We start from the raw sequence: 70,550 nt of genomic DNA, 5'->3' as shown, positions 1-70,550 counted from the left end.
AACTTCACACGGCTTTTTAACACTGCAGCAATCCATCCATCCCTCATCCATTCCCTGAGGTGTGGTGCTGTTTTATGAATGAGCTGTTATGCAAGAAAAGGTGACCTGTATGCAGACAGAGAGAGAGAGAGAGAGAGAGAGAAAGAGGGAGGGCGAGAGAGAGAGGGACGTACTGTGTGGCTACAATTCAAGTGACGTCTTTGTGTGGTGAATTACATGATTTGTTTTTGTTGTGGATGTTTGCTGCTAAATAACAACGGCTGTGAATTAGGTCACACGCTATAAATGCGTGCTGTATTTGCACAGTGTAATCACACTAAAGCTGGAGATTGACTGGTGTTTATCAAGATGTTCAAGGTATAATCACCATAAAGACCAGATAATAACCAGCACCGACTCCGTGGTTATCCAACCTGTGCCAGACGATGTGACAGCGTGTCAAGGAAGCAGCGTTCAGGTGAAACTCTTTTACTCACCACCTTTCGGGACAATACTTGTAGTTTTACAAAGTAAATCCACATAATGCTTATCATTCAATCAGATTTGGTTTTATAATGGTGATACTGGTCAATAAATATAATCATAATAGCTTCAACAATTGAATGATTGGTCAGGCGAAATGTTTAAGTCATTTTTAAGCAACAAGGCCGTCGATAGACTTTCTACAGAGACGATTTGAGCTTAATGCTATCAGTTTTTAGCATGCTAATTTTATAGTTTCAACTTCTCAAATGTTACTATTTGCTGATTGTTCAAGTTTTCTGTGAATAACATTTTACACACCAAACATTTAATTATTCTTGGAAAATAATTGGCAGATTAATCAATGATGATTCATAATACTACTGGACCAATACCTAATAAGAAATTCCAATTTTGGAATTCACAGATTTACCCTTCATTTGCATTAGAAATTCAAAGGTTAGCACCTCCTCTGATTGAAAGTTGACGTCTCTCTTCAGTGTTGAAACCTTGAAAAAAATCAATGGACTAATATTTCATATTTAGTGTTCTGTCGAATATCGCAACCTGGTGTCCCAATAATCTGCTAATATTCTCTAGCCTGTATTGATTTAATCTCCATTATTTCAGTTCTTAAACTGCACTACAACTTTTATTAAATGTTTTTGGTGCTTTTTAATGTTTTACTGACTGTTTTTAATGTATGTTCTTTATTGTTTTAAATCTCTTTTTCTTTTGCATTATGTTTTAATGGTTTTATGTGAAGCACTTTGAATTGCCTTGTTGGAGAGAGAGAGAGGGAGAGAGAGAGGGAGAGAGAGAGGGAGAGAGAGGGAGAGAGAGAGAGAGAGAGGGAGAGAGAGAGAGAGAGAGAGAGAGAGGGAGAGAGAGGGAGAGAGGGAGAGAGGGAGAGAGGGAGAGAGAGAGAGAGAGAGAGAGAGAGAGAGAGAGAGAGAGAGACGTACTGTGTGGCTACAATTCAAGTGACGTCGAGACGAGTGACGAGAGGGAGAGAGAGAGATTTTCTGTTTTGCAGCTGTCTAAACGATGGTCGGGAGTTTCTATATTTTCTTAGTAACCGAAGTAGCTGATTGTATAGTTCCTATCCCTGGTAAATATGTAGTCCTATGTGTTGCATTAAAATCCTGTGTACCTCTGTAAAGCACACCACATCTTGTATGACCTATATGAATACATTTTAGAGGACTCAATTGGATAGAATAGATTTGAGAGGATTCACCACAGAGAGTAGGATGTACAAACAGCCTCAGGTTCAAGAGACTAAACTGTTCAACAAGGACAATGCTAGTTAACACCCCAATATAATAAGATTTCTAACTCCTAGCTCCAAAAAATGTCTAAACAGGCTCAGGTCTAATTTACAGTACATGTACAGCAAACTAAGCACCGCCTGCTTTAGTATTCCACTGCAGCCGTCTTGTATAACAGTTGTGGTCGAGAGCGTCCTAATCAAACTCTTGAAAAGTTATATATACAGAATGAGGCTGCAGTCGTTGCAGATAACCGCTGTGGCCGAAGAAAGGATTCATTTTAGCTGCAGACTTTTGTTTTTCCGCATGCGAGTAATCTTTCCTCTTTATTTAAGTTTAATAAGGACGGTTATACAACAGCAGGAAGGTGCAGGTGTGGGGGCTCTGACTGCAGCCCCCCTCCTCTTCTGCAGTATAGGATAGAGGAGAAGAGATAAGATATACAAAGGAAGAGGGAGAGGACAAGGAGGATGGAGAGAAAGGAAAGTTGAGGGAAAGGAGAGGCTATGGAAAGAGAAAGAAGATGAGAGGATGTAAAGGGAGCGAGGAGAGGAAGGAAGGAAATTAGAGGAGGTAAAGGGAAGCAAAAGGAAAACAAGAGTGGAAAAGAGAGGAGAGAAGAAGGAGGGAAAGATAAAAGGGGTAAATGAGAGAAAGAAGAGATGAATATGAGGGACAGCGGGAGGAGAGGAAAAGGAAGTTAGAGAGAGAAGAGATGAGGGAAAGGGAGAAAGTAGAGGAGATGATGAGAGAGGGGGAGAGGAGTGGAAGAAGGACTGAACTTAGGGGAGGCAAGAGAAGAGGAAAGGAGAGAATAGGGAAGAAAAGAGATGAGAGGAAGGAAAGTAAAGAAAGAATAAAAGAGGGAGACAAGAGGAGAGGAACAGAGAAGAATTAAAGTATACAAAAAGAGAAGGAACATACAAACATCATTTCAACAAGCTCTCCACTTCAAAAAAACGCACCTCAACTACCAACGGCGGTGTCAGGTTTTAAAAAAGTGCTGATGACGACGACGCGCCACAGTCAGAACAAGATGCTTGTCGTCAACGGTCAGTCCAGCATCAGCAACATGTGACGAGCATGGTTTCACCTGCTGTCAGCAATCACAGCGAGGGATGATCCGTCAGAGGAGCAGGGCTATGTTTAGGATGCCGGCTCCACGTCATCTGTGGCAGCAATCACTGTAGTTGGAGGTTTACGTATTGTTACAGTACATGTTTAAGCACTGAAAAACGCCATCTGTCAATTCACCATTTAGGATTATTTTCTTTGGCACTGCTCTTATGCACTATTATAATAGTGTATATATTCTCAAAGATGTGCTGCAGTGCTAGTAAACTAGAACTAGTGTTGTATGGGTGACAGTTACTATAATCTTCAAATAATACAAGACAAGAATCAGAGTGAGGAGTGGAAACAGACAATAAAAAAAGGCAATTACAATAAAATGTCATAAATGTGACATTAAATACGTCATTAAGGGGGGGGCGGGGATTTGTAAAAAAGGGAAGCATATTCTTAAAAATCTCTTTTCAACTGCATGTTGATTTCTTGCAATAGTCTACTTTAAATGAATAGTTCGACATTTTGGGAAATGGCCTTTTGGCCGAGAGTTAGGGAAGATTAACACCACTTTCATATCTGTCCGTTCAATAGAAGGCTACAGCTAGCAGCCGGTTAGCTTAGCATAAATACTTGAAGCAAGGGAAAGCCGCGAGCCAGGTCCTGTCCAAAGGTAACCAAATCTAACACACCTCTAAAGCTCACCAGTTAACACATTATATATAGTTGATTTAATCTGTACAAAACATGTACAAGGGTTTTTGTGCCAGCAGAGCCTCAGCCAAGTGACCATGTCGTGCTTCTGCCTGTCAACAAACCTTTAAATGTGACGTAAATGATACTCAGCACAAACTCTATAAAAGTGGAACCCATAGCCTGAATGAATAACTAAGACTGATGTGATTATTAACCTGACAAGGTTTTTTGCATCAGTAGTGACTGACATATGAGCTCATATTTTTTAAATATGAAATGTGTGCATTTGCATAGTGACACAATATCACTTGGATGGACAATACGAGAGACAACAGCCTCTGAGACTAGTTAATGTTTTGTCAGATATTTCAGATAGTGAGGGGAATCATTTCCTGCTATTCCACTCAAAGAAAGGCTGCATACCAGCTTGAATGACTCACTGTTGCCATATAAACCATGCAGGCCACGGTCGTAAAACATTGTGAAACCCTTGTTTCTGGTGAGGAAACATGAAAAGAAAAAACATGGAGGATAGGTGCCTCCTGAAGGCAGACGTTATAAAACTATTGCCCAAGACTCGGTGTATTGAGATTGTATTTGTTCAGGGATACACACATTGATTGGACAAATACCTGTGACTTGGGATACTGCTGAGAGGATGCAATGTAAAGACAACTACGATATATTAATGTCCACCCTGAGGAAAAACCCATCCCCATGCTTGAAAACATACAAGTACCCTTATGAGGTACCTCAGTTATAGCAACTAACAAGTGTGACGTTTAGTGATCCAGGTAAATGTGTTTTAGCACCATCTGGTGTAATTCTGTGGAACAGCAGGAGAAAAAGGCACAATGGCCTTTCAATAGACCTTGTGATTGTGATTGTAAAATCCCATTAGTTGGTGGTTTTCAAAGTAAAATATGCAAATGCTATACATTTAGTGGTACTTAAAGTAGTGATTACATTTCCTGTGAAATTTTGTTTGTATTTTCATGTTGACATTTGTGTTTTTCAAAGGCCCATCTAGAGACTGACTATATGAACCACAGTACGTGGCATTGATTCAGGCCATATACTTGATATATGAAAATAGAAATATGTAAATAAAGAAATAACAGAATGCACTGTATTCTCACCACTGTTAAAGGTCAACGCCCCCCTCAGGTATAGTGACAGTCCTTCATCCTGCCATTAAAGCTGTAATGTGTTTCATCAGTGTGCCGAGTACCCGGTGGTCTTCCACACCCCAGAAAACTACATCAGATTCCGTGGGCTGCGAAAGGAAATGTATCAAATGGTTCTGCCTTTTAAACGCTGTGACAGCAGATGTAAAGAAAATAAGCTGCGTTAATTCCTACGAGAAACAGAAATGTTTAAAGTTCATAGCTCAGCCAACCTCTATGAATAAAGTGTTTAACTAGAGGGGAACACAAACGGCACATGAACCACACGCCCCTACTTACTTACTCAACCCAGTTTATTTACAGAGTATTTGAAGAGACATTTATATTCTGAAATTAATAAAAACTTATTTTTTGTTTACTTTTATTACACATGGGAGCTGATTAATCAGAATTTGATCTCGATATTTTGATCTCGATGTGAAAAAAAATCCAATGAGTGACTGTTTCTTGGTTTAGAGTCCCTCAGGGACACAATACATTTACCAGGTTGTGCTCCGTCTTCCATACTTGAGTAAATACAGCAGTTAGAAACAGTTAGTTCATCATTTTGGGTGAGGACGGGAGACAAACAGATTTAAGCAAACACCAAGCCTGCGATCATTTGAAAAAAGAGCCCTACAACATGACGCAACAGTCCTCGCTCAGATGAGCCCTCGAAGCAATGAGCGTGGAGGGTCTCGGGTACGAGGCGAAGCCACCATCTAAGGTTGTGGATCCCTCGAACCACTAATCCTTTAAAACGGTGTCATGTGTGCAATTTTGAGGGAATCGAGGAGATAGAAAGTCTGTAATAGCTTTTAATCTTTAATACTTTTTATTTGTAATATCATTTTTTTGCCACCACAATGACCCAATCAATTCAATGCACTTGCATAATCATCACAGATCAGTATCATAGAAAGGGCAAAAGCAGGGAGACCAACTCTGGAAAAATCATGGCGAAAGACAACTTTGATACCAACGACAACGCCTTAAAAACAAAAAGCCTGAACTTTCCCTTTAAAGACAACCCAACGCCTCATCTCTCACAAACACCCGGAAGAAAACCATGTTGAATCGTCATGATGAGTTTGGTTATGTTACATGCCTTTTTAATGAAGTAACACGGAAAATAAAATAGAGAACAAGCAACATAGATAGCATGGACAGACAGTTAAAATAAAAAAAAGGAAAATAAAAACAAAAAAACAGCTCAACAGCCAACATCTTCTTTAAAAAAGGGGCATTTTCAACACATTTCAGTAGTCCGGTACAACATGCATGATCATTTTCAGCATAAACAGCTTGTGTCTTTCTACCTTTCTGAATGTGTTGGGAATGGCTCTTTTTTTAAGCATGTGGAACTAATCTGCTCACCCTCCCCAAAGTGTCCAACTTTCACCGAAACCACTTGACATTAACATTACATGACATTAAATCATGAGATCTTGGATTAATAATTATACAATCATCTAATTGGGACCCAAGCTTCTAAATCGCACGCTATTCTGTCTTTATGAACCCAAGACCAAGATGAAAAGGATGAAGAGATAAAATGACATATGCTGGGGCCATACCTCCACACTAGCCATGGACTAAATGCTTTTAAAGGTTAGCCGTGGCTGTTCAGTACTGTGTATCATCTACCGGCAAATTTAGCAGGTATACAGCAATTGCCAGGGCGTCTTTAAATTTATTGTACATTAAAAATGTTGGATCGACCTCCCTCAGTCGCCTCTGGAGGAAAACGTTTCGACTCAGCCCTCTGAGAGCCCCGTGTTTTTTCTTCTTCTTCAGTGTCCAATAGCCGCTTCTTTAAAATAAAACTTGATTGGCGCTGCTGCTACAGAAAGTGTCTTTTGAAGCTTTACGAGTCAGTACTTCCTGCGTGGAGCCCTGGTCCAATTAAATAAACAAGATAGTCTCTGCTGTGCGATGAACATTTTGTAAAGAGTTCCCCATCTGTGCTCAGTTATAAGTGCCCCATGTGCTCTTGAGATGATGCTGAACTGCAGTAGCTGCACCACCAGCTAAATATTCAGTGTTGTGACGTGTTGGTATGCACAGACACAGGAGTGGAAATCCAACTAACCTTCTTGATGAATGTAAGGGCTATTTCCCAAAAACTCTTCGCATTCCCTAAAAAGAATAAAAGACAAACTTCACTCATATTTTCCATCTGCTTACTGCGAGTGGGAGACCGCTGTACACCAAGTGTTGACAGAACCGAGCACGTCATCTCTCACAAAAGACATACAGATGTGTTGACAAATAATGCATGTGTTAAAAGAACAGCTTTAATGCATGTATATTCTGCAAACGTACCAGTATGTGCCTTGTTCAGGACAACATATCGCATGTTACTTTTAAGACTGTAGTTTGGGAGGGTGTCGTTCTCGGCCCATGCATTTAAATAGCAACACAGAAAAAAAAGGCTAACACACACTTAACGCGCCTCAGAGAGGAAAATAAGTCACCCAAAGGTCTGCAGCAGTAAATCTTGTCATTTCTTTCAAATAGATTTGGACTTATCTTTTTTTTTCTTCTTGCTTTTTTTCTTTTTTTGTGTCTGTTAAATTTGAATGTTGACAGAATAGGAGTACATTTTGTGGATCACATTCAGAAGCCTCGTCTCTGTTCTTCTATACTTCAGTGTTGCCCGCGTAGAGCCTGGTCCATGATCGGGCTGAGGGAGAGACAGAAAGACAAAATGGTGGTGGAGGTGAGGAGGAAGATATGGTGCAGGACTGTGGATAAGGGAAGTGCTGCAGAGAGTGCACAGACAATCAAACCGAAAGCAACGGACATGTCCTGGTATTTCTAAATACACAACCAAAACAATCAGTCAGTCAATCACAGAAAAGGAATTATCAACCATTTTAATAATCAAATTGTTGTTTAGAAAGTTTAGCAAGCAGACATGACACAGTTCTGTTGGTTCAATCATCAACGAAGGATTAGATTCGTTATTAACTAATCTACCAATTGCTTTGTTCCTTAAATGGTTCAAACACCAAAAAGGTATTCGGTTTTCTACCATAGAAAAACAATGAAGCAGAAATTATTCACGTTTACCGGAACTAATGCTCTTTGGTCATTCTAACTGGAATATCTTTGGGTTCTGAGCTGTGTGTCAAACAAAATAAATCTGAACTCGTCACAAAAAAAGTACAGGTTAAACTGATGATTGATTGACAGGTGACAGTGCAGCCCAATCAAAACGGCAGCATTTAATCTTCGCCAGTGAACATTAAATTTAGATAAAATTATATCAAAGTATGTTTTGGTTGAGTGTTTCAACAAAATTCTGATTACAACAGAGCCTTTGGAAGACATGTCTATATACACCTACCATACAATTACAACTGCATGTGGATGTTTTTGCATAGCCTGGTATTTAAACTGAATAATTGTGTTATTACTCAATTACATAATCTGAGACGCGCTTCCTGTTAGTAAACCTTGTTTAGCATTGTCTATGTATAAACTACAAATACTTTACTACCCAGCCATCAAGTCAGGCGCCTCTGCTTCTTTAGCATGGTCCTCAAACAGAGATCACGGGACAAACAACTGTCAGCGCTCAATACTCTCAATGGCAGCTGAAATGTCTATAATGCACTGTGTTGCTCTGATGTGTGAGCAGTTATCCCAGTCAGATGATTTACAGCATCAATTTCATCTATGCTTACTTTCTGCCGTATTTATAGCCAGATTATGTTGTCAACTTGGTCCAAACCACCAAGACCCCGAGTGGGTGTGCATCACATTCATGAGAACACCACAAAATACATTTAAATTCATACGGGGTATCTGTGACAGTGGCAATATAGTTCAGTACGCGCTTTAATGAGTGTTGAAAGAGACCATCAACTAATCCTCACCTGTCTCAATGGCGTTGCTTTCGTTTCTCTTCCACTGCTCTGCAACATCGTTTGCGAGGGGATCATCTGGATTGGGAGCACTTAATAACGCCTGGATAGATAGCAACACTGTGCGGATCTGCAGGGCTGGGGACCACTTATCTGGAAGAATGGAAGTTCAGAAAAATATACAAAAAGAGAAATGGCTTTCAACAACTAGGGACACTTCAGGGTGATATGACAGAGGTATTAGTGGCTAAAGATGGCCATACAGTCACAACATGCCAGTGTCAGATGGCAACCATCACGAATGAGAGTTAAAGTCGAGCAGGATTTGCTGAAATCCACGGTTTCCTAATGCTACTTGATAATAAAAAACTACTGTAAGGCCATTGCTCCACTTGTTTGAGTTGATATTTGCTAGCTGATGTGAATTTTTATTTTTTCTATATTTCATCTGAATATCCACAATATAATTCAGGTTTTTACAGAACGGTCCAAATGTTCAATTAAACAGTGCTATTTAAATGCAAATAGGTAATATTTTAAACAGCCATTAGCTTCCTCAGACTCATCAAAAACCTTTAATTGTGACTTTAACCGTTTATGACACTACTTTGTTTTTGGTGCCAATGTTATTGTTTGAGGGGACACAAACAAATGCAACTTTAAAATCCTGCAATGTGCCGAGTGTGGTAAGAAAATACTACGATCATGTTTTCTTACCTTTCAAAATGTCTAAACATATTCTTCCCAGTTTGTCAACATTGGGGTGGTAGATTTTGGTCATGAATCGCACTTTAGGAGCTGCCATTGGATACTCTTCTGGGAGAAATAGTTCAAGTTTAAAGGTGCCTCCTTCAAAAGGAGAGTCTTGAGGCCCTGCAATGATCACATGGAAGTAGCGTGCGTTCCCTTCATCTGGCATCGCCGTGATCCCTGGAACCGGCTCTGCCATCAACCGCTGCGTCTCCTGAGTGTGGTCAGAATGAAAAAAAACATTACACTGTTGTTGACATTTGTGAGTAGGTGTAGCCTTTCAAGGATACAATGGATAGGAATGAACAATTTCACCTTGCTTAGTCACACACACTTCAAAACTCACCCACAAACAAGACCACATTTCACAATCTTCTGTTTAACACAAACTAAAAGACGGCTGGAGAAATTCTGACATACTGTACAATGACTTACTTTAATCAATCTCCTAATTCATCAAAATGCATTAATTTCTCCATCATTCAACAAATTATGTTATAATTATTTTTATGTGCATACATTTCAAGAATCCTGAGTAAATTCTTCAAATTGCTTGGATTTTGTCAAACCATACATATTAGCAAATAATATTAAAGCAGCAAATAATCACGATTAGAAATTGTGCCTGTACATTTCTAGCATTTGATTTAAAGGGCTGATTCATTATCAAAATAGTCGATTCATTTTCTGACAATCATGTAGCTTATTGAATAATTGACTGTTACAGCTCGAGGTTTTTTAAAGATCCATTTGATTTCAAGATTTCAGTACGCAGATGATGTAGGCCCATAATAATATGCATTGTATACAATCGCTCTGAGTTGCACTGCAAATCAATAAAGAATTGTGCGACACTAAGGGACAATCAACATAAATCAAAAAGGAGGAAGTGGACCGTTTTTCATATTACTGCATTTGGTAAAGCAGGTGCACCAACACATCTGCAGCCAATAGAAGAACTGCGTTAATCGTAGAGTAAAGCCTGTCCACGTCTTCGTTACGAATGGAAAGCAAACTGCAGGTTTTCTTGACGGAAGCTTGTGTCGTGTTTTCGCGATGAAAAACCTGCTAAACAGAAGAAACATTTGCTCGATATGGCGGAACAGGCGGATTGCGCCCACAGACGGGGCCTGGCCCGGGGAAGTGGCGGTGAGGTTTGACGGAGGAGACCGCAACAGGCCTTAAATGTATTCCCACTTATAGTCTTCAATCTGTTCCCCAGAAGCAATACGAACACGTTTGCCTGATCACAAGCATTTAAATGTTTCGAGGCCACAGCGGCAGCGCTCGCATGTGAACTAAGCTAGCTTAGCCAACGCAGCGAATCCATTCAAATGGCGACTAGGGACAATATATCATAATGTGTTGATACATACTACAAATTAGCAACACCGTGATGTGGAGACTATAATTGAAGCACTCCAGCGAATGTACTAGAGCACAAATGAAACCACAGTTTGAACGGAAGTGGCAAACAAAACACTGGCAGCCGCGGACCAGCGAGCTAGCTCGATAACTAGCTAGAGACGAGCTAAGTGTGCTAGTCGCGCTAACATCAGGCTTCGCGTTGGATTGCAGTGAATCTACGTCCATATCCTCACCAAACGAACCAAACCATACCAAACACACGGTGTCATTGTGATATATAAACAATAGTTGGTGTAAAGTGTACCTTGACGATCCTACGAGGCAAACCGCTCATCTTGTGTTAGCTATTATATTTTTAGCCGTGGACTCGCCTTCTCTTCAGGTTGGATGGACTGCGCTGGCGGGGCGGGGCCAGATAACGCTCTCTTCCGGTGGCTTCAGATGACGTAAGGAAATACGATGGTGTGCAAGATTATATAAAAAAAGTTATGGTAATTTTACTTTTCGATTTTAGCTGTTACTGGCAACATTATGACCGCAATGTAAAGCTTATTGTACACAAATGCCATTTTTCTTAAAAGAAAGCATGTGTTTTTATCTTTTCCTTACAGCCTTAATTTGTGTTAAAACAAAATAGTAACAATACAATTTTATGTTATTGCAGTCCACAGTGTAATCTTCATTTATTGCATCTTTTTCTGTGTTGCTGCTCTATTCCTTATAGTTTTATATTTCCTGTTATACAATTTAATTATATCTTTGATTCATGCTGTTTCAAATCTTTTGTTATGATACACATAATGAAAACTTATTTTGTATAGGTTGAAAACTGTCAATGAACAGCCCAGTAGCAAAATTCATAATTTAAAAAAAATATGACTTTCTGTTCCTGCCTCTGTAGGTGAAAGTGTGTTGGCAAGCGATGACAATGTGCTCTTTCAAATAGAAACTGAAAGGCTGAAAGGCTATAAGCTATACGATTTCTGTGGGTCCGAACCAGCTTGAGGATCCATCTGTATAGTATATCAAAAAGGCTTTGAAATAACCACCTACATATTTAATGTCACCACTTTTGTGTGTGTGTGTGTGTGTGTGTGTGTGTGTGTGTGTGTGTGTGTGTGTGTGTGGTGGGGGTCGATCTCTTTCAGTTATATTTTTTAGTCTTCATCATTTTGCAGGAACCAAACTTGTAAATCACACCAGCTTGTGTCTGTATCTGCTCATTTGGAGATGCATTTTGTTGTTTTCTTTCATTATATTGTTGTGGTGGTAGTGAGTTGTGGTGTGCAACATCACCACGCTATGCAATAATCGTCTAGTTTGTTTTTTCTTGCAGGGACAGAATGACAGTAGATATAAATACAATGCAAAGTCCATGTATATTCTGTGATACTAGAGTTGAGATACAAAAATCCTAAGGATGCCCCACTAACAATTTGATAATAATATCCCTGTTTTGCATACAAACATGATAATCAAAACTACTTCTACTCCCTAGATACAATCTCTTCACTAGTAACATACATTAAGGTATACTGATGTCAGTCCATTAGGTTTATATTTGCAGTAGTAGTAAAAGCCTCTAAAATCTAGGGCAGTAAATATATACAGTAGCACAGTATACAAGTATGATTTCCAAGCCTTATTATTGTTTCATTGTAACAGCACTGACTTAAAAACTCATGACAACTTACGTAATATTCAACATTTATTATACATAATTGTGACAATAACACAAACATCATATGCTGTTTTGTTACTTTGGCCTTCAACTATCTGTCCTTTGGGGGATCCTTCTTCCTGCGTCTCTGGTGGTACCTGTGAACAGTGACACAGAAGGAACTTATTTTGACCGATATCCATCAGATATATTTTCTTTCAGCTCTTACACTGTGCTTCAGTTATAGACTGCAGTTATATATACACACACACCTATTGTTCCAGCACTACATCCATAATAAGCACTACATCCAGATAAGGCAGATAAATACATGATCATTGTATGCATGTTGTGCGTGTACTTACTGTCCTACTGGATACCACCGGTGTTTGGTAGTGAAAAACATCTTGCTTAGCTCCTCTATAGTGGGCCCCTTTCTGTCCTTCAGCACCTCCTTGCTGAGGTGGGCCTTTAAAATCTGGTCGTGGGTCTCAACCGAGTTAGTCAGGGGGTCTGGCCGTTCTATAGGCTGCAAAGATTTACGGTCATGAGCAAGGTTACCTGTTCCATAATTATACATTTATTTCCAGCAATCCTAGCACAATTTCCATAAATATTTGTACCGATTACTGATAATGTTTTATCTCTGACAGCAGTTTACAACACTTTACATTTGTTTGCAGTTTTTCAAATAAGGAGTTACAAGTGGTGAAATCACTTCTTCATTAAGAAGTCTCTCTAACACATTGATATTCATGAGGCTAGAAAGCGCTCTTACCTGGGTAAGCTCATAGGGAACGTCGACAGTGGGATGGTAGCACACTATGGTGTTCCCATCTGAAGTCACACCGATTTCAACATTACTAAATCAAAGAAAACTAGAGGTTATTGTCCTAATCACAATATCTTAAAAAAAGAAGTTTCAAATCTTAAAAATGCTCCTGTGACTACTTTATTCTTTTTGTTTCCTATAATTCCGTATATTAAAGTTAAGAATGAAAAGTGTTTTCTTTAAATGTAACATGTATTCAGTAGATTGTATCAGAACCATAGCTTGAATAAAATGTATGAGCGTTTTTTATTTATTTATATAAACTATTAACTTCTTCACATACCAGTTAGGAACATCAGGTAAAGGACCACTGGACTTCTGTCGCATTGGCACCAAACATGCTGCAACAGAAATTAAAGGTGACACACGCATATACCAATGTATGCATGCATACTACCTACATTAGCAGGACTTCTCAACTCGAAATCAAACCACCACATTAGAAAGCCTGACTCCCCAGACCACTGTTAGTGTGTTCTACAGGGAGGACCAATACGTTATGACACATTATTTACATTGCTCGTGATCTTAGACTTGATTTACAGTAAATAGGGGTTTGACAGTAAACACGTTAAGCGCTAGCCCAATCCAAGTGTTTACCTACTTAACATATTCTCAAGGTTAGCCTCTGTTAGCTTTTACTCCCACCACCGATGCGCTTAAGGGTAAAAACGGCCGATTTTTACGACCTCTAGCAAATTCCTTGTTCATGAGACAACATAACTTACTTTGTACATATCGTAGTTGGGTGCCGTTAGAAAGTCGAGTTAAGAGGCTATGTAGCTTGCACAAATGACCTGAAGCCATGCTTAGCTCGGAGGAGTTATTTTCTGGTGTGCATCACTAAAATAGTTCCGTCGTAGCACTCAGACTCACGCAGTTTAGTTCCATTTCGCGACTACCAGTCATAGAATAAAAAAACTTGCCTTCATGTGCACTAAAAAGCAATTCACATCTTGTGTATCTTATTTTTTTTAACATGATTTAATCGAAACACATTTAAGAGTTTTGTGCACTCCTGTAGGGCTGGATACTGTTTTACTGACATTACACATATACTAAAGCTGCCATGTGTCCTCTGAAATGGTTTCTGAGTGCAAATGGAACATATTTTACCACCCTCTCCAAAGGTCAACCTTATGAATACCTTCAGATGGGAATGTTTGAAATGGCAATTTTCCATATTCGGTAACATTTTCACAAAACACAAACAGTGGGATTTAATCTCTAAACTGGAGGAAAGGTAAGAGATTACTTTACATGCATTACATAAATAATCAATTGTATTGATTAAAAAACTGTTTCTGATGGTTAGGTAGGGTAAACAATAACAAAAAAGTTAAGTTAAGTTGTTTGTATTGTCATGGTCTTTAAGAAACTGACTCCAAAATGCCACGACAAACAATAAATCTAAAAAGATGGCGTAGTATCTGAAACACTCCAAACTCAATTGCAATTTGACCTAAAGTTTGATCCATTTTCAACAGAAATATCATGTATGCTTTGCATCATCCACTATGACAGTGAAGACCATCTGAGGGTCACAGATTCCAAAGAACAAAAGGTTTACACATTGCATAAACTGTATAAGTCAATTTTTTGTTTTAACTCTTTGGCCAAATGTGAGTACAAAGGCTTTTTTTAATATTTTATTTCACCATCCATTAATAACAGGAAACCCAGGTATGTAATGTTTATGACACAAATGTAATGTAAAAATAGTTTTAGTAGCATATTACATTTGTAAATGTACAAAGAAAGGAGATTGTTTTCAGTTTGCCTAACAATTCAAATATTTGAATCACTGCTTCAAAATAAAATTCTTTGTAATATTCACTAATATGAATACAAGGAAAAAACATGTCTCTTCTTTTCTTAACACAACTTCAAGTGTGCAAGCTGCTGCCGTTTTTGTTGTTGTTACCTGTGCCGAGAGACAAGCCAAACACGTTTTTCAGGTATGATAGGTCCAGTTTGCTCAGGCCAAGCGGTCAAATGCTTCAGATATGCAGCTTTGTTTATTTTAATCCTTTTGCCATGAACTACTGCACTATGATGAACACAGCAACAAGAGTTTATTCATGTTTTCAGGTTGTTGATGCGTCACTCAGAAACTTCCATCTCTGCCGTGGCCGCAGTGCCGGATACCTGTGATCCTGTGTTCGGCACCAAGCGCTCTCGTCTGCCAAACACCTCAGCCACTGGAGGGAAACATCACAATAACCTGAGAGTCAGCAACTTAACAATTGACCCCATACATAAAAGTCAGCTGGTGAAGACAGTTATTTAACATTTAAGATGATTTCAATGTACAGCATTCATTTTGCGATGTTTAAGTGTGTGATGTAAAGAAAAAAGGAAGGAAAGAAACTATACCTGCTGCAACATCACTTATATCCCAAACCCGCAAGCCTTCCATCTGTCCCCCGAAGGCATAGACGAAGGGCAGATCAGGGCAACATGACGCACAGAACAGTACACCCTGTTAACAGGTCGGGAAGTAAGTTATTAGAACTCCTTTTACAACCACAAATTTCATTACTTTGACGTTGCAAAATACTTCTACAATGGATTGGGGAGGAAGAATCTGAGATTTACATGCTGCATCTGAAAGTTCTTACCATTTTCATGTCTCGTGAGTGCACCAGGTTGGGCTTATTGCCCAAAATGTCCCAAATCTTAACGTGTTTGTCAGCTGATGAGGTGACCAGGCATCCTTTGATTTGGCTGCTGAGGTCCAAACCTGCAGATGTGTTGAGATTGTATTTTTATTGTACAGTCAATGTGCCTTTAAAATAATTTAACTCCTCCATGAAGCAAAACCTCGAACTAAAGGATGGGCAAGGTGCCGCTTAGTTGTCCAACAACATAGTTTACAGAAGGAAATGTATTCAAGATTTCACTGACAATTCCTTCACACTCACTATACACCTAAATTAAATGAAATGGTGGAAAACATGTAAGAGGAAGGGCCCCTGCTGGCCGGGTGTTGGGTGTTGCTCACTGGGCGCAACAAAATGTTTTCAAAGACTGACTGAAAACACAGCCAAATATTTCCACTTCCACTTCCTACCTGACACTTCTGCATCGTGAGCCCTCAGTGTGAACACAGGTTTATCTGAGCGTGCATCCAGGCAGTAGATAAATCCGTCCTCTGTGCTGGCCTGAAACACAACCACAGAGTCAAGTTAACCACTGAGCTTGTGAAAGAAATAGAACAAGAAGGATACACAAGGTGTATTGCACAATGACCATAAAGCATACACACTGGGCATATTTGTAATTGCTATTTACAACCGTTAAAGTTCTTAAAAGCACCTATAACAATAAATTTGAGCATCTACCAGGAAGTTCCAGGGTGAAAAGTGGTCCCAGGTCAGCCGCTCCACTTGACCACTAAACCTCCAGGTCCGATTGCTGTTGTCTGGACTGCGGCAGTCATACAGGACAGCTGTCCTGAAAAGAAACATTTTTGTGCTTCAAACTCGCTGTAAATGTAAATCTTTGTGAACAAAATCTGTTTCCTTTCACCTCAATCCATAAACTAATGATAATCCGAGATTACACGTACTTGTCGTATGATCCTGATATCAGAGTCTGTGCTTCAAATGGGTGGAATGATATGGTCTGAACCTGAAAGATCAAAAATAAAAATAAAAAGTCGAAGCTGACGCCTGCAAATTCGGATGAAACACCAACCATTCACTTTAAATTATTGTTCTCATTACTTACTTTGTCAGTGTGCCTGTGCAGAGTTGTGGCTGGTTTGCCTTGAGTAAGATCCCACAAGATAACCGTGTCATCTGCTGATCCACTAGCCAGCACATTTCTAAATAAGAAAAGGAAGATTTGTTTTACGGTAAAATAATGAATTTGAGATGCTCGAGTGTACACATACCAGTACACAGTCATGGTCCATAAAACCATAAGGAAATACATCTGCATAACTCTGCACATCTGCCTGCCATTAACTGCATTTTTTATTACCTTTTTTCCAGTGCAATAAAAATACATATCAGCCTTAAAATACTGACCTGATCAGTTTGTTCCAGGATAAATCCAGCACTGCATCTGTGTGCCCCTCGACAGGCTCTGCTTCTGCCCCCTGGCATCAACGAGAACAGACAGCATTGTGTTAATGATATATAGCAATGCAGGAAATAATTCAGGGGAGCAAGACAAACAAGTCTACTATTAATGGTAAAATAAAATAATAAAAAAAAAAAAAAGGCATGAACATCTTTCCAGTTCCAATTGTTTCCATTATCAAGCCGTCAAACCCATTTTCCAGAAATTTTAAATATTCAACAAGACGGGTTTCAGAAAAAGACAGTTAATCAAATACTTACAGTTTCACCATAAATTAAATAAATGAACGTGACCCAATTCCCATCATACAGATGCTTATTTAAGAACAGGCTTGTACCTTCTTGCTCTTTTTCTTCTTCTTGGATGCCTTTTTACTCCCTAAGGAAAAGACTGGCTCCAAACAGTCAACCACATCCAGATCCCACACATCTATCTTAGGAGTCATGTTTCCCACTGCAGCATAGTTTCCTGTAATAAGGACATAGAACATGGAACCATTTGTTGAAATTCCTTACTGTCAAGTGAATGTCAATACAAAGTTAATACAAACTGAAGCTTGGTTTGGAGAGGAACAGGATTTTGTAAAGGTTCATCAGAGCAAAGCTGAATTTTCTTACCGGCTTGTTCTCCAGGACTGGGGTCAAAGTTCAGCCACTCCACACACAGTGGGTAAGCCGGTAGCAGAATATCATGATGAACATACAGAGAGTCCTCCTCGGAGTTATAAACTGGAAAGCAAAATATCAAGTATTTAATATAGATTGGAGAATTCTCTAAAATAAAAGATTTACAACAAATGTTTGATTATTCATTTTACATTTACATGTGTTATGCATTTATCTTATATTCTAAGCTAGAACAACAGTATCTGAACAAAAGAAGATATTTTCCTGTTTCTTAAGAAAACCTGTTGTCATCTTGTCATGTCACTTATGAAGATATTTACCATGGATCTCCAGATTACAGCAGTCCTTCTCTGCTCGGCCTGTAAGGATGAGATTGTCACTGGGCTTGATTTGGAAGTCTTCTCGCTCATATTGGTCCTTGAGGGAAGAACAGAGACAGCTGAGCAATGAGTATCAAAATTGTCTTCACTTAAATTCACAGCAAGAACGGGATTTTAGTCATTTAGCAAAATGTTCCAAATTACTTTTGTGCAATCCTCCCTTTTTATCATAGCTAAAACATCAGAGATACAGTTTTAAATCTTGCTCATAGGTTAAATGACATTCTTGCACTGAAATACAAAGTTCTAATTAAATTTTCAGCATTTTCCCAGCTATATGTTCGTGGTTGATATTAAGCTTTAGGTATTACTTGAAGTGGGACTACACTGAATCTGCATTCATGTGATCATTGAGTGCACTTACTGTGTCTTTGATGGTGATGTAAGGATCCTCCTCATTAGAGCTGAACACTGTAAGCCCAGCCAGACTGTCGCCGAGACTAGTGGTCACTAAATTGAAGACAAACCAACAGCAGATATACAGTCAAACTCTCAGCTGCATTTAAAAAGAAGTGAAGTGGACAGAATAAGCAGAAATTAGTTTTACTGTACACACACACACTGTACATAAACATCTCCCCACTCACCTGCATCCTCTTCATCATATTTATCCAGGCCGTACTCTGCCAGCTCGTCATATTCCTCCTTTACGTCTCTATCGGCATCCTCTGGAAGTCCAGCAACGTCCGCTGTATTACCATCAGGATTCTCCTCAATGGCTATACCTTCATCAACGTCTTCATCATCCTCAGCTTCCAGTTCACTGATTTAGGAGAGTAGATCAAATTCAAACAAACTCACAAACAAAAAAACATGCCACCAGCTCCAGCTGTTTGGGTACAAACTGTAATATTCTATTTCTATTCAACACTCATTGACAGGTAATGCTTTCACTCACATTTGGACAATAGATCACTGCAGTAATGTGTGTTGTATACCAACATACCCCAGTTCCTGTTTTGCTTCAGAAATGATGCGCTGCAGCTCCTCTTGGCTCAACTCAACCTGAAATGGAATAAAAAAACAAGTTGATAAGCTCATGTGTCTCAAGCTATTATGAGATGCAATACAAGTGAGATCTCCCATTAACATTTTTGGTTGAATTCTTAAATAAACACGATAAGTACAAATACAAAAAACAAACTACTGTTAGAAAAAAAAACAAAAAACAAATTGTTAATGCATTTGGAAAGGCTTCGATCAAATATGCAACCCTTTGCTGCTGCTTTTAATACAGCACACATTACAATTTACAGAAGGACCTAAAAGCCACTTAGTAAAAAGTCTATAAATACAGTAACTTGGTCTGACTTTAGGTCTTCTCCACAGCTGTTAATGCATTTCACATGGTTACTACACGTTTGTAACATTTATTTTGTCACTTTCAATTTAACCACATGCAGCATTGACTAACCAAGGGTCGTTTACATTTTTATATTATAATGTACAATTATCCTGACATTTAGCTAACGTCAGCTACATCCCCTGTACGGTTACTAATTATATACGTTTACGTTACACTATGTATTTATTTGTATGTGTATATATATATATATATATATATATATATATATATATATATATATATACATACGTTAGATTATATGACTTCAGTTTGCTTTGACAGTGTCTAGGGACACATGATCTTTAAAGTCACCTAGAAATATAAACTACAGCCAAAAGGCTTAGACCATTGGTCATTTAAATTAGCATGGTAGCATACAATGTAGCTAGCTCCTGCCATGTTGACAAATTAGCCGCCTGTCGGCTAACAGTAGCTAACTAGCTGAACATGTTAGCTACTTACTTTGTCTGGGGTTTCTTTGGAAACGCCTCTCCCCACCCATCCGACACAAGTGATCTGGGCACTCATTTCGGGAAAGCAGTGGGGTCTATCGATCAAAAACAATACAATATACACACATGTACCGGTTGTCAAAATTGTTTCAGCTCAGGCACGCAAACAGTGAACATACACGTGAGTTAAAATAGGGTCTGTGTCGCTTGTAGATGGCGTCCACAGAGCGTTGGAAAATATGCCTGATCAAAAATGTAGAACACCCTCCCCTTACAGCGCTGCTTTAATGAAATATCTTTTTTAATATTGTAAAATGTTCCAATATCAGTAGCAAGTTGCTGCAAAATACAACACACAGCTTCAGTATGAGACAATTGACAAAGATTAATCAGTTTCTGATCAGGGATTGTTAGTTCAGGGATTGTTATGTGTTTTGTTTATAGTTTCTGTAATGTGTACTAACCAGGTCGAGGCTATATGCAATGCATCTGGGCTTGCAAGGAAGATTGTAACAGCATGGCATCATATGGTTTTATGCAGGAGAGGTAACAGCAAATATGTTACTTATATGTCACTGTATATACACTTTATACTTTGCATTTTCTTTAATTTTCTTAAATGTAATATGTTTACTATGTAACTTTGCTTGCGGCTGTTACAAACAATTTCCCGCCTTGGAATGAATCAAGTATCTATCTATCTTTTTATTTTCCTTTTTCATCTTGCTGCAGTGATGTAAGAATGTCCTCCAGGCAGCGTCAGTACACTGTGATACCGCTGATGTGTTTATATTTAAGGTGCAACAGAGCATACTTCTAAATACATACCAGGTGAAAGGTAGAGAGATGAAATTAAAGAAAACATACAATGGTGGAATGTTTTTTTTAATCCTTGGAGAGTCTTTAAAGTAAGACTCAATACATATTTCATGGCATTGGCGATACAAAACAAAAAGACAAGACACATATGCCACATCAGATACTGCTGGTATATGATACCGTTTGCATACATGTTGGATATAGTACCATAGTTTAAATCACAAGGCGAGGCAATAATGCAACAGAAGTGTTGATCTGCAATTTTTAGCAATGACACAAGAGAAGACTGAATTACTGTATTGCCGATTTCACAGGATATAACGTGCAGCTCAAAATGTTGTGCATTGCAGTGGTCATGGCACAGGAGTGGAACTCGGTCAGTTAAAAGTGCATAACAATAGATAGAGTACATGAAGACAGAAGGAGACAGATTACACTTCCATTGTCAACTAAACCACTTCACAGAGCTGCAAATGTATTCATTTAATATAAACTATCGGCTAAACTGAATAGCATTTGCTGTAATGCTAAAATAGCGTTCAGTTTTAAATAATTCTTATGGTTTGTAAACCTGAATAAATCAAACCTTTACATGGCATCCCTCTGGAATGGTCAAATACATGTACTTTCTGAATTATGGGGTTAGTTCAGTCTCAATAATGAGATAGTTAAGATGTTGATGAACAATATAAAAGTTTTACTCACTATATGTGGCTTTAAGTCAGTTATTCCATGTCTATTCTATTGTATTTTGTATATTGTGTAACATTGTGAGCTGTTCGACAGATCACCTCGGCTCTTTAGTTTGACTAACAGATATGGAATCATAAAAAAAAAAAACAATCATCAACATTGCATTCAAAAGTGGTGCATTTCTTCTAGATAATACTGATATTTCATGACAGCATTGAACTAAAACGGTGTGACGCAGTGCTGGTATAGCCAAGTTAAAATTCCATATGGTCATTCAACTAGAAGACACTGTTGACAAAAAATATCCATCAAATACTTTGACAAAAAAGCAAATTTCCATCTGTCAACAAAGACCATGTGATACTGCTGAAAGCCCTGGAAGAGTTGAGCTAAGGTTGTTTTGTTTGGTTGTATTTTTTGCTGATATTAAGCTTCAAAATGCGAGGCACTGATTTGACATCGGTTTCTGTTTGCTGCAACTAGGTTGCAAAAATCAACTCATAAAACATTCAGCTTAATGTCATTTAGCTTAATGTGTGTCATCCTATCTGAGTTTTGCACGTGTAGATATCGCATCATGTTGTTTAAAATTGTTAAACGCTATATCTAATAAGATTAAAATTTACTAAAATATTAAATACTGGTTTCAGATTTGAACAAATTGAACTCCAACTTTAGTTGATAAGGTCGTGCAAAACACTGCCATGTTATTTGATTGTCCTAGACTTGGTTTGTGCAGTGGTACTGCCCGCTGCAATACGTCAACCTGTCTGTTATATTGAGAGGAAAGTAAAAAAAAGAAGAAGACACTCTGAGGGGTGATTGAGGCTAGATGCACGGTTCTTTTTCCAGAGTGTCCAGAGTGTGAGGACAGTAGATAGGGGTGAAGGCTATACAAGTGGTTTCTCCTTTCTTTGTCCAACAGTCTTTTAAAGTCCATACCTTGTTCCAGGTCTTAATTTTGTTACTGTTTCACAAGGTGTTGGTCAGTATCTTATGTATAGTCTGATGTTTTTTTCCATACATTTTACTTTCAGAAATCAAGTTATATCTCCTCGTTTGTCAGTTTCACTGCTGCAAACTTGGCAATCTCGTCGACTGGTTTCCGACGCTTGGTCACCAGCTTGAGGTTGGTCTCATGGAGGACAACCTGGGTCAAGTACTTCTCTCGTTTGATCTGTTCTTTGACAGCGTATGGGACGTCCGGGATCACGTAGGACAGGACGAACTTCGTGAGGTAAACAATGTGCTGTGAGGAGTAGAAGAAGAAAACCCCATTAATACGCTTTGATAATGAAAGATGTATTTAGTGTCAGAAAGATTTCCCGTTATGGTCACACTCACCTCTACAACGATTATAAAAGCCATTTTGGCAGCGATCACATGCCAGTAGTAGATTGTGTACTCATACTGCCTCGGGTGCCCAGGAGCATACCGAAAATCTCGATACCTAAAAGGAGGAACATTCATACTCAAACATGACTTGCCACAAAGCTGCTCCTGACACCAGTATTCTATTGAGCTTGCCATCCTATTTGATTTGTTTTCAATTGTCTGTATGTGATGAAGTATTTTGTCCGGAAGTTTCCATCACACGATTATCTCTCGTCATTTTTACAATTTATATAAATATCACTTTAAATGGTGTCCTTTGGTGTATAATTATTTTTAAATAATTGTGTCTTAATTCAAAGAATTCCCATTTGTTTTAATTGTGTAGGTACATATTCTGAAAAAATTATCTCATGGATGATAGGTATTATGAAAACTGGTGTTCTCTTTATATTACAACGAAGGACATTTTAATTCAGCACACACAGATGGCCAATATTTGTACCTGCAGGTGGTAATGTTGTAAGGTGTCTTCATGGGCTTGCTAAAGTTGGAGAAGTCGTTGATGTTGAATGTAGACAGCGAGCTGTCGATGTAGCCCTGCATGGTGTTATTATAGTGATCTCCATATGGGTACACAGAGAAAGACCAGTAGTAGACCAACCGTGGAATCATGTCGGATGTAAAAGCGATGATCATGGCCTGTTGAGACACCAGGACACCAGGTAAATGCCTAAAAGCATAACATTGATCATCAACGCCATCGTCACAGCTGTCATCAATGAAACTTAAACCAATAACTCAGTGTAAACAGTATTTCACATTTGTTGCGACAGCCAATATAGCGATGCCTTGAAGAATGGGCTGCCAGGCCCCTATGTCCTGTGCCTTCTCTGGCACGATGCGGCGAAACTGAGTGGTGATTTTCCAAGCATCAACCCGAATCTCAAACAGGTTGTTGACCAGAGCCAGGATCGGCGCCAGAGGGAAGGAGGCGACGAACAAGGTCACAAAGCCAAACTGGATGACTGAAAGAGACAAGACGAGCCACAACTCAGTTTCACCAGGTATTTGTACATCGAGTGTTTATGTTCCCTCATTATCTCTTGGTTAGTTACTGGTTTGAAACCAGTTTACTGAATTGGGTTGCACCATTAAAGCTTAAGACACGGGACGCGCCATATGAGTGGTATTCATCTTCTCGTCCAACTCAAAATATTCTTTCAACGTTATCATTAACCAGATTTGGATTATTTCAAATGAATGTCACTAAAATATGAAGGAACAGCTAACCACTACTGTGTGAAAGACTTATTAGGTTGTGTGGTGCAACCTGTTTTGTAATATAGAGAGACATATGTCTCAATGTAGTCCACCCAGCATTATAATTAAGTCTGAACTTAAGAACAGCTTGTGCAACCGGCTCCAGCTGCGAATGTGGCAGACGGGGACTTACCCATCTCCAAATATTCATAGAACAGTCCTAGTTTTGAGAGGGACTGCAGCCGGTAGTCCTCCTCCCAGCGAGGAATCACCTTCTCTGAACGCCCACGAGTGCGGTAGCGGGAAATCACATTTTTCAGCCACCTATGGAGGTGTGGAAGAGATCATACAGTCAGAGTAGCTCAGTATGACAGTAGGAAGTTGTGGTATGATTAGCAATTGGCCTTGTGGTAAGCAGCAAGTTCACTTCTGTTCACTGGAGATATGCTGCATCTATAAGCTGACACTGTGTTGCTTAATTGTATTACTATTTTTGTTCAATATTTAACATAGAATTGTTTCTAGATTCTGACTTCTTACGGTAGAAAGACCTCTTGGAAGTTGTTCCAGATGGCTTTTCCGCCCATGATGATGGAGAGCTGAGTCGTCAACTCAATCAGACAACCACCTGGATCACACTGCAGGACAGTGAGACACAAAGCACGAGTCAGGAACAACAAGCGAATAAGTGAGACCGGTAACAAACAGGGGATAGACTGTACCTCCTCGTTCCGGTATTTTCCCAAGAGGTAAACAGGATTTCCAGGATAACCAACCGCTTTCCCTTTGACGAAGGCGATGTAGAAACAGGAGGAGTAATAGTTGACGAACTGAAAGAGGAACATCTTCAGGGTCAAGCTGTTCTCGTAGTCCGTCTTGGTCCGTGGCAGCTCTGTCGTCGCGTCAGGCAAAAAATAAAAAATATTTTTGGATGAAACCACATGTACTGTAAGTCAATACTGGGGAAAAGCACAATTCAAATTTACCAAAGTCTGTGATCCAGATGGCAACCCGCTCATAGAGAATGTTGAGGATCATAATCACAACGAAGCTGATGAGGGAGGCTGTGACAGAAGTGGCCATCTGAGGCGTCACATACTCCTTTAAGGGCTCCAGCTCCTTCAGGTCCTGAGCTCGGAGTTTAGCCGAGAAAGCAAAAAAGGCAGCCAGGCGGTAAACAATGATGGCCACAATGGACGCCAGGATCAACATAATCTAAAGGACAAAAAACAGTTGGAAGATTAGTTTTATATTCTGTCTGTTCTGAAATAAAAAAAAAGAAAAGGGAAATGCTCTTTTTTAAATGGGATAGTAATTTCTGAATTATGTCTTAACTATTCTATTTTAGAGAAGTTTACAGGGAAGAACTATGCATTTTGTACTAATTGTAATTAAGCTTATGTTTGATTAGTATTCTTCCATGTTCCATGCCAACTACATGCAAAAAGAAAATATATATATAAAAATATATACATTTTCAAATAATAAATGACTAATGTACGTATATTTACATGGGTTTATATGAACCTTTTCTTTCAAAGACATTTTGTTTTCTCAATCATTAATACCAAATAACATATTCTTAGGAGCCCGATAGGGAATTGCAGATAGGGAAAATACAGTGTTACCCAGAAAAAAAATGAAATAAAAATGGCATTTATTTACATTACCCAGAATAAGACTGTCCCAATTCCCATCGACAACCGAAGACATCGTCCACAGGCTGTATAGGGCACCTTTTCTTTGACCTAAATCACACACAAACATTGTGAAATACTGGACTTTAAAAACAACATGGCAAGACTTACAACTCATTATGTCAACAAAGCATCTTAAAATAGTTTATACTTTTTAAACAAAACTTGTTTGAATCCATATTTTAAACCCATCTTTATTTTTTTTCTGCAAAAATAATCAAATAAAATGTGCATGTGGTTTTTACCCCTGTGATAGGGTTCTTCCTCTCATAGATGCATTTTGCTTCATATTCTGGGCGAGCCGGCTCCTCCTGCTCCAGAAACTCCTCAGTGTCCCACATGTACTCCAGCTCCGCCTGGTAGCGCTTCCAGAACTCCAGGAACAAAGTGACTAGTCAGGAAATGAACAAAAACAGGAAGGCCCATAATGAGAAAGAAGGAAACATCTAAATACACAGTACTGCCAGTGTCTTCCTGTGTCTGTTTTTCTTTTTAATAATGCCAAAGATGAGAACAAAATGAAAATGGTCAGTTATAAACACAGCTTCTGTCAGTGACATTAGCTAGATGGGAAGAGTGTATGCACACCCTTCCTAGTGACCAATGGCGTCCGACAAGGTGCAATACTGTCACCTGCTCTTTTTAATCTTTATATGGATGACCTTTCAAAACAGTTAAGAGAGTGTAAGACAGGATGTATGGTGAGGGAAAATCTTATCAACCATCTGATCTATGCTGACGACTTAGTTGTTCGGTCTCCTTATAGCGCTGGTTTACAGCAATTGCTCAGAGTCTGCTCAAGGTATGGTGTGCACTATGATATACAATTCAACTCAAAAACCAAGGAGGATCAGAAGCTACATTTTCCTTTTTTTTTTTTTTTTAAATGGGAGACCAGGAGCTAAATGTGGTGGACAAAGTCAGATACTTGGGCCACATCATCAGGAATGACCTAAGCGATGATGACAATGTGCAGCGGTAGTGTTGCAATCTTTATACACAAGCCAATATGTTGGCACGTAAATTTCACATGCGTACAGAGGATGTTAAAACTGCTCTCTTTAGAGCCTACTGTACTCCTCTCTATACATCCCACCTGTGGTGCAGTTATAGTAAGGCAAAAATAAAAAAGATTCAGGTGGCATTTAATGATGCTTTCAGAATCTTACTCAAGCTTCCCAGATGGACAAGTGCAAGTCATATGTTTGTGACTCGTAGTGTTCCCACTTTCCATGCTATGCTGAGGAATTTTATTTACAAATTTACATGTAGATTAAATGACTCAGAAAATGTAATCATAAAAGCCTTAACTGAGCCAACACAGAGTGATAAAGGTATTCTTCCTGTTTCTGGAAACATTGGAACGAGTGTCTGTATGTTTTTAATCACGAGGGATTTTTTAACTGCAATGATTCTACCCGTGTCCTCGTATTGTATTGTATTTTATTGTATTGTATTTTATATATTGTTGTTGTATTTGTGTGTTTTTTTGCTTATGGACCAATGAGTCTGAATTAAAAGGAATATTAGCATGCCTGCATATGCTCACAGACACACATGAAATAAGCCAACAAATGGCATGTTTTTGACATATTGTACACAACTTACCCCAGATTGACATGAAAACTGCAAACACCAAGGTTCCAAAGTTATCAAATATGCAAAGTTTCTAAAAGAAAATGGAAAGAACACAGACATCAAAACAGTCACAGTTCTGCCGTGCTACATGGAAATCAATTATAACAGATATAACAGTTGTTGTGTGGAAGTAGCAGAGTGCATTACATATGCAAAGTGAGTTCTTCTTTTTTTGCATATTGAGCAACATTAGTGGGAGGACAAAAACTAAGTAGAAAGTCAAACGCACTTTCGAAGCTTCGCAGGTGCTGTTCAACCTCCAGTATTTGCATTCTATGTCACACTGCGGACACATCACAATGTTCCCTCCAATGTCAGGGTCGCACACCTCTTTGCTGCAGTCGGTAAAACATAGAACAGAGGGGATCAGACTGGGAAATCTCCAAAATATCATAGACCTAATTACAAGTTCATCATTCAAAAATCGACAAGGATCTGTACCTCCAGGTGCTGGTGTCTTGAGTCCTGTATCCATAAACAAAACAACATAGTCCTACAACTGCAGCCAGAGCCAGCATTATTGTATAGAAGCCCAACCAGGCAAAGTAAATGCCAATCTTCTCCCCATAATACTTCCTGTGAAAAAGAAAACAAGAGTTTTAATCTACTGTTCACAAACACTGTCCTAAAAGTGTCATTCTAGTGCGTTGAGTTGATTTTGTGTTTACCGAATGAGGTTCAGTGGTTGCATCTTGTAGAAGCTTTTGGGATGAGCCCACTCCTCATATAGCAGAAATCTCTCGTTGGGGCAGCCCTCCTCTTTGGACTTGACATTGAACCTGCACTGAAATAATAATAATGGTACAAACAAAGAGAATTTTCAGTAAATTCGTAGTTCCTTCATTGCATGACACCATACTAAATATGGCTGTTACAGACTGAAAAAGGCATCAACCATACCTAGTATGACTGTAACTTACGTCATGGAGGGGATAGGCAGCTTTGTACACTCCTCCGTCCAGCAGTTTGGTGATGCCAAACTTTTTAATGTGCCCTCGTACTTCATAGGGGGCACGACTCAGGATGTAATATGCCTGGAAGAAGAAGAGGTGTCGGTCTAACAATCTGTTTACACACTCCTCAAACATATAACAGTCTTATGATGCTTTTAACATGGATTTGATTACAGAATGTTTACAACCATGAAACATTGTCCTTCAGAATAAAACCGAAACGTGAAAAGAAGTTGCCGGCAGCCTGAACGGACTGCCACGACATGAGCCGACTTGCCATCCTGCTCCTCATGGACGCGGTGAAGAAGGTGTCTTTGTCCCTCACGCAGAAGTACTCCAGACGGTCCTTCTCGAAGGGGGCGGTGAAGAACTCCGTTTCCTTGGTGATCAGCTCCTCGTTGGGGTAGAAGTGCTTGGTGATGCAGTTAAGAAAGCTCCACGGGGAGGGCCGCGAGGACAGGTCATTGGGCTGGATGGGGAGCTTGATGTGCAGCACCTCGGCGTAGGTGCACAGCACGTCCCACGGCATGTGGACTTTCACAAACAGAAGTTTCTCATCAATTACCTGCAACGGGCAAATAAGCAGTGCTTTAAGTATGAGATACAGTCAGAAACCTTCTGGAGTGTTTACTCTACTTACAGATTTGATGGCCTCCAGCTCCAGTCCCATCTTCATCAGGCTGGCCTCAAAGTACTCTCGTCGCCTCTACAGGGAACAACACAAAAAGGCTTTCAAAGAGCTTCCTGATTCAACACTCCCTCCTCCTCTCTGGCCATTATGATTCAGTTTGTATGCCGGGTGAAACTACATGCATGACTTATGTGCCAAGCCGGTTTTGTAAATACTGTGAGCATTTGTCAAAGGTAAATGGCTTATTCATAATATCTTAGGGGAAAGAACGTCTCTACACATTATCATTTTGATAACCTTGATGTGATCCAATTTGTCATTATTGTTGTTTAAAGATGGAGTTTTGTTATGTTTATTTAAAGCTCATTTATTTGGACATATCACACTTCAATAACAAGTTTCCACTGCACATAGTGGCAATAAACAGCGCTACTGCGTCAGAGCAGGTTCTTGCTGGTGGCACGTCCTCAAACTTTAAGGTCTGTCTTCGAGAGACTGTTGACAAAGCAATTGTTCAGGTGGATGCTATCATGGCACACAGGGAAATACATTCACTTCCTAATGTGCACAAACTTTTACACAAACATCAAATATTTAAAGAATGATGTTATTAGTCTAACACTATCTGAACTAAACCACACCCTCCCAGCAGTTAAAGTCAGCGCAGAAAGGTTTATCAACTAGTGTTGGACCCAGGTTCGGCTCTGGAAAAACAAAGTCAAGGGAGTGCCTGGCGGAGACTGTTGCTCTCCCCATCACTTTTTGGCTTTAGTTTGCTTTGGGATGATTACAAATGAGGGATTGCTTCAGACCCAGTGCATTAGTGTTGAAGAAGCTCATGAGCTCTGACTTGCAACGTTTCTACCAGCCGGCCTTTTCTCAAGGAACTGGCCGAAACTTGCTCACACCCATTACATCCATTCACTGCTGCTGAAAAACAACATAAGAGCAACATTAAATACCTAACATTTTGTCAGGTTTGTTTTGATGATCCTAGCCTCCACAGGGCACAGTCTCCATTTCAAAACCACTTGAGGGATACGGTTGCAACACTGCAGGTAACATCTCTAAAGTCTGTGGATCTACAAGCATCACATGACACATCCATCCCTGTAAATCTATTGTGAAAGACACTGGTAGCAACAAACAACAGACATGTAACCATGTCTCAGTGTCCTTCATTGGTGCGCTCCCATTACTGCACAGCTGTGAGGTGGAGTAACGCTCTGCATTTCCACCACTTCCCTCAGGGAATCTAGCCACTGAGCCACAATGTGTGTTGAATGAATGAGAAGTGCAGTGGGAAGGCACTTTTAAAACAATGTATGCCAAGCTGTTCCCTTTCCTGGACAATTAAAGTGTTATTGAAGTTCCTGTGCTGTACTTCATTTACTGCCATCCTGCTGCAAATGAAAACTCCCTTTACAAACAGGCAATAGAGTTTGGATGTGTAATTAAACACACATAGGCATAGGAGGAGAATATGACTTTTATGGTTTAAGGAGAAAACTATTACTTACATTGTTGAAAATAGTAGGTTATTCATTAAGACAAATGATTTGCTACCGCATCTTAATATAAAAACTCTATGTCTAAATATTTGGGATGCGGACAGGTTAAGGTTTCTCTACGCCATCTAATAACTGGAAAACAAGGCTCAAAAACACCTCACCCTATACAGAGGTTCTCTTTCTGTGAGTAGATTACCTCATAAGATGATGCACTGGGCGGAAATACCCGGCTCAAAAGAATAATTAAAAAAAAGGATAGGCATACCTTGCGCCGCTGGAACGTGTGTCTCTTCTCAAAATCCTTCTTATCCTCATCTTCGTAGGCCAGGATGAAGTCGATCCTCCTCACGCCGTCATTGAAGAACAAGGAGTCGGGCTTGTCATTAAACTCAGTCTGAGGGCAAAAACAAGGCTCATCAGGTAAGTCTGCATCCTGATACTCGTACTCCTCTTCCTCCATAGCGTCGTACATGTTGCACCCAGAGAGGAGAGGAAGGTCTGTGTGCGTGAGATATTGTTGAATACTATGTGGACCATATGGGAGGACTGGGAAGTGTAAACAAACACTATGACACACACACACACACGCCCTTCTCTCTCTCTCTCTCTCGTCTCTCTCGTCTCTCTCTCTCTCTCTCTCTCTCTCTCTCTCTCTCTCTCTCTCTCTCTCTCTCTCTCTCTCTCTCTCTCTCTCTCTCTCTCTCTCTCTCTCTCTCCTCTCTCCTCTCTCCTCTCTCCTCTCTCCTCTCTCTCCTCTCTCTCCTCTCTCTCCTCTCTCCTCTCTCCTCTCTCTCTCTCCTCTCTCTCTCTCTCTCCAATCAGACTTGTGCCATCGCGAGCAATAAACAAAGCTCTTGCAATATTTAGCTACATGCATGGCTTCATATATTAATTCATTTGATCACACGTGTGTTTTGTGTGGCGATTAGGTGTCTTGTGGTCCAGTGACTTCAAAATCTGGCATGTGTTTGCTAAATAATTGTGCATTATTCACATGAATCATTTCAAATAAAAGGTGCTGTTAATGTAGCGGACATCCACATTACTGTGCTGACTCACCAGTAGTGCTTTGGTGATTGTTGCTCCTTCTTGAATACTGTGATATGTGGGTAAAAACTCCTGGGGGTAAACTGTGAAAATAAGACCAAACACATCAACGTGAATGCAGACGTAAAAATATACAAATTTACTTGAGCCCGACCGCTACATTAGCGGGCTGATATTATCATATTGTTATCATTATAGTTGTGTAAAAAGAATATGCAGTAACCAATACAAATTTCACTGGTTGCAATTGTATGCATATTTGTATTGTAGGGGTGTCACGATATACAAATACAACTGTGATATTTAAATATATAATTTTAATAATACACATAATTTAAATATACGTTATTAACCCTGTGCATCTTCAATCACACTTTTGTACAGTTATGGTTCCCGACTCTCTCTCCACCTCCCCATACTCATATATATTGTAATTACTTTGCCAATAAAGAGGCAAAGTGATTGATTTATAGCATTTTTTTTATTTTTTGATCATTAAGATCATTGAGGTTGCATTTAACTTTAAAAAAAAAAAAAAAGTGATTTGTATTGTACACACCACTGTGTCTTGTTTCAGTGGAATTTCTAAATTCCTCTCTTCGAGCGATACGGGCAGCTGAAGTGGAAAACCAGAACGATGACAGCTGAAACCCATTACCTTAACTACTGAGTCACCTGTGGGGGGCGGACTTAACATGGCCACACATCCGCTTCAGCTCGTTATGACAGAGCAACCAGGTCCAACTCCAGCACACATATCTGCCTGCTGGTTGGAGAGAAGCCGTTCTGAGGCACAGCTCGGCTAATCAGGTCGCTATGCGACGCAGCAAGTAGAACACAGTTATGTTATGCTGTGTGTGTACATAATTTAAAAAGAATAGCAGCTGATATTCTGTTATCAGGCATTGGCTCAGTATCACCCAGCTGCTGGCAAGGCTGTCTGTCTTGTTTGATCTTTATTTGCTGGTAAAGGTGCTGCTGACCTTACGAGTGCTTCACATCCACACAAACTCCCACCAGGACAACATTCATGTTCGACCTCAGTGGTGCTCACTGAAGCATTTCCAAACCCGTCTGAGGGTTTATAACCAGTGACCCTCCCAATACAAGCCTCACCAATCCTCATGCTGTTATTGTTTCCTTTTTTAAATTTTATTTTATGCTTGCACACAATTGCCCTCTCACCACAATGCTGTATTCCTCCTTGGAAAAAGAGAATACACAGGGCACCACCTCCTGCAGTGTGGTCAACACATGTACAGTATGCACTCCAGAGCTTTCACAACAATTCATTGAGAAATCTGCTCTCAGTGTTCACACCACTGAAACAAAATCGCCAACATTGAATGCGTGTCTTTTTCTTTTATACAACAGATGACATTACATCCAACAGGGAAAGCCCTTCAATCTTTCCATATGAAGCCGAGCCCAATGACAAAACTAACTGAAGACAGATGTTGTTTTCAAAACACTGGCCATAGTAACACACAGGGGAACTTCACTGTGGAATAACTGTTCATCACAAGACTTTCCTTTGACAAAGTCCTCTCACAGGCTAACAGTCTGAACACTGACAAAGCTTGTTGTACGAGAAAGTCCGTCAGTATTTTAGTTACGAACCCCTAACCCTTGATGACGGTGCTTCTTAAGATTATTTTGACACAGACTGTAGCATGACTGTTCTGTCACAATATGTGTTTTAGTTGTTTGCTGGAGGTCACACATACCAGATTTTTTTTTTTCTACAGTCACTACTTTGGTGTGTAAAATAGATCAAATGTGCATGGGCTCCTGAGTCAACAGAAACGCTGTTACGAAACCTCTGCACCCGGCAGTCAGTCAGTCAGTATGATTCTTTTGAAAAGCGTTTTGAATGCCCACGAGCTGTCTGCGAGAAAACAATCTGCTTTCTCACCACAACCCACCCAGCGTTCACTTCCTTCCTAGAGCACATCCTCCATGACAATATACTAAATAATAAAAGGCAGAACAAACAATTGTTTTAACTTCCCAACTTTGATTTTTTGCAGCATGAAGGTGCATCATACATTGTTATTTTACCTCAAGGGTAACATGTAAACACTTGACTCAAGTTTAATCCAAGCCAAAAAACAAGTGCTCATTGCACACATGACAGGAAAAAACAAGAACATAATCTGCACTAAGATCTTGCTTCCGTATTAGCAGTTAGTGCATATAACTGTGTGTTTTGTGAAATAAGATAACTGATGATACATTTTCATTGAAACTTGCTTCTATCAGTGGAGAAGTAGCTCTCTCCCTCATGTGCACTACAGTGACCATCAATGCAACATGGTAACTGTACCAATGCGCTCACTACATGTTAGAAAATCTGACTTCCTGTATAACCGTTGCATTCCTTTTGCACATTATTAAGTTGAAACAAAAAATTATTATCTTTGCTCGTGTTTCTTCTGTTGTAATCACAGCATCACAGGCTGCAACAAAGTGTGGCTGAGAATAATTTATAACAAGTGAATATAGGCTCCATTAAATAGAGTGCACTGTGGCATACCATTTGTGCTCCAGAGTGAAAAGCATTAGTCATTTCCATATGGCCCAAAAAATGCATGCAATAGCAGACAGTATGTCATTATGGGCAAGACAGGACTCAAAGGAGCGTAGAGATTGCGACATATTTCCCACAAGTACTGTACAAGACACTGTGTTTCGTCTACTCCAAAATCAAGTTGCTGTTTCAGTTTGTAGCTACAGGAATGTCAGACATGTCAGGAACGAAAGTCTGTCCTATTCTGAAGCCTTCCAAAGGGCCACATCAGACACATATGAAAGAAACACGGACTCCGGCTGTGTTGGGCATGTTTGAATGCCCAACATCTGTTATCTATATATATTTGTAAAGCAGAAGTGGTGTTGTGAGCTTGTGCCCTCTTAAAAATATGTGCACCACACCCCCACAGTTGCTCTGCTACACATGCAGCGAGCATGACTTACAAGGGGACAACACCTCGTGTTTCATGGTGGCAAAAACATTAGTAAACCATAATGTATGTGTCCAATCATGAACCGTATACTTTTAGCAGACCTCTTAACTAAAACTGTAGTACTGTACACACATTAGATCATAAGTAGAAGTGCTGCAATCTTTTCAAATAAATGTAGTGGGGTGTAAAATACAGTATTTTCCTCAGAAACCTAGTGAAGTAGAAGTTGGGAGAAAATAAATAATACTGAAGTAAAGGGCAAGCACCTCATAATTGCATTATAATATCATACGAGAAAATGTAGGCTACTTGTAGCGTTACACACCTTTTTGAGTAACGTTGTGGAAGTTACACCAATCAAAGCACCAATGTTTAGAGGACAACCATATTATAGGCTGGGGTAGTGATGAATGAGTGGGAGCTCAGCTGACATACCCAGAGCTGAATATGGCCTCACACATGTGTTTCCCGTATCACATGTGGCCCTGTGATCAAATCCACAAAGTGCTCGTAAACCCTCGCAACATGCACACCAAGACAACAACAACAACAACAACAACAACAACAAGTCTCTTGCGACAATCACAGCTGTGCTCTTACCAACGTCCTCGTCTATCATGCCCAGGTCAGCATCTCCCTCCAACTCATCTGTCTCACACACGGAGTCCATCTCGAAGATGTCGTTGTTGCTCATCGTCCTGGTCGAGGGGGTCTCGTCGCATCACCGAAAGGAACAAAACCAAAACCCACAGCTTTACTTTACCGACAGCCCACTGCGTATTACAACAGCTTCCATGCGCGGCCTCGTTCTCAGCGCATTCTTTGTCTATTTCTCAACATGGATTCAGTAAAAAAAAAAAAGTTTTGCTCAAGTTGTGACTTGAGAGAATGGAAGTCAAACGGGTGGGGCCGGAGGAGGAGGAGGAGGAGAAAGAGAAGGAGGAGGAGGAGGAGGAGGGTGTTGCTGTTGACAGATCAATCACGCCCACTTAAGTCCTCTGAAGTTAGTTGTTGAGCTTGCTGATTACGCATGTGTATCGCAATATATATATATATATATATATATATATATATATATATATATATATATATATATATATATATATATATATATAATAACGTGATTTCCTGGGGGCGATAACAACGTTTTGAATCCAGTGTTTCCAAGTTTCAACCCGTTGCTGTATAACAGATATTGCGGCAGGAACCTTTCAGCAGTGCGGCCCATCATTCGGGGGAAGGAAAACGGTGACGGACCACTATTGGACGTATATCCGCCAATAACAACTTGCTAGCTTGACACGATTTAAAGCGTATTGTTTGAACTAGTCACTCTAAGTGTGCACATATTCAGTAAATGGTCATCTGGAGGTACATTAAATAGAAAACATTCAGTTTTTTATTACACAAATGGCAAAATGGGTAAATGTGTATGTCGGTGGTAATAAACGCGAATCAGCAAACAAATGATTCCGGCTCGTGATAGCTAAAAGGCTAACGCGATGGTTGGTGACATGCTCCTTTTAAAAGCAGTCATGTTTGCTTGCTGACGATTTTGAGTTATTGGCAAATAACATATTCTGAGACTGATTGGTCTCAGTTTATTAGTTAAAACTCGACCTAAAGCGAGCGCCCTCGGCTTTGAGGCGGTTGCAGATCATTTCCTGACCGGGAATCGTTTCTCTGACAAGATTTCCACCAGGTGAGTTGACATTCACTGACCACCAGCCACTAAGATTAGTTGAACATCAACATATATATATATATTAGTTAGTGGTAAATGGAAGATACATTATGCAATACATTGTGTTATGTTTATAATGTTTGTACAATATGCCTGTGTTTATCTAACTGAAATGTGACCGCTGTCATACAGATTTCATAAACCATACTTACGACATACTGTATAACACAGGCTTTGTTATGTTCTGGTTTTAGTCGTCCTAGCTTTTACTGTATGTATCATTTATATAAGGGTGTGTGTGTGTGTGTGTGTGGGGGGGGGCTTTATTTAAATCTCACGCTTATGTCTTTTTCTGTTATCATTACAGATCAGGCACGCTGGATTTTTGCAAAATGAAGATGTTTTCCGTGTCTCACAAGACTGTCTTTGTGGTGGACCACTGTCCCTACATGGCAGAGTCGAGTCGTCAGCAGGTGGAGTGTGACGTGCTGACGAAGAGTCGAGGTCAAGGGGTTATTCCTTTGGCCCCTGTGTCCAAGTCCCTGTGGACCTGTGCTGTGGAGTGCTCCATGGAGTACTGCCGGATCCTCTACGACGTTTATCCACTGCACAAACTGGTTGGCTTCTTATTTGTTTTAGCTGTTTCTCCACCACTGGTTTCAATGAAGAGATGTAACTAAATATATGTGAATTTGGACATTGATGAAAAGGAATGAGATATCTTAGAAATATTTAGTCAATGTAGTTACTAGTTACAGTGCACCAATTACACTAATCCAACATTTTTCTGACTCTTTATTTTACAGATTAATTACCTTGTGAGTGATTCCGAGTTCCACATTTTGAATAGCTGGAGGCAGGAAGACCAAAGCACTCATGAGGTAATCAGTGAGTTACTGAGTAAGACTTCTAACTGATATATACTATGACTGTTAGTCTACATTAAGTTCTGCAGTGACTATCATTGATTTTTCAAGCTGTGTTCCAGCTCCAGCCATATTTTGGTCAAGTGCAACATTGACCACGTCTTTGCAGGTTTTCATCATAACTGGACTTGTGATCTGAATATCCTGTTTCTCCTCCTCTCTGGCAGCTCATGTCAGCTCTTGCAGCTGTCGGGCCACCTAACCCACGCGAGGACCCCGAGTGTTGCAGCATCCTGCACGGGCTGGTTGCTGCGGTGGAGTCGTTATGCAAGATCTCAGAGTTGCAGCACGAGAGACGCACCACCCTGATGGACACAGCTGAGAGAGTTGCCAATAGGGGTCGTATTATCTGCCTAACCAATGCTAAAAGGTAAGGGGTAACAGGGTGGAAAATCCACTGCAGGCATCAGCCACATGTCGGTTTCATTACCCTCTCAGTAATGCTAGTTTGTATTATTAAAATAAGCTTTTGGTATGTGTTATATTATTTAGGACAATTCTAATGTGGGGCTCTTTCTGTGTTCTATCATACAGTGATACTCATGTGCGGATGTTGGAAGACTGCATCCAAGAGACTATTTTAGAACAAAACAAGCTGGCAGCAGGCTCAGACAGGTCAGTATCAGATGATGCGATGATTGTAGCCATTCTTCAATTTTGAGCAGGTGGCTCATAGCTGGGTTTCATACTCATTATTGTGTGCTTTAGGCTGATGGCCATCCAGCAGTGTGAACTGGTCCTAGTTCACATCCACCCACAGGGTGAGGACACGCTGGTGTCTGACCGGCCGAAGAAAGAGGTGGGTGCTAACAAAGAAGATATGAGGTTGTGTGAAAACATTGCACTGAACGCTAACCTTAACCCATCATTTCTCACTGCATCTTCCTCTCTGGTTGTCTCAGATCTCCCCTCTGCTTACGAGCGAGGTTCACAGCGTTCGTGCCGGGCGGAACCTTTCCACCAAACTCAACATTCTTGTCCAGCAGCACTATGACTTGGCCTCCACCACCATAACAAACATCCCCATGAAGGTAAGGGGCTTTTTGCCCTTTGTTTGGTCTTGCACATGCCACACCAAAATTAAATCTCACATCAACTTTAAATATTACATTTATTTTGATAGTACACAAATGTTGTCATGTCCAGAATGCAGACCACTCCCTCTTTTTACTTGATTGTTTTATTTTTACTTTTCTCTCACAGCCTTCTTCTTTTGCTTGCTTAATCTTTATGTATGAGCCCTTCCTCACCAATAATTACTCATGAAACTTTACGGTCTCATCTTTTCGTTTATCTCATTTGCATGTTGATTTGACTGTGAATCTGCTGCTGGTTTCATGCTGTATTTTCTGTTTTGCTAGCCCACATTAAATGTTTGCGACCAGGTTAGTACTCTTATCACACACACATCCAAGTGAGGAAGGGTCAGAGTTTACACCACGTAGTGTACAGTGTATGTTTGTAGCGCTTCTGTTGCAACAGGCTTACAGTGTCTTTAATTTGTTTTGATGTGACAGTTGGTCAAAAGATTTGCTGACGAGGCTCCAGTAAAGGACAGGCAACTCCGGTCTCATGTGGACACAGGGAGTGCAGTCTACAAACATCTTCAATTAAATTAAATTATAACTATTTTGACTCACCATTTGTTTTAAAGTAATCCAAATTTTTCTAGGAAAAATACTTAGTTTTGATGGCTTTAGGATTTCTGCCAAAGACGGATATACATTTCAGAATATTAATGTTGCATTCAACTGTTTTCATGTCCGAACATCTTTGACCAGCGTTGCCTCTTTTAAATTGTTAAATACTGTCAGTGTCTGTCAGGTGTTTACACCTTAAAAGTTGCCTAAACTGTCCCCTGGTCTCTGTTTCCCTCCATCAGTTCCCACCCATTCCCCCGTTAGTGTCTTGGTGTGGTCCATTGTGCTGTCTGGATAACTTGTTTTTTTAAACCTGACCTTTAGCTGTCCTAAAACTGCTATTTTTCCCAGGTGTAGAAAATTGTGATGAATTGATTAAAACATGTTTTTAGATCAGCAGTTTCCAGACCCCATCGGGCCTGGGCATAAACACATAGAGCTGTTTTTTGTAAGATCAGGAATCCAGGATTTTTGTCAACAAGTATAGGTTCATTATTGTGTGAGGACATTTGCGTTAAACACTAGTCTCTGATGTGAGTAGAAGAAAGCATACTTAAGTCACCCAGAGAGCTTTTTTTCTTTTACTTTGGTCATTATCATTTACCCTATGGAACATGAAATCAGCAGTGTTAATGTATGTTTGTGTTTGTATTAGTTTGCACATTGTGAGAGCTGAGTTCATGCTGACCCATATGTGTTATTGTCTCTGCGGATGGACAGGAAGAGCAGCACGCCAACACATCGGCCAATTATGACGTTGAGCTCCTGCATCACCGAGATGCTCACCTGGAGTTCTTCAAAAGTGGTGAGAACTCGAGTTAAAAAAAATACAAGAAATGAAGCGTTAGCTATTTGAATACTTTGTGAGGAAACATTCTCAAACTTTGCTCTATGAACCGATCTATATAATAGTGCTCAAAGTAGCTTTCATTGTTTACATTATGAGCACCAGGTAAGGAAATCAGTTTGCAAATTCTTGGACATCCTTTATGATTTTTACATTTCACGTCTGCTTAATATTTTTTCAATCCATCAATCGGAAATGACCAATTCATATGCAATCTTTGTGTTGTGCAGGAGACTTGCATATGGCTGGCACCAGCACTCGAGAGAATGGACTGAAAGAGACGATTACACTGAAATGGTGCACTCCACGAACCAACAGCATAGGTGGGCACAGTCAAGTCTTTATTCGTCAGTTGTTACTTGATTTAAAGGTTTCTAAGCTTTAAACATCATTCATGGGAAAGTATTTCCTCATTTTACGCCTTTGACCATACCATTTAAGAAAAATGTTTAGTTAGTATTTTACTTTGAAACCTCATTATTTATCCATAAACATCTAATTGTTGCAGCTCTTAAGAAAGGACAAACAGTGTAAGCCCTAAAAGCATTATTGGTGTATTGTGCAGAATAGTTATTCATTGCTGCCATAATATGACGGACGCAGCCGTAATATAAGATGTCTGATTTAGTTTATCTATTTGTGTCTTATATTTCCCTCCTCAGAACTGCATTACTGTACGGGAGCTTACCGCATCTCCCCCACAGACGTAAACAGTCGTCCCTCGTCATGTTTAACCAACTTTCTCCTCAACGGTAAGCTGGTAACGCTCTTTTTATCCCATTGTTTATCTCTTAATTGACTGTAATTGTTTGGCCTGTCGGTCAATTACTTCTCTTCTTGATTGACCACAGGGCGATCGGTGCTGCTGGAGCAGCCGAGGAAGTCGGGGGCCAAGGTCATCAGCCACATGCTCAGCAGCCACGGAGGCGAGATCTTCCTGCATGTGCTCAACAGCAACCGCTCAACGCTGGAGGACCCGCCCTCCATCAGCGAGGGCTGTGGAGGCCGAGTGACCGACTACCGCATCACTGTACGTTCGGCTCACACCGGCCATGTTGCAATACACATCAGTAATCTTCAAATGGTAACAGTTTTTTTGTGTGTGTCTGTTTCAGGATTTTGGTGAATTTATGAGGGAGAACCGACTCACTCCTGTTTCAGAGTCTACCCATGATCCCTCGGGGAAGCTACCAGTTGAGAGGGCCAAAGCTCAGCTGGAGCGCCACACTCGATACTGGCCAATGATCATCTCCCAGACCACCATCTTCAACATGCAGGCAGTGAGTGAGCGGCATGCAGCGATACTGTAGTTCTTCTTGATTTCACTTTTATTTACTCCAAAATATTTGACTTGTTGTTTCCTGCACAAAAAAGATGATCCGTTTCCCATGTTTCTATGGCCCACATCATCATCATCCTTCATTCCTGTGTCTGCGTGTCTTCCTGCTTTCCTCCACTAGGTGGTTCCTTTAGCTAACCTGATAGTGAAAGAGACTTTGTCTGAGGAGGATGTTCTGACCTGCCAGAAGACAGTTTACAACCTGGTGGACATGGAGAGGAAGAACGACCCTCTCCCTATTTCCACCGTGGGATCCAGAGGCAAAGGCCCCAAGAGGTATGTATTCCAAAGTTGACGTCATAATTCATGAAAGTAAACGGCAGAGTCACTGATGCATCTGCATTGTTATTCTCAGAGATGAACAGTATCGTATAATGTGGAACGAGCTTGAGACGTTAGTGAAAACTCATGCCGGCGCCACGGACAGACACCAGCGGGTACTGGACTGCATCATTGCCTGTCGCAGCAAACCTGAGGAGGAGGAGAGGAAGAAGAGAGGGAGGAAGAGGGAGGATAGGGAAGACAGGACAGAGAAAAATGGCAGCAAGGAGACAGATGACAAAAGCTGGCAGGAGTCGGAGAGGTCAGTGCTGCTCGGATGTCTTATACACGTGAATAACAACCTACAAGAATCTGTAACTTTTGTCTTTTCGATGTGTCAGTAACTTTCTACTCTCATGCTTCCCTCTGTTTTTGTTTTTAACCTGAAGACTTAAAGGTTTGCTGGATAAAGAAGAGCAGGAGTCGGAGGTAATCAAGGATTCCCCAGACTCTCCAGAGCCGCTCAACAAGAAGCCGCGCCTTTGTACGGAGGAGGTTCAGCCTCCAGAGAGAGCAAAAGGTACAAACCTACATCATACTTTTTCTCTGCTTTAGAATAGACGCCACCCCAATAAATTACTGGCAAACAGACCAAAAAAGTGGCAGAAAAGCACTGAGCCAATGAGAGCCAATTCTGTCAAATGACACTTGATGACACCACTACTGGTTATGTGTGTTTTTATCTGTGGCTTTGTCTCGCTGTTTTTTTCAGGTCCGGTCTCGCTCCTTACCATGTGGAGCAATCGCATCACTGTAGCCAATTCTCGGAAGCACCAGGAGTTTGTCGGAAGAGTGAGCTCCGTCAACAACAAGTTTGAGTTGTACCAGCAGCTCAAAGACGAAAATGGGTGTGTGAGAAAAAGCAATTATCTCTCACTTTATGGGTGTACTATTCCTCTCACGTTGTCAAAACGGCTCGCTATCTTTTAATCAGACTTGATTTTTCCCCTACTGACAGGATGGATGTCCACGAAAACGGCAAGGCCTCTAGATGATGTTTCCACGGATCCATTGCTTCACCCCTGCCGAGAATAGAGATTTCGAGCCTCAGTGTTTTTCCAGAGTTGTGTGACCTTATACTCCCAGAACAAGGGCATCAAATAACATAGACAGTGAACTTTTAACGAGGAATTTCTACTGTTTTTTGGGGGGTTTTTTTACTCGTGATTTTGTAGATATGCTGTTCACATATTGTGTAACACAATAAAATCTGTCAATAGAGAATGTTCCTGTTGAATATGGAATTGATGTCTTGTCATACATTTAGAGTAGGACACACAGTTGCATTACATTTGAATGAAAGAGTATTAATGCTGTTGATTTATAAAATATATAAGCTAATTGATCTAAGTCAATAACTGACTTGAATGATTTGCTAACAAGTGTACAATTACAGCAGTTTGTAATATTCTTTACACATAAAACTGCTCTGATAGCCCTAAAAACATTGTAGGAGCTTGATATGAATCCTGTTTCACGTGACGGGTCAACGGGGCTGCGGCGGAGATCCAGGGTCAGAGGCAGCCGGGTGCTTAGGCCTTGTCCGTCCTGGGCGGCCAGTAGGAACCGCTGAGGAGCAAACTGCAGGTCCATGTCCAGAGGAACACCATGAAGCTCCAGGCTGTCCAGCGCTAGCCAAGTACCAATGCTGATGTGATGAGGCCCATCAATGAAGCGAATCTCCAAGGAAAGAGCGTCTGCATCACCATCCTCTGGGTGGGAGGTTCATGGAGCCTGAAATATTAAATAAAATAAAACATTTATAAATTATTATTGCAAAGAAATATCAAATGTCTGCAACAAAAATAAAGTTATGTAAATGTAATATTTTAGATAGATTTGTAGAAATGGCTAAATAAAAAGTGACAACCTGTGGAGTTTTTGACCGCTTGTAGCAATGCTTTGATGTCCAGATCCTGACTTCTCAGTATCTTTTGAAATGATTAATCCACCAACAACAAAGAAAAACATGTTTATAAAATGGAACTGCAACTATTTTTTATGGTAGCTTAATCTATGTGCGTTTATGGTTCAAGCTTGTTTGATATTTGTATGCTTTTAATTGTAATATATGGTAGTAAATGGAACATGTTTAGGTTTTGAATCATTGGTTGAATAGTAATAATAATCATTTTTTTGTTGGTATTAAGAAAATCACAGGGTTACTTGAAAGGGCTTTCTTATGTTTTTGTTTTAGACCTCTGCAAAACGGTTTCTTCTTTTAGCCAAAGAACCAGTCAATGTCAAATCACTGTATTTACATTTATACAACACTTGTTGGGTTCACATCTATTAACTTTTTAATGACTATGTATTTACAGTAGGTTCCTTGGTCAATGGTAATGGTAACATTGATACTTACTTGAGATGGAAGCTGAGGAAGGTGTTGCCTGGACTGAGCTCTCTCTTCTATATGACTAAAGGCCAACTGCCTGTAATGACGTGAATGTGACTACTGAGAAGCTAGTGTCCTCTAGAGCAAGAGTGTAGGAAATGTCCATTTGTGGAGTAGCAGTTACGTGGTTCATTTATATAGTGGTAGACAGATGCATCGTTGACGCCAACAGCAAGCGCATAACTTTATTTGACTCAGCTTGTTCCCTTCACACACCATCTTAGGGAAGGGGATGCATTGATGTCTGGGTCAAAAAGAATTGCCCGCTTGAATCAAACATAAAAAATGGTGACATTAAAGCCCTTCTCTAAAGTGCTTCTCAATGGGTACCTTTTAGTTGTGGGGTGCAATCATTTACATACACATGATCCCGCACCACAGATTAGCCACATAGTGGGGACGAGGGATCAAGGTTTAGCATTTGATGAATGAAGGACATGGTGAACGGCTGAACAGTAGAGAGAGCAGTTGGATCAAAATGGTCCTCAGGTACTCCTTCCCATTCCTGGTTCACTGTTTGAGAGCACTCGAGGAATGGGATAAAATATCACATTTACATAACACAGTCTACACTCTGTTCTCCGCCACCACTACAGAGTGAAACAACTTATAAACAAACTGTGTTTCCATGAAGCCTGGTTCACTGGGGTGTCCTGATACAACTACAGCTGGGCCCCGAATATAACAATATCATTTTTGGAGCTTCGTATGGATTTCTTCATAAAGAAAACACTGTAAAATGGTCATACTGTGTCCTATCTTCTTCAAATATGAGGCAGGTGTTCACTGATAGTGTAGTTACAGCCCTGTGCTGTCCATGACCTGCACAGATACAGCCACAGGCAGTTATTTATACTGAGAGATACTTTTTTAGTTTATGCGGACAAAAATCTTCATTTTTACTGACTTCAAAGGCTGTTTCTGTATGACCTACAGGTTTCCTGACACTTTGATGAGACACATTAAGGGGTTTTCCTTTCTTCAATACCTCATTGATGCAAATAGTCAGAGTGGTTCAGAAGCTACAGCCATTTTAATTTTTAGGCGTTTTTGCTCCAAAATAGTGGAAGAGGTTAAACATACAGTAACTCCATTAATGCATTAAGGACCAGATTAGTCAATATTTATTTAGAACTATGCAGAGATGCTATTCTTTCTAGAGAACAAAGGGTAGACTGCCTTGGTCTCTTGAGACCTTAGAGGATTATTCTGCCTCTTTCGTTGGTAGATCTGTTCCTATCTACACAGATGGGAAACCGGCATCTGGAGTCGGCCGGGGAACTCCTTCGTTTGGGGTGAGCTCTCTGTTTGACCTACTAGATTAATCGGTAACACTTTATAATAACTACACGCTATTTAGCATTAGTTAAGTATGAGTAAACACTTAATTCATCATTCATAAAGCATTGTTCCAACATTAACACTCAATATATGCAGTTCATAAACACAGGTATGAATGTTTTATTCTTGATTAATAAGCTTGACTATTATGCGTTTCATGATTGGGTGTTCATACTTTATAAATTAGGTTTTCACCATTTGTAAATTAATTAATATATATTACAAACCAATTAATAAGGACTAATAGATGATGCACTAATGGTTAACATGTGCTTTATTAACGTGTTTTAATACAGCAATTCATGATTAATTCAGGTAGGTACTAGTCATTACACGAACAGTGCAGATTTCGTCCCGGTTGTGGAACAGGGGACCAGCTCTTTACCCTCGCAAGACTACTGGAGGGGTCATGGGAGTTTGCCCAACCAGTCTACATGTGCTTTGTAGACTTGAAGAAGGCTTTGGACCGGGTCCCTCTGGGTTTTTTGTGGGGGTGCTGCGGGAGTATGGGGTGGCGGCCCTGTTGCAACGGGCCATCCGGTCTCTGTACGCCTGCAGTAGGAGCTGTGTTCGTATCCTCGGTAATAAGTCAGACACGTTCCCGGTGGTTGTTGGCCTCCGCCAGGGCTGCCCTTTATCACCAGTCTTGTTCGTGACTTTCATGGATAGGATATCTAGGCGCAGCTGGAGAACGTCAGGTTCGGGGGTCTCGGGTTCGCTTCTCTGCTGTTCACAGATGATGTGCTCCTGTTTGTCTCCTCGGATCGTGACCTCCAGCATTCACTGGGGCGTTTTTTGAGAGTTAGCAGCTCCAAATCTGAGGCTTTGCCTGGTGCCTGGTGGATTTCTCCCTCCGGGTGGGGACAGAGAGCTTACCCGAAACGAAGGAGTTCCCCGGCCGACTCCAGATGCCGGTTTCCCATCTGTGTAGATAGGAACAGATCTACCAACGAAAGAGGCAGAATAATCCTCTAAGGTCTCAAGAGACCAAGGCAGTCTACCCTTTGTTCTCTAGAAAGAGGAGATGTGGTATTTGATATAAATGTATGTTGGTACATTGGTGTTCACGTATGTTCATAAGAAATAGTAAATGTAGAGACTAAGGACCCAGGGGGGGATTCAGGTGGAAGCACAACCTGGGAGAAGGTCTGTATCAGGGAAACAGCATGGCGGGCCTGATGAATAAAGAGTTACAATTAAGAGTAATTTTTTCTCACATGTTATGTGAGATTTAAAAACATGACAATTATTGAATTGATTAAGTCAATATGAGCAAGTTACCTGCAGGGTTCAATTGGTTAAGCCATTCCAGGAACTGTAAGTGAGGCCTCCTAAGGCGGTTTGTCTTCAGGGCAGCACACCTGACAGATTGCTCTCAAATAGTTTTACCATTGTGAATCAATAGTGGATTTTGAAACTTCACTCAACTATACTGTACTATTGACACAGTGTTGGATGATTCATGGCCTTCGTCCCCAGGCAGTTGGTTCATATGTGAGGATCAATAACACGCCTGGCCCGTAGGCTATAAAATGCTCCTGCACATTCCCATAGCCAGTTTATGAGTGGCAGCCAAATTTAAATGATATAAACACTATTAAAATGTATATAACTCATACTGAATCATTGCTTTCTTTTCAACTTTTCCCCCATTAGGTGTGTTAATTCAGTGTTGATACAGTATTAGGTGACTATCGCAACAGCAATTATAATTGGGTAACAATCCTCCTCTGTTGCTCTCTCTCAAGTTTCTTACCCTTTTTTCCCTGTGAAAGGGTTTTTACTATCTTTATTGGGGGAGTTTTTCCTGATCCGATGTGAAGTCCCGGGACAGGGATGTTATGTGTACAGATTGTAAAGCCCTCCGAGGAAAACTTGTATTTGTGATGTTGGGCTATATGAAATAAACTGAATTGAATAGAATAGAAGCAACTGGCTGCAGTGAGCAAGTATCAGAAATCACATCAGATACATCAAACCACAGAATGACCTCTTTTACTCTTTTTGCTTCAACATATATCAACAGCCAGTACTGTTGTTGTCCCTGACACCGCTCTATCAACATTATTGCCATCATCCTCACTGTAAAGTGTTTACCCCTCACTGGGTGACCCCAGCTTCTTACAGTGTCACTTCCACGCTGACACATGAGGCAGTCAACAGAAAATTGCTCGCCACTCGTCTGACCTTCCGACCCCACCAGAAGGAAACCCCCCTCCGGACTGGATCTTATAGAGCCAGCTACACTGGCTCAGAAAGCCAGCCCACGGTGAGCTGTTGACTTCTGTATGACTGTATGGGATTGTTGTGGGTGCTTAGTCATTCAAGTCATATGCTGCAATGACTTGACCCTGTTTGAAAAAGAGGCCCATCATGAATGGAGCTGAATGAATAGAAGAACATATGGGCTAATGTCATGTCGGAAATATGAGATGCATGAATGACATGGAAAACAAATGACTATGTTACAGTTGCTTGTTATGTTGAAGTTCACATGATAAATCACATAGATAAAAACACACAAAATGAAAATACATGTAAACCTACAATAATATATAGTTGAGTTCCCTTGCAGCTAAATGCACTACGGTGTTAACCTTAGACACTAACTTTGTCTATTGCTGAGTTCTCTCATGTTGTTGAGAGAATAATTACAAGCAACTGAGTCTTAGATATTGGCTATTTTTGATGGAGATGATATCTTGTTGAAAAGAACAATTGAAGTGTCGACCAACATGAAAATGTCTGCAATGCCGCCATTGCTGGCAGTTACGTCTCAATAAAATTCAATAGTAGGTTTTATGTGACCAATTATATCCTCCAAGCTATGCATGGCTTGTATTGATCTGGTTACACAACAAACCGCTCTAAATACACAACACTATATTAAGGTTCACGTTTTTAGTAGTCAGGGTAATGTATGGATACCAGAGGGTGGACTGAAGGTTTTCCTGTTCTTCCCATTTTTACATTTATTTGCATTCATGAAACTCATATTTTACCATTGAACTGAATTGTTGCATTTTCCCTTTAACAGGTCACACTATCTATAACCAAGGGCCTATTAAAGTCCACCACAATGCCAAACCAGCATTCTATAACCTCCCATCTCATTCGCTTCCAACAGAGGATTATAAAGGTGTCTCGCAAGTGAACCCCACTGGACTATACAGTCACCGCCCCCATCAAAACACTGCCAACTCGGCTGTTTCCAGATGTGTCAACAACCCCATATTTAATAACTGAGCAATTATCAACCACTTACTACTCTAGTACAATCCAACATCTGTCCTCAGTTCTGAATCAGGATGTAATGGCTCAGCTAAATGTACCAACTCAAAATGTGTCATTGACCACATTAGACCATGTCAGCTGACGCTGTCTATAACTGAATTAGAGTCTTTGCTCCTGACGTCCTTGTTTGAGACCTGTGTAATGACATTTACACCAGCTTTACCTTCGGCGCTTGGCTTTTTTAGTGGACAACTTGAGACAACTAAGGTTATAAATCCTTGTTGAATCTACCAACGTCTCATCATTCACGACACCACCGTTGAAGACATTCTACAAAGCTTTGCTACCTGTTGATGGCGGCTCATCCTTGAAAAATAGTCTTGAAAGCCCACTTGTAACAGACTCACAGTCAAAATGCTCTAATGCAGATGTTAAGTTCAGATATTTTATTGATGTCCCTACAACCATCATTGGCTCTTCACATGAGCGTTCCTTTGACTAAAACCCTTTCGGTCCCATTATCTATAACCAAAGACGAACCCTTAAAGGACAACCATTTGTCAAGTCAGCTCATGAGAGTGTGCGATCCATGTCATCATTGCAACAAACACTCCATACACTGCTGTTTGGGGAGTCACAGCAAATTCATATGTTTCACCACATATCCTCAGTCATTGGAATCACAACCAGCATGTATTTAAACACAGCAGCAGGCCTACGTGTGACCTATCCCATTCCTCTTTCACTGTTTGAGAGCACTCGAGGAGTACCATTTTTTATGTTTGATTCAAGCAGGCAATTCTTTTTGACCCAGACATCAATGCATCCCTTTCAAGCTGAGTCAAATTAAGTTACGCGCTTGCATCTGTCTGCCACTACAGAAATGAACCACGTAACAGCTACTCCACAAATGGACATTTCCTACACTCTTCTTGCTCTAGAGCAGGGGTGCCCACACTTTTTTGTCTCACGAGCTACTTTTAAAATGACCAAGTCAAAAAGATCTACCTATATATAATAATACCTATTTATTTATATATACACGTATATATATATATATATATATATATATATATATATATATATATATATATATATATATATATATATATATATATATATATATATATATATATATATACCATTAGCCAGCAGCTTGCTGTTGTCAAGTGCGCCTGCTGCCTGACTTCGCTGTTTTGGGTGAATGACGTCACGTGCGACCTGGAGGTGTTAATATTCGGGGCTAATTAAAAAACACCCGGGGGTTTTAGCCTAGGGACGCCACTGGTTTTGACAAAGAAGAGTGCACCTAAAGTCACACATATGTCAGACTGAAAACTGAACTCAGATATTTTTGTTTTAATCACCAGTAAAATGTCCTTATCTATAATGGTTATGTGATAATGTCTGTCTGTTTTCATGATCATAAGTATGTGTAGTTGAGAAAAATTTAAAAAATGATGGTATTTTTGGCAGCCTAGTGATACAAATATTAGCTATTATTATAACAATCTCTGTATGAGATGGTTTTCACTGTGTATCACCTCAGCAGTAAGACTTTGTAATTGACACTCACCTATAATTAATTTTATGGCGAAGGCAAGGGGTGCAGTGGCCCACACCAACCCCTTTGTTGGATCATAGACCATTTCAGAAATACCCAAAATATAGGCCCCTCCCACCCAAGTGGCTGTAAAACAAAAGGACACATACAGGCAATACAAGGAGAATTAATGAAACTAGGTCCACGATTGTAAATTGATGGAATTAAATAGATTAAATAAACATTCAAAACATTTGCTTTGAGTCCGCTGATTTCAAAATAAATGTCCTTGAATGGTTTACTATTGCAAACGCATATGGTCCCATTCAGTGACGATGTTAATCTATGATGTCATTATTATTATCATCATTATTTTTACCTGTCATAGTACAGATGCTGACCCAGATGTTTAGGTTCCTCCCCCCAACCATCGCAACTTCACTGCGTTTCCCAGTGCACTTCTTCTCCTCACGCTTGGACTTCCTGGATGCCCAGATACCCATGCCCAGTATCATTATGTAAAACACGCCTATGGACAGCAGTCCTGGCCAATTTACCGCCATCCTCCGAGTCTGTTGGGTAAGGACACCAACAACATTGTTTATATCCCTTTTCGGATATATGCTGTACATTGAGCGTGCATTGTTCGCAGCTATATACGGTCTTATGATTTAATGTAAATTTCACTTTGCAGCGAGTTGAGCAAAATTTGAAGTAGTCATATGGCCGTACTGTTCACACCACACTAACCTACCGCCTTGTCATCGGCAATCGGTAATGGAATTACAGTCCCAACACAAATACAGCTATAACTCCATATAACACTATTATCAACTGACAGGCAAGAAAATAAGATTTCCACACATACAGTTCTGTATGGCATAACTAAAAACATTATGAAGAAAGATACCAATAGAGCCAAACTCGTACTCACACTCTGTAGACTTCTGAAGAAATGTGAGGAATAGAACAAATATCTTCAGGTCTATAGGCAAGAGGATGTGACTGAGTCATGATTAATCACATAATAAATGAGCTAGATAAATGACAGCCTCAGGGTGGCAGGAAATAATGACCGAGACTCAGAATGGGGAATTCTCCTTGACCCACTCGCCAGCACCCCCACTCCAACTGACGAGCTCTCTCTTTTGGCCGAGCGGAGCACACGGCCCTGCGGTGTCCCGACTCCCCGCAGTACAGGCAGCTTCCTGTGCGGAGGCGTCTCTCTCTCTCCTCCGGAGAGAGGTGAATCCGCCCGAGCTGCATCGGCTCCGGTTCCAACGGGGGAGGGACCGAGGAAGGAGAGCGGGCGCGCTCCTGGCTGTACTGTCCGACCGGGCTCGGAGGCTGAGAGCCGGGAGCGGAAGAAAACTGGCGCACCGGATTGGAAGGCCGGTAGTTCCTCTCCCGACGGCGTTCCCGAATACGGCTGTTCAGCCTGACTGTGAGAGCGATGAGCTCCTCTAAGGAATCCGGTTCGTCCCGGACGGCCAGTTCATCTCTCAGAAGCTCCGACAGACTGCAGCGGTATATCCCCTTCAGTGCCTCATTCCCCCAACCCGACTCCGCCGCCAGAATCTGGAAATCCACGGAGTATTCTGCTGCGCTGGTGGACCCCTGGCGGAGACCGAGCAGGCGCTGTACAACGTCCCGGGTGTACACCGGGTGGTCGAATACGCACTCGAAAGCCTCCTTGAAGCGCTCGTAGGAGACCCGAGCAAGGCGTCTGTGGAGCCATACCTCAGCCCAGACCAGCGCCTTACCACGTAACAAACCCACCGTATATGCCACCTTCGCATTGTCCGAGGCGTACGTGCGGGGCTGCTGGGTGAAAACAAACCGACACTGGAGCATGTACCCTCGGTACTCCCCAGACGCGCCACCATAAGGCACAGGAGAGGGAACAAAGGACTCACGGGTGCAGGCGGACTCCTCGTCCTCCGGGACCGGCTCCGCGGCGGCGGGGCGGCGCAACGAGAGGTTGTGCAACATGCCTCCGATCTCCTCCATCTGGGAACCGATGGTACGCTGGGAGTTCAGTAAGTCCTGCAACACCTGCTGGTGTTGGCCGAGGAGAGCGCCCTGCGAGGCAACTGCCCCCTGCAGCTGATCTGCAGCAAGCGATGCTGCTGCGGCGGCTGGGTCCGTCATCATTGGTCGGGTTGTTCTGTTAGAGGTGGTGTGGTGTTGAGGACCCAAATGCACAGACGCAGCAGTTCAAGTTCCAAGGGCGGACTTTACTGCGATAACACAAAACACAGCGAATAGACAGACTAATACCAACGGTAATGTCCAGCGAACACAGGAGATCCACCTCCCCTGCTCCAGAGTCGGGAGGGCAACTCAACCGCTCTTGTGAAGGCTGCTCTTGAAGCACGCCGGACGGATTACGCTCCAGAGTCGGGAGGGCAACTCAACCGCTCTTGTGGTCAATGCTCTTGAAGCACGCCAGACTGATTCCGCTCCAGAGTCGGGAGGGCAACTCAACCGCTCTTGTGATCCACTCTCACCTGAAGAAACAAACCAGACTGGAACTGGAACAACCCGACAAATGAGCCAGGTACGCAGTGGTCCCTAAATCACCTGCCGGTGATCAAGGCAATGCACAACAGCTGGGATGAATGAGAGGGGCGTGGCAGTGGGCGGAAACCGGGGGTGGAGACCCACGAGCAGACAGGGAACCCAACAGTACTGGGATCAAAGGGGTGTTGATCTTCCTGCACTGGTAGAGGGGGAGGGTCGTAAACAGATAAAGGTGTTGATTCTCAGGACAAATGGAATGTTTGGAGGGGACAGTGAGTGTTCATGTTTTTCTAACAGACTCCGCTACTCTGGGGTCCTTCATTGGTGGGTTTAGAGGCGGAGACCTCATGGTGCTATAAAAAGGGTGATAACGGTTGCGCCATTGAGAATTCTTTGTTACAGGCCGCGCCAGTAGCCGTCACAGACTTCTCCTTCTTGCAGAAATAAACGGACTTAAGACAGCTTTGATTCAGAGACTTCATTCCTTTTTAACAAATATGATACAGGGAAAATCTTCCATTACAGGACACCAAAGACACTTTATAGTGATATTGACCCTCCCAGAGCCAGACCAGTTGATAACCACTGATCTAGAGACCTTGCCGTTTTCGTGGACATCCATCCTGTCAATAAGGAAAAAATCAAGTCTGATTAAAAGATAGCGAGCCGTTTTGACACATTCAACGTAAGAGAAATATTACATCCATGAAGTGACAAATAATTGCTTTTTCTCACACACCCATTTTAATTGTCATAGTTGTGCAGGGCTGGACCCAAGAGCAAGAATAACGGAGCAGGAGTAGTACACAACTAGAAAATTTCACAAGAAATTTGGAAAGTGTGGCTACTACTGCCGTAAGACGTCGCAATATATATACATTATCGGTAGTGAGATGTGTTATTGAGGTACATCATATATATATATATAAATATATATATATATATATATATATATATAAATATATATATATATATATATATATATATATATATATATATATATATATATATATGCCAACATAAGCTATGAGGGCTTGATGGTGTAAATATGAATAGGACAGCACTTTGCTGCAACATATCACGTGATTACATATGAATACCAGCCCCTATTGTCCTTGATCTCTAAAGAATCAATAACTCCTTGACTTGAGTCTGAATGCACGCGACCGTATTACCACGTGCACACGCACGCCCGTTCACGCGTGCACCTATGTGTGGATTGGATATATATATATATTAGCTGTGAGGGCTGTGAGGGCTTGATGGTGTAAATATGAATGGGACAGCACTTTGCTGCAACATATCACGTGATTACATAACAACATATTGTGTACAATTGTCTATTTATTTTCTATTTAATACAATAATCCTCATTTAAGCTTTATGTTTAGATACACTTAAATCATGGGGCTTTTATGTTGAAAGGGAAGACAGAGAGACAGACAGGTAGACATAAAAGCCCAGTGTCCTGCTTGTCACCGGTTGCCATGGTGGCAGCTTGATTGATTGGCTAATTGGTAGCAGCTGTGACACTGTCACAGAGTGGGAGACTAGACTGTGGATTTAATGAGAAAACAACCTTTCAAACTATTGTATTTGACAAACAACCGTGGATCCCATCGCAAAAATAATGCAATCATAAGAAGCACAAGACTTCTGAGAACGTTTCCGTGTACTTAAATATTTGGAAGGATTTATAAATGAGAGCCTAAATTCAGTTTATAAAGTGCTCACGTTTCCATCATGAGAGAAAATTGTGGTCCGATTTAACATGGAGGTTGATGGAGCAGTTGGCCGGTCTTCATGTCGCTTTCAGGCTTGCTGACAAAACAGTATAAATTTGTTGGATTCGACGACGCATGTGTACCACCGGCACAATATTTCCAACGTTTTCATATATAAATTATGCCTCAAAAGTCAATATTGTGGAGTGAATGGCAAAATACAAATACAAAAAGGTTCGTTAGGACACAGCTCCTCTGTGCTCTAGCGATGACATCACAGCTCTAACCTGCCCCATACACACCCATTGTAAACTCTGAAATGGTTCCCACATTTTCCTAAACTTGAACAATAATTACATGAAAACTGTGCTAGCTATCAAAAAATGCCCAATTGGGCAAATAAACTCCAGACTTTTGTCAACGTTTTAAACTTTAAATCATTTCTCTACAATAAATTATGGCGAGTCACTGTGGGCACAAAGATGTATGTTTTTTTGCTCTCTTCAGTCCGAAACCCCAGTCAAGTGAATGGGACAATTTCTCGCCGTTTTTCGCACTTTTTGGGAAAATGGCCGGTTGAATCTCTTAGAAAAGTCAGAGCACACAATTCCCGATCAGGCCGCACGTTTTGATGTATTTTTTAAGCATGTGCTGGTAATGCTGTGGGAGGAGATACGCGCCAAGGTTTTTGTGGGACTATGATTATTAAGCCCGAGCAATACTATGAAGTGCGCTTTGCTGCAGGGGTCTATGACCCTGCAGCTGAAGCCACACTTAATTAGCTTTATTTGAACAGAACCAGAGGTGGAAAAGGTGAAGGATCGGTGATGGCGAATGCGGGCTGGTGGCAGGTTTGGTTGGCAAGGGTCTGTATCGGGGGAGACAGCATGGCGGGCCCAAGGAATGAATAGTTACAACCAAGAGCAGTTTGTTCTCAAATCTTATGTGTATTAAAAAACACAAAGACATTTGAACTGATTAAGTTAATATGGTCAAGTTACCCGCAGGGTTCGATTGGTTAAGCCATTCTAGGAACTGTAAGCGTGGGCCGATCACACCAGATGGGACTTTTAAAAGTGCAGCCACTTCAAAAATGCCTTGGTAAAAGCCTGTGGAGCGGGCCTGCGTGCACAACCGAGGGGCATTGATGAAAATTTAGATTATTTAAACTAGAAGACTAGAAGTTTTTGAGAGTCGCGTCTGGTGTGATCGGCCCCTAAGACTGTTTGTCTTCAGGGCAGCAAACCTGACAGACTGCTCTCAAATAGTTTTACCGTTTTGAATCAATACTGGATTTTGAAACTGTTGGATGATTCCTGGCCTTCCTCACCAGGCAGTTGGTTGATGTTTGAGGATCAATAACACGCCTGGCCCGTAGGCTATGAATTGCTCCTGAGGTAGCAAATTGAAATTAAATAAACACTATTAAAATACTGAATAATTGCTCTGTTTTCAACTTTGCCCTCATTAGGCGTGTTAATTCAGTGTTGATACAGTATTAGGTGACTATCGCTAACAGCGATTATAATTGGGTAGCAATTATTGAACAGACCACACATAGATTCTGGATAAGACTAATGTAATGTGAGCTTTTCATACATGCAGGAAGTAAATGATTGATACATATAAGTAACACATATACCAGGTTGTTCCATATATATTACCTTAGCATTTGACTAAATGACAAACAAGAGGGAGACAAACTTTTCAGCTTTCAGTTACCTGTTGAGCAATAATAATGAAAATCACAACCTTTCTTCTACTTCTAGAGAAACTGACCAATCCTCCTCCTCCCTGTTGTGACAGTGTGCTTTGAGGATCTCCACTCAAACGTTTACCAGTCCCAACATTTTCTAAAGGCAATACAGGTAGATATAAATTGTAATTTTTTTTAATTAATTTTTGAAGAAAACATTATTTTAATTTGAGTTTTACCTTGAGAGAGAAATAAATGTCTTTTAAATGTTTCTTGTAAATAAAAGTATTTTCATTATTTATTTTCATTAACTTTCACTTTAATATTTTAGGGGTGATATTTTATGTTTAAGGATTCATACTAATCGTACATCAATAAAGCCAAGCAGCATAAAAAAAATAGGGGACAAACTCAAATTAAAATAATCTTTTCTTCAAAAATGAATTTAAAAAAAATTACAATTTATATCTACCTGTATTGCCTATAGAAAATGTTGGGACTGGTAAACGTTTGAGTGGAGATCCTCAAAGCACACTGTCACAACAGGGAGGAGGAGGATTGGTCAGGATTGGACAGTGCTTCTAAAGCTCGTGAATCATGATACTCAGTCACACCCTCTCGCCTCTAGACCTGAAGATATTTGTTCTATTCCTCACATTTCTTCAGAAGTCTACAGTGTGTGAGTACAAGTTCGGATCTATTGGTATCTTTCTTCATAATGTTCATACAGATATGTTGGAAATCTTATTTTCTTGCCTGTCAGTTGATAGTGTTATGGAGTTATAGCTGTATTTGTGTTGGGACTGTAATTCCATTACCTGTGTTGCCGCTCAGTCATGACTTTGAGACAGCCGATGACAAGGCGGTAGGCTAGTGTGGTGTGAACAGTACGGCCATATGACTACTTTAAAAGTTGTGTCAAATTTTGCTCAACTCGCTGCAAAGTGAAATTGACATTAAATCATAAGACTGTATATAGCTGCGCTCAATGTACAGCATATCCGAAAAGGGATATAAACAATGTTGTTGGTGTCCTTTCCCCACAGACTAGGAGGATGGCGGTAAATTGGCCTGGACTGCTGTCCATAGGCGTGTTTTACATAATGATACTGGGCATGGGTATCTGGGCATCCAGGAAGTCCAAGCGTGAGGAGAAGAAGTGCACTGGGAAACGCAGTGAAGTTGCAATGGTTGGGGGGAGGAACCTAAACATCTGGGTCGGCATCTGCACTATGACAGGTAAGAATAATGATGATAATAATAATAACATCATAGATTAACATCGTCACTGAATGGGACCTTATGCGTTCGCAATAGCAAACCATTCAAGGACATTTATTTTGAAATCTGTTTTAAATGTTTAATTTTAATCTAATTAATTCCATCAATTTACAATTGGTGGACCTAGTTTAATTACATTTCCTCGTATTGCCTGTATGTGCCCTGGTGTTCTGCAGCCACTTGGGTGGAAGGACCCTTTATTTTGGGTAATGCTGAAATGGTCTATGATCCAACAAAGGGGTTGGTGTGGGCCACTGCACCCCTTGCCTTCACCATGAACTTCATTATAGGTGAGTTTCAATTACAAAGGCTAACTGTTGTGGTGATACACAGTGAAAACCATCTCATACAGAGACTGTTTTAATAATAGCAAATTTTTGTATCACAAGGCTGCCAAAAATACCATAATTGATATAATTTTTCTGGTGATTTATATGTCAGACTGAAAACTGGACACAGATGTTTCCGTTTGTGTAACTTTAGGTGCACTCTTCTTTGTCAAACCTATTCGGTCGAAGAATTATGTCACCCTCATGGACCCATTTCAGGAGAAATATGGCAACGCTGTAGCTGCTGTTATTTTCATTCCCAGTCTCATAGGCGATATCTTGTGGATTGCATGCATTCTTGGTGGACTGGGTAAGTCTGAAACAACAACTTAATAATATGTCCTTGCAGAATCAGCAAGTTAAATCTGGACTATATATGTTTTTACATCACAAATATACAGTGAAAAATGTGTTTCTGTATGAATAAAGAGACATTTTACCATACATATGATGCAGATGACAGAGGAGATACATTGAGAAAAACAGAAAAAACAGTAAAGTTTTGAGTTAGTATGGTATTTAATTAAAACGAGCTTCTGAGTTTGAGTTTTGGTAAAGTTGTGGGTACCTCACTCTGTTTGTGGCTACAGGAGGGACGATAAGCGTGGTCATGGGTATCTCCTCCTCGCTGGCTGTGTGCATCTCTGCTGCTGTGGCAATCCTTTACACGCTAATGGGAGGACTGTACTCTGTGGCATACACTGACGTCATCCAGCTTGGCTTGATGTTTGTTGGCTTGGTACAAACACTACATTTTAAAGGAAATACAAAGCATTTGACACATGATTTTACAGCTGCTAAACATCAGCCCGTTAGCATCGTCGTTGTGAGCGTGTTTCAGTAGAATGCAGCTTTGAGTTCAATGCTGTTTAGCTAGTGCAGGACTAATATACTGTCTTTGTAACCCTAATATAATTTCCTCCCTATTTCAGTGGCTCTGTGTGCCTTTCGTACTGGCAAACCCCTCCTCTGCTAACATCACTGTTGCTGCAGTGACCAAACTGTACCAGGAGCCATGGGTTGGCAGGGTAGAGCTGGAAGAAGCAGGTCGCTGGGTAGATGACATATTGCTATTGGTAATGAACACCTGATACAGCCCCAAAGTACATATCTTGAAAAGGCTACTCCACTAAAATGCTGTCTTTAGTAAATAAGCAAGGTCAACAAGAAACACTACACTGTGATGACATAAGCCACATAGCCTAAAGTGTTTCATAGACAACCATTTTCTATACTTTGGTTAAGCACTCATTGTAGAACAAACCTGTCATGTGATGTTTCCTCAACAATAACTTGGTTTGTATTCCTTAAGGCCATTGGAGGGATCTGCTACCAGGCTTTCTACCAGAGAGTCCTGTCTGCAGCCACTGATGCGCAAGCCAAAATCACCTGCTATGCTGGAGCAGTACTATTGCCAATTCTTGCCGTCCCATCAGTCGTCATTGGGGCAGTCGCTGCATCTACCAGTATCTAGATTTAACTGTCTTCATATTGTTCTTGCTATCTTGAAATTATAATGTATTTAGTTATATATATTTAGTTATAGTAGCTGTGATGAGTAATGAGTCTGCTATGTTGGAATTGTGCAGTAATGTGAAACATAATCCACAAAAAGAACCATGTATATCAAACTCAAGGCCTGCGGGTCGAATCCAATTCCGGCACAGCCATCTATGTTGGAATTTAATTGAATGTGAAACATCATCCTCAAAAAGAACCATGTATTATAGGCAGTGATGTGTTCTACAACATCAAACGTATCTCACTAAATCCCACTTGTGTAATTATCTATTATGTCTGTTATAATTAGATGCATTTATTGTCTTGTCAGATTGGAACGAGACCAGCTTCGGTTCTCCTAGCCCGTACGAACAGGGCAAAGCCGGGATGATCTTGCCAATTGCCCTTCAGCATCTTTGCCCTTTTTACATCTCACTGTTTGGTATGGGAGCACTTGCTGCTTCTGTGATGTCATCGGTTGACTCTGCGCTTCTGTCTGCCGCCTCCATACTGGGACGAAATATCTTCAAGAACCTCATCTACAAAAGGGTAACATCTTACTTTACCATTTCTCATATTGTGGCATTTATTTTGTTGCTAGATGGCTTTTTTCAAAATACTGTAACTATTCTGATAACAAATTAATTGTTTAGGCAAAGACATGACTTTATAGTCATGCTAGTGGCTCCGTGATGGTGCGATTAGGCATGAGGCATCAGTTGTTATGTGAAATGATTTCCTGAAGCCACCGGAGGCCTGTTTCTTTAGTTATTTGCAATGGGAGCTTCATCAGCAAGACAATTTCCTGTGTGTCTATTCTGTGCTGAACACCACACATTTGCTGTTTATTTATTTGGAGACGGGGAAAATTGGCGCTGCTGATGGTGAGAGGGTGAATAGAAGCAATATTGTAGAAATTACATGAGGGAAGATGCGTTTCACTTATAATGATGCCTCCTACATTTAAATTGACTATACCTAGAAAACCAATAGTGTGATTTATGTGTTGGTTTCATCAAATTAAATATCTTGACTTTTAAAATGATTTCCTCTATTTCAGGCATCAGACAAAATGATTCTTGCTGTGGTGAAAGGGTCAATCCTCCTGTGTGGAATAATAGGAACAGGTCTGGCCATGATCACACAGTCTGTTTATCTGTTCTGGTTCATCGGTGCAGATGTCTATTATTCAATGATGGCTCCCCAGGTGATATGCATCTTCTACTTATCCCGGAGGGTGAACCACTACGGCGCCTGTGCTGGCTTTGTGTTGGCACTAGTGCTCAGAGCTCTGGTGGGAGAACCACTGATGGGCCTTCCTGACATCCTGCCGCTGCCATGGGACAAGATGGTGGACGGTCACCGATACCGCTTGTTCCCTTTTCGCACTGCAATCATGCTCATCAGCATGGCGACTATTTTAGGAGTATCATGCTTTGCTCTGTGGTTGTCTAAGAAAGGACTGTTGACAAGAATAAATGATGCTGAAACAGACACACACATGACTTACACGGCAGCAGGTCCAACGGATGTGGCGGAGAAGGAGACTAAAGGAACAACCTCACTTATCCTCTCAACTTGAACACTTTCTTTCTGCATGTGGGTGCTCCTACCTGAGAGGGAGTGGTGTTTAAAATCCCTTCACTGACTAAAGACACTGACTTCATTTATTTGTGCGTCTTATTTTCCTTTGAATCAAGGCACATCATTGCACCTATGGTTTGCCTTGATTCAAAGGATTTTTAATAGGAGACTTCCAGGGATTTAGCTTTACATTTGATTTAATCCTACACTTCCCATGATACAACTGGAGAGCAACGACTTCTGTCAAAATGTCTGGCTAAGTGTTACGGCCCAGAGTCCATGAGAGGGCAGTGGGCCTTGATGCTGTTCGCCTCCCTGCCTGAGGGGGTGCTATTCTGTTGTTTTGCCGTGCTTGTGGTTACTTGCACAGATTGTTTTGTTTGTTTTGTTTGTTTTGGGCTGTTGCTGTTTTGCGCTCAGGCTCCCCTAGGCCGGGCGTAACCCACAAACCCTTAAGATTGTATGTACACTGAATTGCCATGTTTTTTGGAATAGTATCTCTGCATAGTTCTAAATAAATATTAACTAATCTGGTCCTTAATGCATTAATGGAATTACTGTATGTTTAAGCCATTATCTTATTCTCTATAAAGTAGGTAAAACAAACCATGACCCTTGCTGGTATTTATTAGCAGGGCCAACTAGCCTACAGATTAGATGGGAATATTTTATAAACTAAACTGGTGGTCTGGCAGAGCCAGAGGTGAACACAGGTAGGAAGGCGTGGTGGCATGAACGGCGGTGGCTAGGCTGAAGTGGAGGCACGGAATCCTGGGCACAGCGAACAGGGGTTAGTAATAAAGTCAATACGAGAAAAATCACAATAACAAGCCACACACAGAGGGGAGACACAGGGAAAACAGGGCTGGAGGGTGACCACCCGTGGGCCAGACACACTCTGGGGGGGCAGGCAGGAAGCCGGTGACCAGAGTGCCGGAGCTCCTCAGGCAACTGGAGCCCTGGGCAGGGCTCAGGAGAAGAACCGGAGCCTTGAACCGGACGCAGAGCCGAAGGGGAACCGCAGTCCGGAGCTGACCGCCGAGTCGAAGGGGGATTGGAGTCTGGGGCCGACCGCGGTGCTGGCGGCGGACTGGCTGGAGCTGGAGTCGGCCAGACCGCAGGCTGGAACCTGGGGTCGGCTGTGGCACGGAGGCGGCAGCATCAGCACGGAGGTTGCAGTCGGGACCGGGGTAGGCAGCCGGGACTGGGGCTGGCAGCGGCACGGAGGCAGCGGCCGGGCCTGGGATTTTGCTAGTACACAAATGTTTTCATGTCCAGATTGCAGACCACAAGTTTTGCTTGCTTAATAATTATGTATGAACCCTTCCTCACCAATAATTACCACCCTTTCCACCACCTATTGCAGGGACAGCGGAGCACTTTTTCCAAAAGATTCATCCAGCTCCGCTGTCACAAGGACCGTTACAGGAAAACATTCCTGCCCACAGCTATAAGGCTTTACAACAAGTCACCTCTTGACAGATCCTCTGTGGATTAATTCATCACTGTACACTTTTATGTAAAGTTTATGTTTATTACACTTCACTTCACACACTTCATATACACTACACATACACATATTTGACTCACCATTTGTTTTAATAATAATAATCCAAATTGTTTTTGGAAAAATGTATTAATTTGGTGGCTTTAGGATTTCTGCCAAAGATGGATATAAATGTCAGCATATTAATGTTGCATTTAACTGTTTTCATGGAGTCTTTGACCAGCGTTGCACCTTTTACATTTCTAAATACCGTCAGTGTCTGTCAGGTGTTTACACCTAAACCTTCCTCTTGTGTTAAGGTCGGCACCAGGGGCGTCTCTAGGATTTTGACACATCTGGGGCTTAGCCCAGATGAGTGAAGCAGCGAAATTTTTAGAGATGTTTAATGAACCATGCATCTTGTCATGTACAGTATTTACATTGTTTTACTTTGTACATTTAATGCTCTTTACATACTCGTATGTATTTATTCTTTACATATTCTTTAACATTATGTAACATAACATACTCTTTAACATAACATTTGTAACTCTTACAGGTCTGTTTCTTGTACTTAACTTTTACTAATGTACTCTTTACATCTTTTTTCCTTGTTCATTTATCTTTAGTTTCACTTTAAACATTTGTCTTGTACAGTATATCTGTCTTAACTTGCACTCTACACTTGACTTTACTTCTTTCTTCAGTCATCATGTACAATTAAGTCGGAGAAAGAAAGAGGAGACGAGAGTGAGCATCAGACTGGGAAAAAAAGAGGAAATATGATGACAATTATCTGCGTTTGTGCTTCACTTGGATTGGCAATGCAGATTGCCCGAAGCCACAGTGCGTGTTATGCAGTGAGGTTCTGGCTAACAGCTGTCTGAAGCCTCTTATTTGCGCCGCCACCTGAACACCAAGCATGCCAGTGCAAGTCAGAAGCCCCTTACATTTTTTAGATCAAAATTGGAAGAGTTACAAAACAGCTAACAACAATTGCAGTCTCATTCACGTTAGTCTCTCACTTTCTCCCTCTCCCTCTCTATCTCTCTTGCTGCGCTGCATGTGAAAATCCTCATGGACTCCTCCTTTTTTATTTATATCTGTTTCTGAGCCTATGCATGTGCCACTCTTTGTTCTTTACGTGGCTTATTGTGTTTAAGTAAATAAATGTGAAATGCAATCTGCTTCAGCCTGTGCGTGTGTCCTCGCCATCCAGGGAGCAGTGCGACTGAGCTGTGCGTTTGAGCTGTGCGACTCCGCGGAAGGCGCTTAAAGTTGAGAATATTTCAACTTGTAAGCGCGCCGAAAAAACGCTAGAAAAACGCGTCGCGCGGCATTTAAAGACCGGGAGAAGAAATCGACCGGGAGCCGTACGATAGGAAAACAATGGTTTTGCTAGCGACGCGTTTTTGAGAGTCGCGTCTGGTGTGAACGGCCCCTTAATGCTCTTTAAAAGTGACGCCTTGTGTAACTGAAATGTATACAGCGGACTAAATCTATCTATAATGAGCAAACAGTTCTCGCATTGGTCCGATTTTATGCGGCTATAAATAGGCTCTGTTGCGTTTTTTTTAAGGTGTGGGGGATTGGGGGTGCGTGAACCCGGTCGGAATGTAGAAGGGGGTGCGTGGCCTAAAAAGTTTGGGAACCGCTGTACTACACAAAGACAGCAGCTTGCTGTTGTCAAGTGCGCCTGCTGCCTGACTTCGCTGTTTTGGGTGAATGACGTCACGTGCGACCTGGAGGTGTTAATATTCGGGGCTAATTAAAAAACACCCGGGGGTTTTAGCCTAGGGACGCCACTGGTCGGCACCGACCCGTTTTAGGTTTTATGTTACGGGGAGGGGTACGAAAAAGGACCCATACGCCAAAGCAACAGTTCAAAAGAATATTTAATTCAAGAAAACTCAGGACAAGCCTCCAAGGGCCGAGGGAAAAAAGGAGATGAACGAAAACAGGAATCACAAAAAAACAAACAGGAACGAGAATCACAAAACCAGGGATCAGACATGACAAACACGGTCTACTCACACTTAACATGCATTATAATAAGGGTAGATCAAATCAAACATTCTGATTGGTTGAGAGTGAGTCACGGGGTGTACTTTATTCAGCCATAAAGTACTGTACAGCCTGTTTACATTTAGAGCGTTCCATATCAGTGCACACTTAAAATAACAGCGACCGTTAGTTGTCATTTCAAGCATGACAGTTACCAAACATGTTTCGTGTAAACTTTTATATTTTAGGGGAAATTACTTTTGATGAGAATGTCAGCGGTGAATAATGTATTTGTGGTCCCCGTTCCTGCTGTACAGTCAAACGTTGATACGGCTCACAACCAGGAGAGCAGAGCAGATAACGCTCTGAGAGCAGACTAGTTAGCGGGGAGCGAGTGCATAAAACCAGAAACTAAGGATGAGGAATGAAAAGGGTTTGATCACATGATCGTGATATTTCCAGTGAGAGATAATTACATCGGTAATTTCCCGACGCGAGGCAAGTTCTCTAAATATCATGCAGGAGAAAAATGACGGAGAAAAGACGGACAGAAGCAGCGAGAGCACATCGGTGTCATCCTCCACCCTGCTTTCAACCGGCCTAGTCAGTAAATCGCAGAGTTCAAGGGTTTGCTAACAACACCCTCGAACAGTACATTCTTGACGATACAGGACTGCCTCTCGTACCTTATTGCTTAATTATAATACGGGTAGATCAAATCAAGCATTCTGATTGGTTGAGATTGAGTCACGAGGTGTAGTTTATTCAGCCATAAAGTACTGTACAGCCTGTTTACATTTAGAGCGTTCCATATCAGTGCGCACTTAAAATAACAGGTAGATTTAAATTGCGCGGCCGTTAGTTGTCATTTCAAGCTTGACAGTTACCAAACATGTTCGTGTAAACTTTGATATTGTAACGTCCGCAGTAACGACTCGCAGACGTTGGTTTCCTTAAAGCCTAATTTATGGTTCTCTGTCAGGTCGTGACGCCGTTGTTGAGCATTCGAAGTTCTGCGTCGAGGGCCCGCGTTGCTCTACAATTAACCGCCATGCCGCCAGGGGGGTGTGTCTGTGTGGCTGTGTGGTTTCAGGGGTTATAGCCGAATCCTTGCTTTTTCTTCCGGTCACATTAAACAATGGCGACCAAGTTGGAGAGGCTGCATTTGGAGTTGGAGCTCATCAATATTGAAGAGCAAATGCTTATATTGCAAATGTTGAAGCGCAGGCGACAGAGAAGACGTTTTCGGAGGTGGTGTATGTAGACAGACCGGAAAAAACGACTGCCGGAAATTACGTTCTGAGCGGACCAATCACAGCGCTTGCGGTCCGCGTCAACGCGACGCGTAGTTAGGATTTTTTGGAGGTGCACGTCAGGCTACGACGTAGGGGTCTGCGTTGACGGCGTAGCTACGGCGTAGGTACGCCGTCGACCTGACGGAGAACCATAAATTAGGCTTAATTTGCAGGTGTATTGCTTGAGTGTTCACAGTATTGCAATGGGGATCTTCGCTAACAGCAACGTTAGCTCAAACGGAACAGCTAACAAGCTCACTTAGCATCCCCCACACTAGCATAACGAACGACAACACACACGTCACTTCCTCCCTAAAATGAGACAAGGAATGAAAAGGGTTTGACCACAAAATCATGATAATTTCTAGTGAGAGATAATTACGTCAGTCATTTCCCGACGCGAGGCAAGTTCTCTAAACATCATGGAGGAGAAAAATGACGGAGAAAAGACGGACAGAAGCAGCGAGAGCACTTCTTTACATCGGTGGCTGCGTGTCATCCTCCACCCTGCTTTCGGCAGTCAGTTTTATAGTCCCATATGTGCGTTACGTGCGTCCCGGGACTATTTTCTCTGTCGCTGAAATGCGATACACAACGTTTGGTGGCTACAACTATTTTGTGCTGAAAGGGAGCTTTTTATTTACTATTTATAAAGTCGCAGGTACCCGTATTATAAAAGCAATAAGGTACTCGAGGCAGTACTGTGTCTACAATAATGTACAGTTCAAGGGTTTGCCGGCCCTCCGCTGCGCGTCGGGCCTAACAACTCCCTTGAACAGTACATTATTGCACAACACAGTACTGCCTCGAGTACCTTATTGCTTAAGTACGATCCCACACTGGGGCACAAGACAAACAGGATTTGAATACACAAGGGAGGGGCAGGTGATTAGACACAGCAGGAAACAATTAGCAGACAGGGCAGACAATATGAGGGGCAGGAAGTGCAGGGGACCACAAGAGGCAAGGACCTTCAAAATAAAACAGGAACACACAACACACCAACATCATAACATTTTAAAATGTATAAAATAACAACATAAAATGTGTTTATTGCATCAAGGCTATTTGAATTTGTCGGGAACCTCTATTTCAACAAAATAAAATAAAAACATTTTTCTCCACTAAACTATAAAATGCTCTGGTTGAAATTATTACCTTTGTGTTGTTAGGGTCAGTTTCGACCACTGGCAGGCCGTGCATTTTCTACCTGCGTATTCAATGCCTCTACAGCTGAAAAACCTAATCACCTCATTATGACGCCACAGCTACCGATTATTATGTGTTTTGTGTAAACACATTAAGCTCTAGCGTAAGTTCAGACAGGAAGATCACCGTCAGAACTTAAGGGTTTGTGCTAGCCACAGACAGTTTGACAGAAGTTGTTGCTCTCCTGTTGCATCTTGGGAATTGTAGTGTTGAGGATTGTTATGTAAAGTTCTTCTCTTTTCTTTTCCAAAATACTTTTCATTCTAAGTTCTTTTCATTTTCTCTTTATGCATTATAACTAAATTGTTTTGAGTGAAATAGTGTTTTATCACGCTGCATTATAACTAAATTGTTTTGAGTGAAATAGTATTTTATCACGCTGCATTATAACTAAATTGCTTTAAATGAAATAGTGGATAGTATCCTGTTGTAGACGAAAGACGGGTCTAAATATGGTCCTGTTGTTTACAGGGCTCTCAAGTGTCACGCATTGAGCGTGACTGTCACGCATTTCGGTCTTAAGTCACGCCCTCCCGCCACACATCGTATTTCTTACGCTGAAAAAAAACACTAGGCCAGGGGTGGCCAACCAGTCAGAGACTAAGAGCCACATTTTTTACTGTGTTACTGCAAAGAGCCACATCATACACCCCCCCCCCCCCCCCCCGTGAGCCAAAAATTAAAATGTCTCTGTTACTACGACATAAATCCATTTAATTTAGGGTTAAGAAACCAACATTACTCTATCAAAGATCAAACTTAAAACAGATGAAAATAACAAAGTCAAAGATTAAACACACGTTATTATATTAACTTTGTTCAAAGCTTTTTTGTCACAGTTGAGAAGGACATAACTCTAAGAACATGCATGTGGTCTGGGGCAGTGGTTTAACTGATCTGGCTGCAGGACCCACCATCACCCTGAATGACAAGCCGCGACCAAAGGAACATTTTCAACTTCTCAATTTGATTTAATGAAAATATGGCACCTAGGTTTGAACCTGAGATAGTATCACAGTATGCCAAACAGAAATATTCCCTTTCACACTCAATTAAAAACCCAAAAGTGCTTCTTAAGGATACAAGGTAATACAACACACATAATAATGTTATAACTTCAGCCTTTTTGAACATAACAAAAAAAAGGTTGGGAATGAAGCAAACTATCACAAATAGTCCGATGTGTAAACTCACGCAAGTAAAGTGTGTTGTGAACGCAGCATTGAGGAGTGTGTGAATATTCAATTCAATTCAGTTTATTTTATATAGCCCAAAATCACAAATTAAAATGTGCAATCTGTACAAATAACATCCTGTCCCGAATCCCCTGGAGCAGTGCCGCGAGGTGCCACTCATCAGCCAATCAAAAAAAAAAAAAAGGGCTATACGAATAGCCAATCAGACAAACGTAAGGAGGAGGAGGAAGAGGAGGATATGTCACTCTTACCTGTCTTAAAAACTTGAGAGCCCTGGAGCACCCACATGCAGTAAGAAAGTGTTCAAGTTGAGAGGATAAGTGAGGTTGTTCCTTCAGTCTCCTTCTCCGCCACATCCGTTCGACCTGCTGCCGTGTAAGTCATGTGTGTGTCTGTTTCAGCATCATTTATTCTTGTCAACAGGCCTTTCTTAGACAACCACAGAGCAAAGCATGATACTCCTAAAATAGTCGCCATGCTGATGAGCATGATTGCAGTGCGAAAAGGGAACAAGCGGTATCGGTGACCGTCCACCATCTTGTCCCATGGCAGCGGCAGGATGTCAGGAAGGCCCATCAGTGGTTCTCCCACCAGAGCTCTGAGCACTAGTGCCAACACAAAGCCAGCACAGGCGCCGTAGTGGTTCACCTTCCGGGATAAGTAGAAGATGCATATCACCTGGGGAGCCATCATTGAATAATAGACATCTGCACTGAAAAACCAGAACAGATGAATAGACTGTGTGGTCATGGCCAGACCTGCTCCTATTATTCCACACAGGAGGACGGACCCTTTCACCACAGCAATAATATTTTTTTCTGATGCCTGAAATAGAGGAAATCATTTTACAAGTTATCAATATATTTCATTATATGAATCTAAAACATGGATAACACTTGGTTTTCTATAGTCAATTTAAATGTAGGAGGCATCATTATACGTGAAACGCTTCTTCTCTCATGTGATTTCTACAATATTGCTTCAATTCACCCTCTCGCCATCAGCAGCGCTAATTTCCCCCGTCTCCAAATAAATGAACAACAAACCTGTGGTGTTCAGCACAAAATAGACACACAGTAAATTGTCTTGCTGATGAAGCTTCCATTGCAAATAACTAAAACAATAGGCCTCTGGTGGCTTCAGGAAATCATTTCATATGACAACTGATGCCTCATGCCTAATCGTACCCTCACATAGCCAAAAGCATGGCTGTAAACACATTTCTTGCCCTAAACAATTAATTTGTTATCAGAATAGTTACATGTATATTTTTGTAATTAAACATTTATTCAGTATTTAGAAAAAGGTCATCTAGCGACAAAATAAATGCAACAATATGAGTCATAGGAATGTAAGATGTTACCCTTTTGTAGATGAGGTTCTTGAAGATATTTCGTCCCAGTATGGAGGCGGCAGACAGAAGTCCAGAGTCAACCGATGACATCACAGAAGCAACAAGTGCTCCCATACCAAACAGTGAGACGTAAAAAGGGCAAAGATGCTGAAGGACAATTGGCAAGATCATCCCGGCTTTGCCCTGTTCGTACGGGCTAGGAGAACCGAAGCTGGTCTCGTTCCAATCTGACAAGACAACAAACACATCAAATTACAACAGACATAATAAATGGTTAAATGTATTTGAGAGAGATTTCATGAGAAATGTTTGATGGTGTAGAACACATTACTGCCTTCTATAAACATCAGAGGTGTCAAACTCATTTCACTCTGGCCCACATCACCATTATGGTTGCCCTCGAAGGTTGTAACTGTAACACTGTATAAACTACACCCTAATATATTGTTGAATAACTGTCTTTGCATTTAATTATTGTTTTTTTAAAGGGTAAAAATATTCTACATGCATTTATATAAATGTAAAAATATAAGTAAGCTATTTTCTCTGTTATCACAAAATAAATCCATTTGTCAAACTCAAAAAATAATAAAAAATAAAGACAAAGATCAAACGCACGTTATTACATAAACTTTGTTAAAAAAAAATGTTGTCACAGTTGAGAAGGACATCACTGGTCCAACAAATAATTGTGCTGCACAATGAAACTAGCTTTCATGAGCATCCTTTTGGGCTTCAGCTTTTGTAAATATTTTCTGCTTCGATTGCAGTCTGCCTTTTAATTTTTGGACAATTTCTGTTTTTTATTGGAGGCTAAAGTACTTTATTGTACTTTGTTCCATGTTTAGTTTCAAAACGCAGACGTGAACTGAGTTTGATATACATGGTTATTTTTGTGGATTATGTTTCACATCACTGCACAATTCCAACATAGCAGACTCATTGCTCATCACAGCTACTATAACACTAAATGCATTATAATTTCAAGATAGCAAGAACAATATGAAGACAGTTAAATCTAGATACTGGTAGATGCAGCGACTGCCCCAATGACGAGTGACGGGACGGCAAGAATTGGCAATAGTACTGCTCCAGCATAGCAGGTGATTTTGGCTTGCGCATCAGTGGCTGCAGACAGGACTCTCTGGTAGAAAGCCTGGTAGCAGATCCCTCCAATGGCCTTAAGGAATACAAACCAAGTTATTGTTGAGGAAACATCACATGACAGGTTTGTTCTACAATGAGTGCTTAACCAAAGTATAGAAAATGGTTGTCTATGAAACACTTTAGGCTATGTGGCTTATGTCATCACAGTGTAGTGTTTCTTGTTGACCTTGCTTATTTACTAAAGACAGCATTTTAGTGGAGTAGCCTTTTCAAGATATGTACTTTGGGGCTGTATCAGGTGTTCATTACCAATATCAATATGTCATCTACCCAGCGACCTGCTTCTTCCGGCTCTAGCCTGCCAATCCATGGCTCCTGGTACAGTTTGGTCACTGCAGCAACAGTGAT

General features: G+C 41.0%; 7 protein-coding genes across 8 annotated transcripts in view; 2 read left to right on the top strand and 5 right to left on the bottom strand.

Annotated features, from left to right (window-relative positions):
• Positions 1-5,746: 5,746 nt before the first annotated feature.
• Positions 5,747-11,041, bottom strand: ube2nb (ubiquitin-conjugating enzyme E2Nb). The gene is made up of 4 exons (XM_079236135.1): positions 10,955-11,041; positions 9,250-9,496; positions 8,545-8,685; positions 5,747-7,346 (listed from the first exon to the last, which is right to left on the bottom strand). The coding sequence occupies exons 1-4, from the start codon at positions 10,982-10,984 to the stop codon at positions 7,303-7,305; spliced, it is 462 nt and encodes a 153-aa protein (XP_079092261.1). The 5' UTR covers positions 10,985-11,041; the 3' UTR covers positions 5,747-7,302.
• Positions 11,042-12,345: 1,304 nt separating this feature from the next.
• On the bottom strand, positions 12,346-13,968 carry mrpl42 (mitochondrial ribosomal protein L42). 2 transcript variants are annotated; one of them, XM_079235831.1, is made up of 5 exons: positions 13,871-13,968; positions 13,426-13,483; positions 13,089-13,173; positions 12,676-12,839; positions 12,346-12,468 (listed from the first exon to the last, which is right to left on the bottom strand). In XM_079235831.1, exons 1-5 carry the CDS (start codon positions 13,947-13,949, stop codon positions 12,423-12,425), a joined length of 432 nt encoding a protein of 143 aa, XP_079091957.1. In that variant the 5' UTR covers positions 13,950-13,968; the 3' UTR covers positions 12,346-12,422. The 2 variants fall into 2 exon arrangements, with proteins under 2 accessions (XP_079091957.1, XP_079091956.1); XM_079235830.1 differs by having other exon boundaries at positions 13,862-13,966.
• An 827-nt stretch (positions 13,969-14,795) lies between these two features.
• pwp1 (PWP1 homolog, endonuclein) lies at positions 14,796-17,946 on the bottom strand. Its single transcript, XM_079235808.1, has 10 exons — positions 17,849-17,946; positions 17,569-17,699; positions 17,177-17,247; positions 16,875-16,971; positions 16,714-16,775; positions 16,487-16,598; positions 16,216-16,306; positions 15,764-15,885; positions 15,519-15,624; positions 14,796-15,343 (listed from the first exon to the last, which is right to left on the bottom strand). Exons 2-10 carry the CDS (start codon positions 17,674-17,676, stop codon positions 15,246-15,248), a joined length of 867 nt encoding a protein of 288 aa, XP_079091934.1. The 5' UTR covers positions 17,677-17,699; positions 17,849-17,946; the 3' UTR covers positions 14,796-15,245.
• Positions 17,947-20,901: 2,955 nt separating this feature from the next.
• On the bottom strand, positions 20,902-35,314 carry ano6 (anoctamin 6). Its single transcript, XM_079235732.1, has 20 exons — positions 35,185-35,314; positions 31,631-31,701; positions 30,837-30,965; positions 29,070-29,135; positions 28,707-28,994; positions 28,397-28,510; positions 28,145-28,260; positions 27,918-28,052; positions 27,706-27,811; positions 27,447-27,507; positions 26,084-26,229; positions 25,812-25,889; positions 25,128-25,356; positions 24,864-25,033; positions 24,682-24,779; positions 24,335-24,465; positions 23,701-23,906; positions 23,384-23,580; positions 22,891-22,996; positions 20,902-22,795 (listed from the first exon to the last, which is right to left on the bottom strand). The coding sequence occupies exons 1-20, from the start codon at positions 35,276-35,278 to the stop codon at positions 22,592-22,594; spliced, it is 2,745 nt and encodes a 914-aa protein (XP_079091858.1). The 5' UTR covers positions 35,279-35,314; the 3' UTR covers positions 20,902-22,591.
• An 867-nt stretch (positions 35,315-36,181) lies between these two features.
• ints13 (integrator complex subunit 13) lies at positions 36,182-42,556 on the top strand. Its single transcript, XM_079236347.1, has 17 exons — positions 36,182-36,286; positions 36,636-36,885; positions 37,075-37,149; positions 37,362-37,564; positions 37,729-37,809; positions 37,903-37,993; positions 38,097-38,225; positions 39,555-39,639; positions 39,912-40,004; positions 40,344-40,433; positions 40,533-40,711; positions 40,797-40,961; positions 41,142-41,296; positions 41,376-41,603; positions 41,731-41,861; positions 42,054-42,189; positions 42,300-42,556. The coding sequence occupies exons 2-17, from the start codon at positions 36,661-36,663 to the stop codon at positions 42,334-42,336; spliced, it is 2,103 nt and encodes a 700-aa protein (XP_079092473.1). The 5' UTR covers positions 36,182-36,286; positions 36,636-36,660; the 3' UTR covers positions 42,337-42,556.
• A 14,296-nt stretch (positions 42,557-56,852) lies between these two features.
• On the top strand, positions 56,853-62,320 carry LOC306752341 (high-affinity choline transporter 1-like; the record flags this gene model as incomplete). Its single annotated transcript, XM_079236092.1, has 10 exons — positions 56,853-57,036; positions 57,255-57,368; positions 57,562-57,717; positions 57,998-58,146; positions 58,340-58,483; positions 58,720-58,873; positions 59,239-59,456; positions 59,968-60,333; positions 61,406-61,745; positions 62,298-62,320. The coding sequence occupies 10 exons, from the start codon at positions 56,853-56,855 to the stop codon at positions 62,318-62,320; spliced, it is 1,848 nt and encodes a 615-aa protein (XP_079092218.1).
• Positions 62,321-67,984: 5,664 nt separating this feature from the next.
• Positions 67,985-70,550, bottom strand: part of LOC306752340 (high-affinity choline transporter 1-like) — a gene marked incomplete at both ends in the record, with an annotated part of 6,344 nt that continues 3,778 nt past the window's right edge. Inside the window, 4 exons of the mRNA XM_079236091.1 lie at positions 67,985-68,506; positions 69,045-69,262; positions 70,062-70,215; positions 70,452-70,550. The exon at positions 70,452-70,550 is cut by the window's right edge and continues 45 nt beyond it. Coding sequence (XP_079092217.1) covers positions 67,985-68,506; positions 69,045-69,262; positions 70,062-70,215; positions 70,452-70,550 — 993 coding nt within the window. The remainder of the gene's footprint in view (positions 68,507-69,044; positions 69,263-70,061; positions 70,216-70,451) is intronic.

Source organism: Taurulus bubalis, assembly GCF_910589615.1.
Source record: "Taurulus bubalis genome assembly, chromosome: 20".
In the NCBI taxonomy this organism is placed as follows: Eukaryota; Metazoa; Chordata; class Actinopteri; order Perciformes; family Cottidae; genus Taurulus; species Taurulus bubalis.
Note: the sequence above shows the minus strand (reverse complement) of the source record. Positions and strands in the feature narration are given on the sequence as shown.

Bases quoted from the DNA above. Each gene is read 5' to 3' on its own strand.
- ube2nb (XM_079236135.1), bottom strand. From the start codon at position 10,984: ATGAGCGGTTTGCCTCGTAGGATCGTCAAG. The intron at 9,497-10,954 runs GTACACTTTACA...GACCACACTCAG, and splicing joins TGCCTCGTAGGATCGTCAAG to GAGACGCAGCGGTTGATGGC. The intron at 7,347-8,544 runs GTGAGGATTAGT...TCTCTCCCTCAG, and splicing joins AAGCAACGCCATTGAGACAG to CCCGATCATGGACCAGGCTC.
- mrpl42 (XM_079235830.1), bottom strand. From the start codon at position 13,949: ATGGCTTCAGGTCATTTGTGCAAGCTACATAGCCTCTTAACTCGACTT. The intron at 13,484-13,861 runs GTTGTCTCATGA...TTTCTGTTGCAG, and splicing joins ATATGTACAAAGTAAGTTAT to CATGTTTGGTGCCAATGCGA. The intron at 12,469-12,675 runs GTAAGTACACGC...CACTGTTCACAG, and splicing joins CGGTGGTATCCAGTAGGACA to GTACCACCAGAGACGCAGGA.
- pwp1 (XM_079235808.1), bottom strand. From the start codon at position 17,676: ATGACTCCTAAGATAGATGTGTGGGATCTGGATGTGGTTGACTGTTTG. The intron at 17,248-17,568 runs GTACAAGCCTGT...CGTTGATGCCAG, and splicing joins AGAAGAAAAAGAGCAAGAAG to GGGGCAGAAGCAGAGCCTGT. The intron at 16,599-16,713 runs GTACGTGTAATC...GTTTCTTTTCAG, and splicing joins ATATCAGGATCATACGACAA to GACAGCTGTCCTGTATGACT.
- ano6 (XM_079235732.1), bottom strand. From the start codon at position 35,278: ATGAGCAACAACGACATCTTCGAGATGGACTCCGTGTGTGAGACAGAT. The intron at 29,136-30,836 runs GTATGCCTATCC...TGTTCCCTGTAG, and splicing joins ACACGTTCCAGCGGCGCAAG to AGGCGACGAGAGTACTTTGA. The intron at 25,034-25,127 runs GTAAATTTGAAT...ACGCGACGACAG, and splicing joins CATCTGGATCACAGACTTTG to AGCTGCCACGGACCAAGACG.
- ints13 (XM_079236347.1), top strand. From the start codon at position 36,661: ATGAAGATGTTTTCCGTGTCTCACAAGACTGTCTTTGTGGTGGACCAC. The intron at 37,994-38,096 runs GTGGGTGCTAAC...TGGTTGTCTCAG, and splicing joins CTGACCGGCCGAAGAAAGAG to ATCTCCCCTCTGCTTACGAG. The intron at 40,712-40,796 runs GTACGTTCGGCT...TGTCTGTTTCAG, and splicing joins TGACCGACTACCGCATCACT to GATTTTGGTGAATTTATGAG.